General features: G+C 42.1%; 1 protein-coding gene across 1 annotated transcript; it reads right to left on the minus strand.

Moving 5' to 3' along the window:
• Positions 1–23,028: 23,028 nt before the first annotated feature.
• On the minus strand, positions 23,029–33,407 carry LOC121552825 (opsin-5-like). Its single transcript, XM_041865885.1, has 6 exons — positions 33,274–33,407; positions 26,533–26,652; positions 24,908–25,078; positions 24,404–24,738; positions 23,994–24,238; positions 23,029–23,776 (listed from the first exon to the last, which is right to left on the minus strand). Exons 1-6 carry the CDS (start codon positions 33,404–33,406, stop codon positions 23,710–23,712), a joined length of 1,071 nt encoding a protein of 356 aa, XP_041721819.1. The 5' UTR covers position 33,407; the 3' UTR covers positions 23,029–23,709.
• Between the last annotated feature and the right edge of the window lie 38,682 nt (positions 33,408–72,089).

Below are 72,089 nucleotides of genomic sequence, written 5' to 3' on the forward strand. Positions count from 1 at the left end.
TTATATCCCTGGACGCGGAGAAAGCGTTTGATCGGGTGGAATGGAAATACCTTTTTTACACTCTAAATAAATTTGGCTTTGGCTCCAAATTCATGACCTGGATAAAACTTCTGTACTCATCCCCCAAGCCTCTGTCAGGACTAATAACACTCAATCAGATCGCTTCCCTCTGCAAAGATCGACACGTCAGGGTTGCCCTTTAAGTCCCTTACTGTTTGCCCTCGCCATAGAGCCACTTGCAATAGCACTTCGCTCCAACCCCTCATCAAAGGCATAGTCAGATACGGGCACGAACACAAACTGTCTTTATATGCAGATGATTTATTAATATACACATCCAATCTTTCTGTCTCTGTCCCTGCTGCCCTTGCCACTTTCGCATCCTTCGGTCACATATCAGGGTATAAACTAAATCTCAGTAAAAGTGAATTGATGCCACTTAACATGGCTGCAAAAAAAATCCCCTTTACATAACTTGCCATTTAAAATAGCACACAGCAGTTTTATTTATCTCGGGGTACATGTCACAATTAGGTTTGAAAACCTTTTCAAGCCAACTTTGCTCCTCTCTTAACCCGTACTAAGGACGCATTTGGAACGGTGGTCTTTGCTACACCTCTCCTTAGTTGCTAGAATTAACTCTATTAAAATGAATACTCTCCCTAAATTCTTATACCTCTATCAGTGCCTTCCAATATTTCTACCCAATACATTTTTCAAAAAGATCGACGGCCTAATTCTACCCTTTATATGGGACAAAAAGCCTCCTAGGATGCGAAAACAGCTCTTGCAGAGGCCCAAACCAGACGGCGGTCTAGCTCTACCAGATTTCAGATTCTATTATTGGGCCGCTAACCTTAGGATCATTCAGTACTGGTTGCAGAGCAGAGTAATATTCCCACCCCCAACTTGGCTGGAGATGGAGGCTGCCTCGTCTACACCGGCATCACTGTCTTCCCTCGCTCACTCCTCTATTACAGGCCCTTACTCCTCCTTCACCAACAATACATGTGTCAAAACAACATTGAAGATCTGGAATCAATTTAGGCGCCACTTTGGGTTTCAAACAACCTCTTCCTTGGCTCCGGTAGCCTCAAACCCAGCTTTTCCCCATCTATGATTGATGGTGCTTTCTCAACATGGTCTAATCTCGGTATTAAAAGATTCAGAGATCTGTATACTAACAATACATTTAGTACGTTTCAACAACTATCAGCTAAATTTGGTCTCCCCAGACATCATTTTTTAGATTCTTACAAGTCCGGAGTTACATCCGCAGCATAGATCCAGGATTCCCCAACCTTTCTAGTGGAACACAGTTCGACACATTTCTCACCCCTCTTCCTAATCAGAAAGGCACAATGTCAATAATCTATAGTCAAATTTGCTCACTACAAGCCATCTCATTAAACAATATCAAATCCTCTTGGGAGGAGGAACTGGGTGAGGAAATATCTGATGAACTATGGGAAGAGGCACTCAAAAGGGTACATAGCTCTTCTATTTGCGCTCGACACGGCCTCATCCAATGCAAACTCATTCATAGGGCTCACTGGACCAAAGCAAGACTATCAAAAATTTACAAGGATGTGAACCCTAATTGTGTTCGATGTAACCAGTCCCCTGCTAATCATGTGCACATGTTTTGGTGCTGCCCATCTCTTGTTGGTTTCTGGAAAGACATCTTTAACACACTCTCAGAATTAAGCGGCACACAGATCGAGCCAGACCCTCTCATTGCATTATTTGGAGTTTCCTTACCCACAATACAATTGACCAAAATGAATAAGGATGTAATTGCCTTTGTCACGTTGTTAGCGAGACGATTAATTTTACTTAGATGGAAATCCTCTGCAGCCCCTTCTCATGCTCTTTGGATTAAATCTATTTTGAATTGCATAAAGTTGGAGAAAATAAAACAGACACTCAATGGGTCTGTAGACAAATTTTATGCAAAGTGGGCTCCCCTTCTTTTCTTATGTCAAAAGAATACATTTCCCTGCAGTTCCAGAGTGATGTATATTTATATATTGGTGATGTAAGAAGCCTGGTATGTGCATATACGACATCTCGGATGTTAAGGACGGTAATAACTGTGCTAGCTGACCTATAGCAACTGGATCAAAACAGATATTCTTCCTTTATTTTTTTTTTTTTTTTTTTTTTTTTTTTTTTGTGTTTTATCTTATTTATGTACTTAATGTCTATTTTTTCTTTCATGTCTGTCTCTCCATGTTTTGCTGTATTGATGTCTTCAAATTGTTGTTCCATATTCATACCAAATAACTTTCAAGTGTAATTACTTACTAAATGCTGGTACTGAAAATTCAATAAACAAAGTATATAAAAAGAAATTCTCGATTATTGTAGATTTATCGGTGGTGACAGTGTTTCCTAGCCTCAGTGCAGTGGGCAGTTGGGAGGAGGTGCTCTTATTTTCCATGGACTTTACAGTGTCCCAAAACTTTTTGGTTTCAGTGCTACAGGATGCACATTTCTGTTTGAAAAAGCTAGCCTTTGCTTTCCTAACTGATTGTGTATATTGGTTCCTGACTTCCCTGAAAAGTTGCATATCGCGGGGGCTGTTCGATGCTAATGCAGTACGCCACAGGATGTTTTTGTGCTGGTCAAGGGCAGTCAAGTCTGAGGAGAACCAGGGGCTATATCTGTTCTTAGTTCTGAATTTTTTGAATGGGGCATGCTTATTTCAGATTAAGAGGAAAGCACTTTTAAAGAACAACCAGGCATCCTCTACTGACGGAATGAGGTCAATATCCATCCAGGACACCTGGGCCAGGTCAATTAGAAAGGCCTGCTTGCTAAAGTGTTTTAGGGAGCGTTTGACAGTGATGAGGGGTGGTCGTTTGACTGCGGACCCATTACGGACGCAGGCAATAAGGCAGTGATCACTGAGATCCTGGTTGAAGACAGCGGAGGTGTATTTAGAGGGTAAATTTGTCAGGATGATATCTATGAGGGTGCCCATGTATACAGATGTAGGTTTGTTGATAATTTGTGTGAGATTGAGGGCATCTAGTTTAGATTGTAGGTTGGCCGGGGTGTTAAGCATATCCCAGTTTAGGTCAACAAGCAGTACGAACTCTGAGGATAGATGGGGGGCAATCAGTTCACATATGGTGTCCAGGGCACAGCTCGGGGCTGAGGGGGGTCTGTAGCAAGCGGCAACAGTGAGACTTATTTCTGGAAAGGTGGATTTTTAGAAGTAGAAGCTCAAACTGTTTGGGCACAGATCTGGATAGTATGATAGAGCTCTGCAGGCTATCTCTACAGTAGATTGCAACCCCACCCCCTTTGGCGGAAAATGTTGTAGTTGGGGATGGACATTTCTGCATTTTTGGTGGCCTTCCTAAGCCAGGATTCAGACACTGCTAGGTCATCAGGGTTGGCGGAGTGTGCTAACGCAGTGAATAACTCAAACTTAGGGAGGAGGCTTCGGATGTTAACGTGCAAGAAACCAATGCTTTTACGGTTACAGAAGTCAACAAATGATAACGTCTGGGGAGTAGGAGTAATACTGGGGGCTACAGGGCCTGGGTTAACCTCTACATCACAGAGGGACAGAGGAGGAGTAGAATAAGGATACGGCTAGAGGCTTTAAGTACTGGTCTTCTAGTGCGTTGGGTACAGAGAAAAAAAGGGGCAGGTTTCCGGGCGTTGTAGAATAGATTCAGGGCATTATGTACAGAAAATGATATGGAAGGATATGAGTACAGTGGAGGTAAACCTAAGCGTTGGGTAACGATGAAAGAGATAGCATCACTGGAGGCACCGATTGAGTCGGTCTCCGCGTGTATGGGGGGTGGGACAAAGGAGCTATCTATGGCAGGTTGAGCTGGGCTGGGAGATCTACAGTGAAATAGTACAATAAGAAATAACCAAAACAGCAATAAGCAAGGCATATTGACATGGGAGAGAGGCATAAAGCAATCACAGGTGTTATTCGAGAGAGCTAAGACAACAGCTGGTAATGGCAACAAAGTTTGGGCTGAGGCTAAACATAAACAGGATGCGGTACCGTATAAAGGAACAGTCCAGCAGGCATCAGCTGTATAGCTGAGTTATCATAAGGTCCGGTGAACAGCAATAGGAGAGTTCGGAGGTAGTTCGGGGGCTGCTATAGCACTGGCGAGCAAGAGGCCACGGCTAGCGTGTGCTAGCGGGCCGGGGCTAACAGATGGATCTTCGTGGTCGACGTCGTAACGGGAAACCTGTTGTAATCACATCAGACGATTTCGTCGGCAGACCAGTCGTGTTGGATCGGCGGGGCTCCGTGTCAACACTAGAAGGTCCCGTCCGGTTGACAGAGAGGTAGATAGCCGTGAGAAGGGCCTGGCTCACGGCTAGCTTGAGGCTGATTAGCCAACAACAACGTCCATTTGATTGCAGCTATCTAGCTACGATGATCCAGTGTTAAAGGTCCAGTGAATCAGTGATTCCGGCAGAAAAACCGATATGTTCTGGGTCGATAACGCGCTGTGCAGACAGTGCACTGGCCGATAATAGTCCAGGCTAGAGCTGGCTGGTAGGTAGTGCAGGCCACGGACAATGGTGAAAAACCGCTAGCGGTGGCTAATGGCAAGTAGCTAGTTAGCTGGCTAGTCCTGTCCGGTAGACAGAGAGGTAGATAGCCGGGATATGGGCCTGGCTCAAAGGCTAGCTCAAGGCTAACTGGTGCTTGCTTCAGGGGCAGTAGTGATTAGCCAAACAGCAACATCCAATTCGGTTGCGGCTAGCTAGTTGCGATCCAGTGTTAGTGTCCAGTGATTCAGTTATTCCGGCAGAAAATCCGATGTTCTGGGTGAAAACCGCTAACGGTGGCTAATAGCAAGTAGCTAGTTATCTGGCTAGCTGGTATCAACTGGAGATTCTAGATAAAAGGTAAGTCAATAATAGAATCCGTTCCACATTGAGTGAGGCGGGTTGCAGGAAAGTATATTTTGTAGAAGGATGAAAAGTGTGATAGGGAAATATGTACAAAAAATACAAAAAAAAACTGGCTATTTACACAGACACACAACAAAGAACACGACCGCACTGCTATGCCATCTTGGATAGTGTATGTGAACTTGCATTGCCTAAGGCAGGGAATATTTATAACTTCAATCAATTCACAATGCATAGCACTCCTACAGTTCAGTTTGCCTCCCATTCACTGTGTGTGTAGCTACAATGAGGGCTTGGATGAATTCATATTCAATGGCACTATAGTTTAAATAATATTTCAAATGGAGATGTGAAGGTGGGATTCAATCAAACCTGCCAGATTCATTATACAATATCTTTGTTTACAAAATCATTCCCCACACTCTTACTATGAAACAGGTGGACATGCAGAGGAAATGAATGGTTTATTATAAATCCATTTGTCAATCCTTTCCATGCTGAAGCATGTTATTCGACTCTACATTTAATTAACATGGGGATCACGGCTAGAAAAATTCAATTAATCAACTGACAGGACCCAATATTTGAGCTACTCCACACAAACACCAGCGCCCAGGTTGTCCCTTATGCATTCCAATGAACCAACTAGGCCACCAGATCCCTGCTTCACCAATAAGACTGACAGCAAATAATCTCCCTGGCACATCTAGCCATACAGATGTAAAAGTATTGCTTCCGTCACTCTCCTTGCCCCAACCCGGGCTCGAACCAGGCACCCTCTGAACACATTGACAACAGTCACCCTCGAAGCATCATTACCTATTGCTCCACAAAAGCCACAACCCTTGCAGAGCAAGGGAAACAACTACTTCAAGGTCTCAGAGTGAGTGACGTCACCGATTGAAACACTACTAGCACACATCGCTAACTATCTAGCCATTTCCTACCGGTTACACTCATCCCCTTTGACCTTCTCCTTCTCCGCAGCAACCCCAGCAGCTGGTCAGAGCCCAACGCACCACTAACTAGCTAGCCATTTCACACCGGTTACACAGAGAATAATGACAATTTCTTGTCTGATTCAAAATGTATTATGCTACATCTGTACTAACTATAAAACCCCATCAGATTATAAAAACAGTCCATTTGGAACAGGGAAGGAGAGGGGAGGCAGAAAGAGGCAGGGAGTGCTGTGGCCTGGAGTTTCCCACTCCCACTCTCACTTCCACTCTACCGTCTCTCAAGGAATGAAAAATTCATGGAAGACCTGGGCTGCGTTCAGTACATAAAATAGAACGTTCAATTGAACGGAAGCAGTGCTGAACTGAACGACCAGTTGAAAAATGGGGAGGGGTTGGGTTTTGGGTCCAAAATGCACTGTCACTCATTGCTTCAAACCGCACACCGACTTAACGGAGCAAACGTATCTCAAAGTCTGTTCAAGAACATACAAGAACGTTTTGGGAAACCTTGTTCAGTACAAACCCTTCCGCAACATAGCAAACATTCAAGCGAACTGAATGAACCCCAGGATTTGATCTGCTTCCTATCATACTGCTGTGCCCCCCTGAGTTCACAGTTTATTTCAAGAGCAGGGCCCTGGCAATGGCAACCTCTATCCTCCCTCCATCAGAATAAATGCAAAAGTGTCAAACAGAGAGGGATGCTATGTTAGCTAGCTGGCTATGGCTATCCAACACTGGAACACTTCAAAGTCAAGGTAAGCTTTTGGTTTTATTAATTTATTGCTACTGGGGCCCGCCGGTGGAACTGCTAAACTGCTTGTTGTACACTGTACTGCATGATTGTAGAGGGTTTACTATACGCGTTAGTTCTAGTAGCTATGTTGACTATGACGTTAGCTAATATGGTGACAACGATGTAGGCTGTGTATAGCGGTTAGCGGTTATGGTATGAAGGTTTGGCTTGGTCACAGACAGCTGTTGTGTTGTGCAATGAAGTCCACTTGAGAAGGGAAAAGGTGAGAGGAAAGCACGTAGATGTGAGAAGGAATTCTACAACGAGCGAAGTGATCATGTTGTTTGTATGTGGCTACTATGAAAGTGAACTGTGTTTGCTGGTGATGAGGGTGTATTCATTCCGCCGATTCTGTTGAAAAACGTTTCTTAAACGAAAGCAAATGAAAGGAAACTGGGATAAACATACCTGCATTTGTCCAATAGAAACTCTCGTTTGCAACTGTTGGACTAATGATTACGCCTTAGATCAGCTAGATGCAGGCAAGAGTGTGCAAGTCGGTATTGAATGTGTCACTCACTGTCTGCCACCTTGTTTACTCCAATTTTTATTTCGACCTGTGCACCTACGTTGTAATCTTTCATTCAAAGGCTAGGTTGTACCAACCTCATGATGGATATAGGGAAAATTACAGTATCATGTAGTAGCCTAAACCTATCGATGTTACATTGAGCTGGGTGAATGGAATATGAATGACAGTCATCCAATATGCTGTAATAGAAATAAGGCCATCTGATGTAAGGCCATCTGATGAAATAAGGCCATCTGATGTCTAGATGCAGGCGTCTGCTGCCGAGGGTGAGCCAGCTATTCCTAGTAGCAGTGCACTGGAGATTTTGAGGTAAATGTCACTTGGCTGTTTCTACAAAACACTATATATTTCTTTATTTAACACCACATGTTTTTTCCACACCACCATGCAGAATTGAATGACAAAATCTAAAAGTTTGGAATAATTGGAATGGCAATGCATCTCATCCAGTCAGAGTGAAAAGCAGTGGTTGTTTAGTTACTTCAAAGCCTGGAAGGATGGCTCCCTCAATAGGGCCTGAAAGATTATTCCTTACAAAGGGAGTTTTTCATTGTCAGTTTTTGCTATCTTGGGTTTTGTTTTGGCTTTTAAGTTGATGTATGACTAATTACTTTGTATTAAGTGCTATAAGAATCAAATGTATTTGAAGATTGATGATAATGGGTCAGAATGCTAAGACACAGTAGAATTTATAATTTAAAGGTTTTTATTAAATGTGTGTACTTTTGTACAATATGAGGATTGGTCTCACAGTATTATCACATAAACGTTCACAAACTCAATCTGGGATAAAAATCTTACATTTGTAAATTTCTTGATAAAATCACCAGTGAGCCACAGAGAATAGGCTTTTCAAAACAATAGGATCTCAAGAAACAACATCACAGCCATGTTAAGAGTTTGGCTACTGCCTTGTATTCATATTTGTAGAATGTCTACACAAAATCACATATTCTGTGTGTAACCCTCTCACCAGGCTCGAATTTGACTCTCAAGATATTACCTTACTTAGAATATCTGAACAGCATGGGATATTAGGTGAGAAGGACATCTCCAATAAGAATCCCTATTGTAAACTCGCTAGGATGATGACAACTAGGGTATTAACTTCAGATAAAATGATTATAGATTTGATTATTATTATAAGGATATGCTTCCCCATGCATTAAATGAAACTGAAATGGTAAATGACTCCACCAATGCAACAGACATAAGGTTCAAGATCTATATTATCACATTTTCATTGTACCACATCAAAATAAATAAAAATAATAAACCCCAATGATTTTTCCACAACCCATGTCCAAATTACTTGCAAGCTTGCTTAAACCCTTGGCGCGCGTTGGAGCTAAAAAAATTACGACATACACAAAGTACCAAAGTATCCCACATTTGTATTTCACCAAGAAGGAGAGTGATGGAGTGCTGCATCAGATGACCTGGCCTCCACAATCCCCCAACCTCAACCCAATTGAGATGGTTTGGGATGAATCAGACCGCAGAGTGGAGGAAAAGCAGCCAACAAGTGCTCAGCATATGTGGGAACTCCTTTAAGACTGTTGAAAAAGCATTCCAGGTGAAGCTGGTTGAGAGAATGCCAAGAGTGTGCAAAGCTGTCATCAAGGCAAAGGGTGGCTACTTTGAAGAGTCCCAAATATAAAATATACACTACCGTTCAAAAGTTTGCGGTCACTTAGAAATGTCCTTGTTTTCAAAAGAAAAGCAAATTTTTTGTCCGTTAAAATAACATCAAATTGATCAGAAATACATTGTAGACATTGTTAATGTTGTAAATGGCTATTGTAGCTGGAAACGGCTGATTTTTAATGGAATATCTACATGGAATATCTACATAGGCCTCCTAGGCAGAGTTGCAAAGAAAAAGCCATATCTCAGACTGCCAATAAAAAGAAAAGATTAAGATGGGCAGTCTGAGATATGGCTTTTTCTGTGCAACTCTGCCTAGAAGGTCAGCATCCCGGAGTCGCCTCTTCACTGTTGACATTGAGCTGGTGTTTTGCGGGTACTATTTAATGAAGCTGCCAGTTGAGGACCTGTGAGGCGCCTGTTTCTCAAACTAGACACTCTAATGTATTTGTTCTCTTGCTCAGTTGTGCACCGGGGCCTCCCACTCCTCTTTCTATTCTGGTTAGAGCCAGTTTGCGCTGTTCTGTGAAGGGAGTAGTACACAGCGTTGTACGAGATCTTCAGTTTCTTGGCAATTTTTCGCATGGAATAGCCTTCATTTCTCAGAACAACAATAGACTGTCAAGTTTCAGAAGAAAGTTATTTGTTTCTGGCTATTTTGAGCCTGTAATCGAACCCACAATTACTGATGCTTCAGATACTCAACTAGTCTCAAGAAGGCCAGTTTTATTGCTTCTTTAATCAGCACAACAGTTTTCAGCTGTGCTAACATAATTGCAAAAGGGTTTTCTAATGATCAGTTAGCCTTTTAAATGATCAACTTGGATTAGCAAACACAACGTGCCATTGGAACACAGGACTGATGGTTGCTGATAATGGGCCTCTGTACGCCTATGTAGATATTCCATTACAAATCAGCCATTTCCAGCTACAATAGCCATTTACAACATTAACAATGTCTACACTGTATTTCTGATCAATTCAATGTTATTTTAATGGACAGAGAAATTGCTTTTCTTTCGAAAACAAGGACATTTCTAAGTGACCCCAAACTTTTTAACGGTAGTGTATATTGATTTGTTTAACACTTTTTTGGTTAACACATGATTCCATATGTGTTATTTCATAGTTTTGATGTCTTCATTATTTTTCTACAATGTAGAAAATAGTAAAAATAAAGAAAAAACCTTGAATGAGTAGATGTTCTAAAACGTTTGACCGGTAGTGTATGTCAATGGGTTGTTGTCTGTTCTAACCTCGAACTTGACCCCATACAGGTAATCATGTAGTTTATCAACCACGGCCCACTTCAACGCAAGAAACTAACTTGTGAGCTGGGTAGTTGTGTTCAGAAGCGGTCAGGCTTCGACTCACAAATGCCACAGGACGCAGACCCTCACATTGATCTTGGTACAGTACTTCACCTAACCCTTCGCGGCTAGCATCTACATGTAGAACGTATGGCAACTGAGGATCAGCAAAAGCCAACACAGGAGCTTTTGTGAGGCTTTCCTTCAATGTCTCGAATGCCAATTCACACTTCTCATTCCACCTTGATTCAAATGGTTCTGAGGGGTTGAGGTAGGCTTTCTCCTCTTCCTTGGACTTTCTTCCTTTCTTGGCTGCGGGAAGATAATAATATATAATAATAATATGCCATTTAGCAGACGCTTTTATCCAAAGCGACTTACAGTCATGCATGCATTCATTTTTTGTGTATGGGTGGTCCCGGGGATCGAACCCACTACCTTGGCGTTACAAGTGCCGTGCTCTACCAGCTGAGCAGATATCCACATAAGAGCTGATTCAGGGGGTAACTCACTTTAGAGTAGTCTTTCACAAATCTTCTGTAATATCCACAGAATCCTTGGAAAGAGCGCAGAGTAGTCACAGTTTCAGGCCTTGGCCACGTGGTGACAGCTTCAATCTTTGAGGGGTCTGTGGCCACTCCATTCTGGGATATGATATGTCCAACATAGTTGACAGATGTGCGGCAAAACTGACACTTGTCAAGGGACAGTTTTAGGCCTTCACTTTTCAAGCGGTCTAACACCTTGAGTAACCTCTACTCGTGTTCTTCCAGCGTCCTTCCAAACACGATTAAGTCGTCGAGGTAAACAAGAACTTCGAGTACATTCATGTTTCCAACTGTCTAATCCATGACACGTTGAAATGTTGCAGGTGCTCTGGACACACCCTGCGGCATCCTCTCAAATTGGTCAAATCAAACTGGACAGAAAATGCAGTCTTCTCTTTATCTGTGTCGCCCATTGGGGTTTGATACTATCCGCTTCTGAGATCTAACACACTGAACCATTTGCTCCCACTCAAACATGTCAGAGCATCCTCCACACGTGGGACTGTGTACTGATCGGGAACAGTGCGCTTGTTGAGGGTCTTGTAATCAACACACATGCATATGGTGCCATTCTTTTTCCTCACCACCACAATAGGAGATGCATAGGGGCTTCTCGACTCAGATATGACCCCAGAACTTTAAGTTATTAAGATGCTTCCTCACATCTTCATCATCAGCTGGAGCCAAGCGGTGAGATCTCTCCCTAAACGTCTTCAGTAACTCTGATTGTGTGGTGAGTACACTTTGAACAACCCACATCAAACTCATGTGTTGAGAACACTTCTTTCCGTTCCATCATCTTTTCACATAACCTCTTCTTCCATCCCTCAGGCACTAGAGAATCTCCAAAATTGAATGAAGAAGACGTCAGTTTCTCAGATGAATCCTGCTTACTTTTCAATGGAACACCAGGAACAACATCTACAGGAAACAGATGAGCAGTAGGCATACCTCATTTCAGGGTGTTCTCCTTTGTCGCGACATCCCTGACAGTAAGGGTGATTCTTCTAGACGATACAACTGCAACCGTCTGGATTTCAGGCCTCACTAGTAGTTCTTCAGGGAACCGGGGTTCTTCAGGCCTCTCTACCAGAAGGGTTTGAGTAGAAGGTATCCCAGGAAACTTTGGAACTCCAGTAACTCTCGCCTGGCCACCAGGTGGCAGGGTGACAGGTTTTGTCTGTGCGAACCAGACCATTCCTCTCTTCTCGTCCTCATCAGTTGCGCTTTCTCTCATCCTCTCATATGCCTCCTTGATTGCAGGATGAACTTGTAGTGTGCTGAGGAAACCTTCACCTTCCTTTACTCTGCAAGCAGTCATAAGTCTCTTCACTACAGACGCATTTGTGCCAACCAGAATAGACACATCACCTTTCATGGCCGGATCTGGACATACCAACACAAGTGCTTCAATGGTCTCTGCGACGCCCACAACCGATCCTGAGAACTCAAGCTTGAGTGACAAATAGCCATCATATGGATACTACTCAGAGCTAAGGCCCCATATCTCTAAGTTTACTATAGGAATCAATGGCAAATGCGTCAGGTACTTGTCATAAAAGGATCTGTAAAGTAGAGTCATCTGAAAACCACTATCTAGTAAAGCTTTAGCATAGATAACTTCAATCTGTAAAGAAACGACAGAACTTGGGCCAACTAAACCTGTAGGTAGCATGTCTTTCATGTCTTCATACTTGTGGCACTTTGTGGAATGTATCTTCACCGGGACGTCAGGCCGCTACTTTACTGGGTCCCTCTGTAGTTTCCCCATAGACCGCTTTTGTTTGATCAGGCGTGTTGACTTTCCTCAAGTCCTCTTCACCTTCACAGTTTCTCTTGAAATGGACATCTTCTCCACATCTATAACAGAACACTCCAGGGTTTCTGTCGGCCTGTGTCTGTCTTGTGATGGATTTACTCTCTTCTTTTCGCTTTTAAATGCAACATCTGACTTTGTGTGTCGGATTGAGCTGCTGTGACGTTAGCAGACATGAGACCTGTCATTTCAATTTGCAAACCTTTTAACTCTTTTCTCAGCACTTCTATCTCGGTATTAGCTTCTTCGCAAACTGTAGCAACAGGAGCAACAGCTGATGGCTTCACAACACTCTTCGTTGTGTTCCTGTCTTGAATCATGTCCTCCTCCTCCCTTACTTCCTGCAGCAGCTCAGTAAAGGTTGGTGGATCACGCAGCTTATAGGTCATGCGAATACGAAGCGCAACCATGTCATGTGAGGATGCACGTCTCACTACTTGGCCAATGCGTATGCGATTAATCTCTGACAGCTCAATGCCTCCTTTTCGATACACAGTGTGCAGCAATTTGTCAAGTCTCAACAGATAAGCTGAAAGCTTCTCTCCTTCACTCTGGAATGTGTTTCTGAACCTTACCATGAGATCAGGTGCATTTTCGGTGGTACCGAATGCGGTTTCTAGAGCCTTCATGTATTCGATCGCTGTAGCATGGGGGTTTCCTGTCTTGAAGAACCTCACAATGTCAGCAGCATGCCCTTTAAGACTTTCTATTATTCTCTGCTTTTTCACATTGTCAGTGCACTGCCATTCCTCTAGAAAATGGGTGGTTTGCTCAGCCCATACGTCATACTCTTCCTCTCCACTAGGAGTGGGCTTCACACCTGAGAACATACGTAGCTTACGGTAACTCTGAGTCTCAAATGGCACATTGTTGCATTTCTCTACCAGTGAACTTATGGCAGTAACCAGTTCAGCGTTGAGGTCAGCACCAGAGGGACTTACCAGGCCTTTAACATCAGCCACAGTCTTCCCTTCATATCTCAGAAAGGATAATAGCTTCGCCTGAAAATCTTCACCCTCTCTCTCTCTCAACAGGAGATGTGACTTGTGAAACTACATGTACAGGCCAGGGACCCAACTCTCCAGGTATCCCAACAACACTTGGCACAGCTATTTCGTTAAGGTTGTTTGATATCTCTACCAAAACATACTGCTTTTTACCAGCTGAATAAGAACAACGACCACGCAGTCTAATTTTACCAAAAGCCTTAACATAAGTCAACGTTTCCAGCAGAACCTCATCAGACACATAATCTGTAACACTGCTAAGGACAACTGCACGATTAGTAGCAAGCTGTTTCTCTCTACACCAGGTAACAATCTCTTCAACATCCATGTTGTAGATTTATGCCTATACAGCAATGTCAGAAAGAAATCCAAAATGTCTGGTGAGTCAGTGTAGAGTCTTAGTATAGATGTCAGCAGTGAAGTTAAAAAAATTACACCAGAGTCATTTCTGAAAATATCCATCAACAATAACAAAAATCCCGGACGAGCCCGCAAAAATGTAACCCGCTCACCAGGCTCGAATTTGACTCTCAAGATATTACCTTATTTGGAATATCTGAACAGCATGAGATATTAGGTGAGAAGGACATCTCCAATAAGAATCTCTATTGTAAACTCGCTAGGATGATGACAACTTGGGTATTAACTTCAGATAAAATTATTATAGACTTGGTTATTATTATAAGGATATGCTTTCCCATGAATGAAATGAAACTGAAACAGTAAATGACTCCACCAATGCAAGAGACATAAGGTTCAAGATCTACATTATCACATTTTCAATGTACCACATCAAAAGAAATAAAAATAATAAACCCCAATGATTTTTCCACATCCCATGTCCAAATTACTTGCAAGCTTGCTTAAACCCTGGGCGCGCGTTGGAGCTAAAAAAAATGGCAACGTACATAAAGTCCCGAAGTACCTCACATTTGTAGTTACTCACTCACTACTCGTAGATATTGCTTCAGCAAAGTATAGCAGTTCCGTGCAGGTGTCCTCACAAGATCCACAGCAAACACAGCTATCAATGCAGCCAGTACTCCGTAGCAGCAACAGACATCCCGTGGAAACCCAAACTCGTCGATCGTCACAAGCAATTCTCTCCAGGTCTCGCACGATGCTAGGCTAACCTCGAAGATGTCAAATGCCTCCACAATGCGAAGGCAGCTTCAGTCTCCACTAGGTCTTTCTTAACAAAATAACAACACTCTCTTATAGAAAATAAAATCAGGATTTCCCTTCAAAACTCTGTAGGTATGTTTTTGTTCTCTCTTTATCGTTTCCTTTAGTCGTTTTTCTTCAACTACACCGATAACGTCTCTCCTCTCTTTCCTTTCAACGTTTCCCTCTCCTTTTTTCCCAGGCCTTCCTGTTAACCAGTCAACTCTCCCATTGGCCACAACTTAACAAGCTACCTCATTGTTCAAAACTTAACAAGATACGTGGGAAACTTAAACCTAAAAGTAAACCAACCTATTCACTTGTACATTAAAGAAACATTGATTCAAAAGAAATGCATTACAATGTATTACATGTGTATATACACCCATAGTGACCCGGTCTCCATCCACTGCAGGCGGTAGGTCACAATTACCTAAGAAGAGTTTTAATTTGGGGAGACCCCATTTTTAATGTCACAATCTTCTCAGATCATCAGAGATCATTTAAGCACGGCATTTAAAGGGTATGATGCGGAAAAAGCTATGTTTCCTAGCTAATTATGAAATTAAAATATTTAATCTCCTCCTGAACAAGAAAGAACCCTATGCATTGTGTTGACTATCTGATTATGGACGAAGTAGACCAAAGCATGTAATTAAAAGTGAGGAAAATCTGCAATCTTGTACTGCATATCCATTTCTACAGCAAGAGCATGATACTTTACCAAATTAAATCAAATACTATTAAGTGCTATTGTCAGCCACTAATTACGGCAAAAGCATAGACATTTTACGTTAAAATGCTGCAATTATTTTTTTTATATATATCTATATGCTTTACATTAATATTATATAGACGTCATACATTTTAGGATCAATTTGTTGTCGGGTAATGTGTATTGTAATTCATGATGATTGAATCAGATTTTCCAGTAGAAGTGTCATGGGACTCTGAGTTACAGTGTGTATAAACGTAGGAGCTAGACTATTTGTGCACCATTCTACTCTCTCCTTATGAGGGTGTAGGTTGCCTCATGAGGCTGCCTTATCAAAAATAAATAAAATATATATACCAACTAAATATATGTGCATAACTGCACCTTTATTTGCACTTATATCTTTATTCAACACAACAGATGTGCAATAGCTATGGAATGCTGTACTTTTCTTTACAAAATAAAGGAACAAAAACTCATTCCTCATAAAGAATGTGGAATTAAGTATAAGGTGCGACATATGGTACTTGAAAGCAAACTACAGGTAGTAGTACATTAATAATATTACACATGCTCATAGGAAACACAAAGGGTATGACAACAAGCAATGTGACATATTCCTCCTGGACCACTATCCTTGCTTCTTTAGACAATGTTCTTCATGATAAAACATTAAAATAAAACTGTTTCAGTTATTTCGTTTGGAAAAAACAATGAATTAGAACCTTCTTCTTTCCTGAGACACAATCAAACCCTGTTGAAGTACATTAGGGCATCCCTCATTAAACCTCTTTACAACAGAGGCAGATAAAGTGGCGAGACTAATACTGCGAAGTGGAGATGGACAGAGATCCTACTAAGGAAAGAAATACACCTATACCTGAGATCAAATAATGTCATCTTAGCTATCTCCTTCCTCATTCATAATTTTTGTGCTTAAACAAGATTTGATAACAGGTAAGCATTACAGTTGACTCTATGGGGAAAATGCAAATACATGTATTACCTCTTTGACATCAATATGAACCTCTTGGTTGATATACAGTACCAGTCAAAGGTTTGGACACACCTACTCATTCAAGGGTTTTTCTTTATTTTTTAAAACTATTTTCTACATTGTAGAATAATAGTGAAGACATCAAAACTATGAAATAACACATATGGAATCATGTAGTAACCCAAAAAGTGTTAAACATATCAAAATATATGTTTTATTTTAGATTCTTCAAAGTAGCCACCATTTGCCTAGATGCCAGCTTTGCACACTCTTGGCATTCTCTCAACCAGCTTCACCTGGAATGCCTTTCCAACAGTCTTGAAGGAGTTCCCACATATGCTGAGCACTTGTTGGCTGCTTTTCCTTCACTCTGCGGTACAACTCATACTAAACCATCTCAATTGGGTTGAGGTCAAGTGATTGTAGAGGCCAGGTCATCTGATGCAGCACTCCATCACTCTCCTTCCTGGTCAAATAGCCCTTACACAGCCTGGAGGTGTGTTGGGTCATTGTCCTGTTGAAAAACAAATGATAGTCCCACTAAGCGCAAACCAGATGGGATGGCGTATCGCTGCAGAATGCTGTGGTAGACATGTTGGTTAAGTGTGCCTTGAAATCTAAAGAAATCACTGACAGTGTCACCAGCAAGGCACCCCCACACCATCACACATCCTCCTCCATGCTTCATGGTGGGAACCACACATGCAGAGATCATCCGTTCACCTACACTGCGTCTCACAAAGGGTATGACAACAAGCAATGTGACATATTCCTCCTGGACCACTATCCTTGCTTCTTTAGACAATGTTCTTCATGATAAAACATTAAAATAAAACTGTTTCAGTTATTTCGTTTGGAAAAAACAATGAATTAGAACCTTCTTCTTTCCTGAGACACAATCAAACCCTGTTGAAGTACATTAGGGCATCCTCATTAAACCTCTTTACAACAGAGGCAGATAAAGTGGCGAGACTAATACTGCGAAGTGGAGATGGACAGAGATCCTACTAAGGAAAGAAATACACCTATACCTGAGATCAAATAATGTCATCTTAGCTATCTCCTTCCTCATTCATAATTTTTGTGCTTAAACAAGATTTGATAACAGGTAAGCATTACAGTTGACTCTATGGGGAAAATGCAAATACATGTATTACCTCTTTGACATCAATATGAACCTCTTGGTTGATATACAGTACCAGTCAAAGGTTTGGACACACCTACTCATTCAAGGGTTTTTCTTTATTTTTTAAAACTATTTTCTACATTGTAGAATAATAGTGAAGACATCAAAACTATGAAATAACACATATGGAATCATGTAGTAACCCAAAAGTGTTAAACATATCAAAATATATGTTTTATTTTAGATTCTTCAAAGTAGCCACCATTTGCCTAGATGCCAGCTTTGCACACTCTTGGCATTCTCTCAACCAGCTTCACCTGGAATGCCTTTCCAACAGTCTTGAAGGAGTTCCCACATATGCTGAGCACTTGTTGGCTGCTTTTCCTTCACTCTGCGGTACAACTCATACTAAACCATCTCAATTGGGTTGAGGTCAAGTGATTGTAGAGGCCAGGTCATCTGATGCAGCACTCCATCACTCTCCTTCCTGGTCAAATAGCCCTTACACAGCCTGGAGGTGTGTTGGGTCATTGTCCTGTTGAAAAACAAATGATAGTCCCACTAAGCGCAAACCAGATGGGATGGCGTATCGCTGCAGAATGCTGTGGTAGACATGTTGGTTAAGTGTGCCTTGAAATCTAAAGAAATCACTGACAGTGTCACCAGCAAGGCACCCCCACACCATCACACATCCTCCTCCATGCTTCATGGTGGGAACCACACATGCAGAGATCATCCGTTCACCTACACTGCGTCTCACAAAGGCACATGGCGGTTGGAACCAAAAATCTCCAATTTGGACTCATCAGACCAAAGGACAGATTTCCACCGGTCTAATGTCCATTGCTCGTGTTTCTTGGCCCAAGCAGGTCTCTTCTTATTATTGGTGTCCTTTAGTAGTGGTTTCTTTGCAGCAATTCGACCATGAAGGCCTGATTCACACAGTCTCCTCTGAACAGTTGATGCTGAGATGTGTCTGTTACTTGAACTCTGTGAAGCATTTATTTGGGCTGCAATTTATGAGGCTGGTAACTCTAATGAACTTATCCTCTGCAGCAGAGGTAACTCTGGGTCTTCCTTTCCTGTGGCGGTCCTCATGAGAGCCAGTTTCATCATAGCGCTTGATGGTTTTTGCGACTGCACTTGAAGAAACTTTCAAAGTTCTTGAAATGTTCCGTATTGACTGACCTTCATGTCTTAAAGTAATGATAGACTGTGATTTCTCTTCGCTTATTTGAGCTGTTCTTGCCATAATATGGACTTGTTCTTTTACCAAATACGGCTATCTTCTGTATACCATACCTACCATGTCACAACACAACTGATTGGCTCAAACGCATTAAGAAGGAAATAAATTCCACAAATTAACTTTAACAAGGCACACCTGTTAATTGAAATGCATTCCAGGTGGCTACCTCATGAAGCTGGTTGAGAGAATGCCAAGAGTGTGCAAAGCTGTCATCAAGGCAAAGGGTGGCTACTTTGAAGAATCTGAAATATAAAATATATTTTGATTTGTTTAACACTTTTTGGGTTACTACATGATTTCATATGTGTTAGTTTATAGTTTTGATGTCTTCATTATTATTTTATAATGTAGATAATAGTAAAAATAAAGAAAAACCCTGAGTAGAATGAGTAGATGTGTCCAAACTTTTGACTGGTACTGTATATGTTTTTACAGCTGAATATCTCAAACATTTAAAAAAAAATACTTAACATTGTAGAACATGTGACATCGCTCAGCTTTCCTAATACTATCATTAAAAACTTAAGACAATAAAACAATAAAGAAATAAAATCAGATTGTCAGAAAAACAATGAAAGAATACAAACTGAAAAGAATACAAACAACAAAAACACAGCTCTACTAAGACACAGAGAGGAGATATTGATCATGCCAATGTTAGGCCCTTGGGCTGAGTTCAGGTGTGTTGATCCTACTGCCTTTCCATTGTTCTAAAGAGGTCAGTGAGACCAGGGCCTCTCAACACATCAACCACTTTCACCCACTGTGTCTGTGGATGTGTCAGGCCTCGATAGGACATCCCAACACAGCCATGCTTTTGTTTTTACAATGTGGGGAATGCTGACACTCTCAGTTAAAAATAGACAGTATGACATTTGAAAGTATGAAAGTAAGCATATAAAGATTAAAACACCTGGATTTCTGAGAAATCTTTTGATTTATTAGAACATGTAAACACCTTAATCGGGGTTCCAGCGATGTATTTTATCTGTGCATGTGCTATCACCAGCAGCGCGAGCCTCCCTCTTTTGCGTGAGTGAATTGAGTTCGGAAAAACTGAAAGTATGCATTTTAGAAATAGTTTTCACATAAAAACTTTATATGTCCGAACTCAATTATATGTCCGAACTCAAAGTCCCATCAGGTAGCCTGATTTCAGATGTGTCAATGTAAACAGGATTATTATGGAATCGTTCTTATAACACATTTGCGGTGGGTGGTTGTCGTATTCTTTCTGATCATGTGGATTCATTTAGAGGTTTCATTATTACATGGTGTTTTTCACTCAAAATAAGCTAGTATAGGCCTACCTAAATTTCTGGTTAAAATCATGTGGTCAAGCCTACTGTACCTTGAGTAGATTAAGAGAACACTCTCAGAAGTTGCCTTGTGGCCTGTCTCAATGTGAGTTAAAGATGGAATCCACAGTAGGGGAAACAGCGCCACTGTCCGCTCCACGGCCACTGTTATTAGGGGCTCACAGCGAAGCTGTGAAAGCTATCGTTATTCTTCGATTTTAAAAAATTGGATGGTCAAACAACTCAAGCATAGATTGGTAACTTTCTTTCTAATTTGGCACACAGAAACTAAAGGCCATGAGTAACTTGGTCAAAAAGAATGGCACTGATGGGCCTAAAGATGGCGCTGTTATAAGCAGTCTCACTTAAACCCTCATATCCGCCATCTTGTTTGACCTAGAGAAACTTTGGATGTAGGTGTCTTTTCTCATGCTGAACAAATTTGCCTCAAGGGCCAATTAGGTCCATCAGGATAGATTTTCCGCCATCTTGGACATTTTGGAAAACCTTTGAAAAACGTATTCTCATGAACCAAATAACACGAACTTCGGTATGTAGGCCCATGGTACATCTTAGTTTGAGGAAGGTTAAGGGATTGGTTAAGAGATGGCTGAGTTATTCATTCGATTTTACGTGTCCATTTAAATCCTTTGTAAATCCTCTTCACAATGGCCTAACAACTTGCAACTTTTAGGGTCGTCAAAGACATTACCATGATGAACCATGTTAAGTTTGGCATTGATATCTTAAACAATAACAAAACTATGAATAATTCACTTTTTTGACTATGTAAAGCTAATGCTTAAAATAATCATAAAAAATATTTTTCTCACGGACTAAAAGTCAGATTTACTGAAAATCATTCAAAGATGGCCACAATCTACCAGTAGATGCATTTATACTTCAAAATACTTCAAAAATCTTCTGCTGATGAACCATAGGACCAAATAACAGACCATTTCGAATGTAGGCCCATGGTACAAAAATCTGATTTTATGTGTCCATTTAAACCACTGTAAATCCACTCCACAGTGGCCTATCAACTTGACATTTTAATTGCCCCTAAGACACCCCTAAGATGAACCACACTGAATGTGGTATTGATATCCCCCAAAACAAGGAAACTATTAACAACTCATTCTTTGCATATGTAATGCTAATGCTCAAAATGATCTGCAATCGTCTTCTCCTTGTGAACCACATGTCACATTCACTCCAGATGTTGTATTTAGACGCATTACATCAGTCTTTAATGTTAATGGTTTTGAGAAAGAAAATGTTGCTGCATTCAATTATGGCCGCACAGTACATATAGATGCATGTTAGTACATACACTAATACTTCAAATATTTTACAAATCTTCTTCTCATGAATCATAAGTCAGATTGACTCCAGATTTGGTATATAGACTCAATGAATTAGCCTGTAATGAATTTGAGAATGATTAGCCACGCTACACCACTAGGGGCTATAAGAACTGAACTGATGAACATGGGGCCATGCAATTTGGTATGTAAAAAATATGTATATGTCCTTAGAAGCTGTGTGAATAGAGTACCACATTATAAGTCATAATACCCATAAAAGCTAGCGGTCAAACAGGGAAATGGTTCCAATCATTTTTCCACCATTCATTTTCCCCATAGTGGATTTTAGAAACACTTAAAATAAGGGCTATGTTTCATGTAGGCTTACCCTGGCATGACATTTTGATAACCATGTAAATCTCTGTAGGACAATGTGACTTTTATCAATATATTCACATTCATTTACCCCCCCAAATGAAATGTTAATTAGCTGATAATGTGGCTATCATAAAGAACTACAAATGCCATGCTAATCTGGACGAGACTGCATCGAGGCTAAGGTAAGAATCTCTGGATTAACTATCTAATTTTAGCTAAATGTAGTATTGAATAAATTGGCTAAATTTCTTTAAATGGACAATTCTGTGAACTGTCTTGTGCAAGTTTTAAATTGACACAATACCTGTTAGCAAAGATGTCAGCTAGAGATGACGTGCAGGAGCTTGCAGGGATTTGTAGTTTTGCATGATGTCTACTTTGATGCTAATTAGCATTTTCGAATCTGAGAGTAAATAGAGCCGAATATATTGATTAAAGTCACCTTGCCAAGAGAGATTTACATAGTTATCAAAACGTCACGCCAGGGTAAGCCTACACTAAACGCAGCCCTTATTTTAAGTGTTTCTAAAATCCCCTATGGGAAAATGAATGGTGGAAAAACGATTGAAACCATTTCCCTGTTTGACCGCTAGGTTTTATGGGTATTATGACACCTCCACTGTGGGGCTCTATTTAAAATCACTGCAACTTTATCTGACTGCACCAGGCCAGTTGGTGGGACTATAGATGTCATTGGCACCAGTGGCACAATAGGATACTAGAACAATGACTATTAATCAAGTGGACTTTGTCTCATGCAAATGAATGCAGACAAACAATGAGAAATAGTTCCTGCATGCTAGAGTGCTTGCTTTCCCACTGGGCACAGACGTCAATTCAACGTCTATTCCATATTGGTTCAATGTAATTTAATTGGGTTGTTATCCAACTGATCTTGTATCCTTTCTGTCATCCTGTGAACCCCGTTCATTGCTGCTCTTAGCTATATTTGTTTGTTTTTTTGTTGACAAAGTGGGGGTTAGGAGCGTCGGCTAACGTGGTAAAAATAAATTGCAGTACATATTTTGCTATTCTATCGCACGTGCAATGATGTCAGAGGGAAAAAAACTGTATTTGTGGTTTGCAGTAACTTCTTTGTTGTTTTAGTATCGCAAACGGACGTGGCAATATCACCATTAAGGATTCCAGCTAAGGTGCTGTATGTAAACCTTTGGTAACTGTTGTTAGTGGAGGATTTCCGACTGCTTGTGCGTGAATATACTACTCTTTGAATGGGTTAGACCTTTACTACCAACAATGCTCTCGTCTAAGATGTAAAGACTGACATCAGCGCATACAGAATGGTTAACAATGACAGGAACATAGTGCTGTAAGACATAGCCCCTACTTTAACAGACATTGTTGTGCTGTTTGCCTTGATTATTTGGTCCAGCTACTACATGCACTGGCTGTTACGTTGCAATGGACCTTGCAGTTTGTATATGAGCTAAAATTTTATTTCATTTTCAACGACGTCTGTGAACATGTATCCAGGGACAGTAAGAATCATATGATGACTTCGATTGTTGATGAAAAGTGCTGCTATAGTCACACCTGCCTGAAGCAGGGGATAACACTAAACCCCGACACCAACACCACAGTCTCTCCAGCTTTCTTTAGAGTATATCAACAGCACTTTAGATCTTACAGGTGCACACAAAGGTTTAAATGTCTTTAAACAGGTGACAGGTGCAAGAGTACACAATATCTGTAAAAAGTGTAAAAAACCCATCTTGACGCCAACCTTGAACTATAAACACAGAGAGGGACATGAGGTAGGAGAGTACAGAGAGCTGTTTGGAGCAGGAACATAGATACAGCAAGGCTGGGTTACGTAGGTCTGGGTGGTGAGCGGTGGTCAATGTCTTAGCAGTTGATAGCAGGGTTGTGATTGGACTGGTGAGGGGAAAGGCCAAGAGTCATATCACAGGAGTGTATCACTTTTTTTTTTCTCACATTTCACTGTGAGACTCGTTTACGGATGGTCTGTCTTTAAGCGAGCCAGAAATGGTGTAAAACCTATGGGAGATACGACAAGAGAAAAGTTAAACTATGCAGTTTTAACTCTTCAACTACAAACCTGTTAAACAAGATTAATGTTAAACTATACAGTTTCACCTCAAACTAGTGACCTGTGAAACAAAATAAATGTTAAATTATACAGTTTTAACTGTTGATCTAGCAATCTGTTCAGAGGAATAGAAAGTAGAAGAGAAAGCAGTGCAATTAATTATACCTTGACTTTTGAAAATGTCTGCGCTTCTTCAGGACTTGGAAACAGGATGATTTTGCACAGGAGTGTTTCAGGTCAATAACTTGGTAGATGATGGGGTTGTACATGGCAGAGGACTTAGCCAGCAGAGTGGGGATCACAGAGACAGAGATAGGCACTGAGTCGGGCTCGCCAAACGCAGACACCACTGAGACCACTGCATACGGAATCCACGCTATTAAGAAACCAGCACAGATCAACATCGCCACCTGGAGGACACAAGTAGAAGCACATCACAGGTCTGTCTCACAATAGTAAAAGCATCTCTGAGGTGAGGTTCCATGCACAAACACACCACACACACACACACACACACACACACACACACACACACACACACACACACACACACACACACACGCACACACACACACCTTGGTCAGTTTCATCTCCAGGCTATGGTTGTTCTTGTTCCTGGTGTCAAAGTGGGATATCTCTTTCGCTGAGGAGTTGACCTTGAAGATGATCATGACATAGGAGAAGACGATGATGCCGGTAGGGAAGATAAGGCAGAAGAAGAGGATGGCCATGACGAAGCTCTGACCTGCCACGGAGGTCTGGGCCTGCCACCAGTCCAGGGTACAGGAGGTGCCAAACGGCTCTGGAGCGTAGCCGCCCCAGCCCACCAGGGGCATGGTGGCCCAAAAGCCTGAGTAGAGCCACACCAACACCAGACACAGGAAGGCATGGTGCCTCATCAGCCACGTACCTGTGGGCAGAATTATGGGATTGATCATTTATTGGTTCATTATTACAATAAAGTTTTAATTCAAACTGTTCAGATATCACAGATCACTCAAAAGTGCTAATTATTAATTCTTATAAAGGTCTTGTGTTACTGTAAACCAAACACAAACTGAGAGCATAGCCTACTGTACCGTATCTGAGATGACAGATCTTGAGGTATCGGTCTAGGCTAACTACGGTCATAGTGATGAGGCTGCCAACACCGAAGAAGAAGCCAGCCCAGCCATAGAAACGACAGCCCTCCCAGCCAAACAGCCAGCGGTGGGAGAAACTAGATGCCACAAAGAACGGTTTCCCTGTGACTTCAAGAGCAAACATGGAGACGTTACCACCTCAGATGAACACTGTGTGCTGTAAAGACATGAGAATGTATAGTATGCATGTACAGTAATGTCCTAGGCATGAGAATGTATGAGAATTACAATGAAAACCATCGTCTTCATCCACTTCACAGAAAACAAGTGCTGTTTCTTCAGAACCCTCAATGATAACAGATGCAGTACAGTAACAATCATGAGGCAAAGCATGTGAAAGAAGAGCAAATCATATATTGTGTTTCCCAGTGCCCTATATCATTCCCATAATTGTGTGAAGAGGCATCCTCACTGCACTAGTCTGATGCCACAGAGGTCCAGCAAGTAAAGCTGTACTCTCCACCAACTCTCAAAGTTAACAATAGACTCTTTGTCTCAGTTTATGACTCCTACAGTATCAGGGTAAAATGGCTACCAAACATTCTGGACTTTCAACCATTCTGGACCTTCTGGACCATTCTAGCTAATTCTGGACCATTCTGGACCTCTGATATTCCCAAGATGCAGGCAAAGCTGGCAGACACATAGATCATGCCTGTTTTCTGCTGTGGACAATGGTTCTAATCCTAGAGAGCAATACAGATGTCTCATACAGAGGGACGTAGTTGGCCCAGACTCTGAGAAATAAACAGATAAACAAGTGAGAATCATGTGGTTGTATGAGGCACAGAGAGAGCTGGCCAGAACTTGTTCTGAGACAGAGAGACACACTGTTGTGAATTCTGCTTCTGGCTGGGTCACAGCTGGGTAAAATATTCCCCATACATTTTATTTTTGAAACTACATTTCTTAACTAAGATGACTGTTTGCAATGGAACTAAATCTCTTGTACATCAAAGGCCTAGTCTGATGCTGTTCCTCTAATATCCAAACAGTGGCGATAAAGGACCAACTTCAGGTTTGGCCACAATTCAGCATTTTTGAGTATTGAGTTATCAAACATACCTATAAATGTAAATGATTGAGAGAAATAATGGCCTGTTACATTAATATTATTTAACAAGGAATTGATGGAACCTACATTGTTCTGAAAGAGAGACAGGAATGTAATTAGACACTCCACACACAACAATGAAATTTCAATATAATATAATTCAACAATGGTGATTCAGACTTGGGATCAGATGATGAGACTTCAAACAATGATGTCAGTTGTATGATGTCTATGATTTTTTTTTTTTTACTCTGTGGTTCTCTCTCTCTCTTTCTCTTTATTTGTTGTCATTATATTCCACCACTTCATCTTCTTCCAACCATGACAACCGTTCCCATGTGTCAGGATGTACAGCCAAGAATGTTAATGCAGCGCTAACATTGTTCATATACATGCTGTTCTGAATTTAAATAAACAAAATACATGGGACTAATCCACCTTACAATGTTCTGTGCAGAGACACACTGTAAATGGACATACTGTATGAAAAGACTGATGAATGGTTTACCTGATATGCCAAAGTCAAAGATGGCTAAGTTAACTGTCATAAGCTCAGGTGGCCTTAGCTTTGTCTTGCGTTTGATGGTCATGTATATAACATAGCCATTTCCTGTGGCAGACATGATCCCTGCAGAGAAAACAGAGGACAAGAGGAAGACATGATAAGTAGTAAAAATGCAACATGACAGGGTGTACCTACAGGTTAGTTCATTTACGTACTTAGGCTTATGGCATAATTGGTTTAATAATAATGTTGCAATACTATCACTATTAATAATTGACATTTTGCCCTGTGTGTGTTTATCTCTAGAGCCTTGATACATGATAATGATGCATGCCCTACTGTCAAGTTAAAAAAATACAAATGGGTTGTGGGTAAATGCAAAGACAGTATACATGCATGTTTGGGTTGATCAAACACATTTTGACTACTGTCTACAATATTCATAAGACTTGACATACACTTTCACAACAAAACAAGGTTTTTGAAATCCGCCCCCAGTCTGAAATGGTCAATATGCTTTTAAGTCATTGATTTCCATGCACAAAAGAAAGGAATACCTAATTTGTCATCTCTATGACCTCTGTTTTGGCTCATGTCATCACTTCCACTGTGTGTGTGACACAAGTTGTGGTAATTACATGTCACAACACATTGAATGGATTCCAATTGATGCTCTTTGTTGTTGCTGATCAACAGTTCATTGTCCTTCACAAACATGTATTTATCTGTCAATAACAACGTCAGTGTGCTGCTAACAGCTTCACTTCCTCCATGGTCCCTGTCCCCTTACTGGACTGGAACCAGTGGTTGACAGACATTATCCTCTGCTCCATTCTATGATGTGTGATAGGAGTGTATACGGTATGATGTGCAAGATCTCTAGTGCTCATTTTCTTGTGAAATTGTCCCATTAACTCTGGACTGTATCAGCTGAATGATCTTGTTTCACACACAAAGCAATTTATTGAGATAAATTCAAGGAAAAGAAAAATGAAATATCTCTTTCATTCCAATTCTATCATATGATAAACAGATTAGAAAAAAATTATAGAATGGGTTCCAGTTTGTTTGCTACTTATAATTCATATGTGTATATGTATACATCTACAGGATATGTAGTATATTCTTCATGGAGCATGAGGAAACATTAAATAACGTACTTATGATAAAGAACCTATGCTGAAAGGAATGATCATATTCGAGAATAATATCCGCAAGCATACAATATACAGTTAGAATGAGTCACTGTACATTCCATGGATGGCTGGTGGCACCTTAATTGGGTAGGATGGGCTCAAAGTAATTTCTGGAATGGAATCAATGGAACACTTTCAAACACATCGAACAAATCTTTTCCATGTCCTTGAAACCATTCCATTCACTCCATTCCAGCCATTATTATGAGCCGTCCTCCCCTCACCAGCCTCCTGTGATTCCCACTTACAGGAGATTATCCTCTAGGGTGGCCCTCCAATAGTTAGCACTGATTGGACAAGACAGATAAAACCAGAATAACCACAACCTGTAACCATCGTTTTATCTTTTTAATGATTAGCTCCAGGTCTCGCTTAAGGGTTTAATAAACATTTTCTTAGAATGGCTGCATACATTTGTTTGTGCCATGCAATATCAATGTGAACATGAGCTGTTTGACTTTTGTGAGTAACTTATACCTGAGCAGAAAAGAAAACATGCAACAAACATGCAAGAGAAACATACAAGAAACTAAGGACCAATACAACGTGAAAACCTTTAGCAAACAAAGGAGTGTTGCGAATGTGCTTTGAAAGGCTGGTCATGGCTCACATGGCTCACATCAACACCATCATCCCGGAAACACTAGACCCACTCCAATTTGCATACCGCCCCAACAGATCCACAGATGAATCAATATCAATCGCACTCCACACTGTTCTTTCCCACCTGGACAAAAGGAACACCTATGTGAGAATGCTGTTAATTGACTACAGCTCAGCGTTCAACACCATAGTGCCCACAAAGCTCATCACTAACCTAAGGACCCTGGGACTAAACACCTCCCTCTGCAACTGGATCCTGGACTTCCTGACGAACCGCCCCCAGGTGGTAAGGGTAGGCAACAACACATCTGCCATGCTGATCCTCAACACGGGGGGCCCTCAGGGGTGCGTGCTTAGTCCCCTCCTGTACTCCCTGTTCACACACGACTGCGTGGCCAAGCACGACTCCAACACCATCATTAAGTTTGCTGACGACATAACAGTGGTAGGCCTGATCACTGACAACGATAAGACAGCCTATAGGGAGGAGATCAGAGACAACAACCTCTCCCTCAACGTGAGCAAGACAAAGGAGCTGATCGTGGACTACAGGAAAAGGAGCACAACCCATTCACATCTATGGGGCTGTAGTGGAGCGGGTCGAGAGTTTCAAGTTCCTTAGTGTCCACATCACCAACAAACTAGCATGGTCCAAACACACCAAGAAAGTCGTGAAGAGGGCACGACAATGCCTTTTCCCCCTCAGGAGACGGAAAAGATTTGGCATGGGTCCCCAGATCCTAAAAAAGGTATGCCGCTGCACCATCGAGAGCATCCTGACCGGTTGCATCACCACCTGGTATGGCAACTGCTTGGCATCCGACCGTAAGGCGCTACAGAGGGTAGTGCGAACGGCCCAGTACATCACTGGGGACAAGCTTCCTGCCATTCAGGACCTACAGTTGAAGTCGGAAGTTTACATACACTTAGGTTGGAGTCATTAAAACTCGTTTTTCAACCACGCCACAAATTTCTTAACAAACTATAGTTTTGGCAAGTCGGTTAGGACATCTACTTTGTGCATGACACAAGTAATTTTTCCAACAATTGTTTACAGACAGATTATTTCACTTATAATTCACTGTATCACAATTCCAGTGGGTCAGAAGTTTACATACACTAAGTTGACTGTGCCTTTAAACAGCTTGGAAAATTCCAGAAAATGATGTCATGGCTTTAGAAGCTTCTGATAGGCTAATTGACATTATTTGAGTCAATTGGAGGTGTACCTGTGGATGTATTTCAAGGCCTACCTTCAAACTCAGTGCCTCTTTGCTTGACATCATGGGAAAGTCAAAATAAATCATCCAATACCTCAGAAAAAAATGGTAGACCTCCACAAGTCTGGTTCATCCTTGGGAGCAATTTCCAAATGCCTGAAGGTACCACGTTCATCTGTACAAACAATAGTACGCAAGTATAAACACCATGGGACCACGCAGCCGTCATACCGCCCATCCTAGAGATGAACGTACTTTGGTGCGAAAAGTGCAAATAAATCCCAGAACAACAGCAAAGGACCTTGTGAAGATGCTGGAGGAAACGGGTACAAAAGTATCTATATCCACAGTAAAACGAGTCCTATATCGACATAACCTGAAAGGCCGCTTAGCAAGGAAGAAGCCACTGCTCCAAAACCGCCATAAAAAAGCCAGACTACGGTTTGCAACTGCACATAGGGACAAAGATCGTACTTTTTTTTTAAAATGTCCTCTGGTCTGATGAAACAAAAACAGAACTGTATGGCCATAATGACCATCGTTATGTTTGGAGGAAAAAGGGGGGTGCTCGCAAGATGAAGAACACCATTCCAACCGTGAAGCACGGGGGTGGCAGCATCATGCTGTGGGGGTGCTTTGCTGCAGGAGGGACTGGTGCACTTCACAAAATAGATGGCATCATGAGGAAGGAAAATGATGTGGATATATTGAAGCAACATCTCAAGACATCAGTCAGGAAGTTAAAGCTTGGTCGCAAATGGGTCTTCCAAATGGACAATGACCCCAAGCATACTTCCAAAGTTGTGGCAAAATGGCTTAAGGACAACAAAGTCAAGGTATTGGAGTGGCCATCACAAAGCCCTGACCTCAAGCCTATAGAAAATGTGTGGGCAGAACTGAAAAAGCGTGTGCGAGCAAGGAGGCCTACAAACCTGACTCAGTTACACCAGCTCTGTCAGGAGGAATGGGCCAAAATTCACCCAACTTCTTGTGGGAAGCTTGTGGAAGACTACCCGAAACGTTTGACCCAAGTTAAACAATTTAAAGGCAATGCTACCAAATACTAATTGAGTGTATGTAAACTTCTGACCCACAGGGAATGTGATGAAAGAAATAAAAGCTGAAATAAATCATTCTCTCTACTATTATTCTGACATTTCACATTCTTTAAATAAAGTGGTGATCCTAACTGACCTAAGACAGGGCATTTTTACTAGGATTAAATGTCAGGAATTGTGAAAAAACGAGTTTAAATGTATTTGGCTAAGGTGTATGTAAACGTCCGACTTCAACTGTATATACTAGGCGGTGTCAGAGGAATGCCCAAAAAATTGTCAAAGACTCCAGTCACCCAAGTCATAGACTGTTTTCTCTACTACCGCATGGCAAGCGGTACCGGAGTGCCAAGTCTAGGTCCAAAAGTCTCCTTAACAGCTACCCCCAAGCCATAAGACCGCTGAACAATTAATAAAATGGTCACCCAGACTATTTGCATTGATGCCAAGAGTGTGCAAAGCTGTCATCAAGGCAAAGGGTGGCTACTTTGAAGAATCTCAAATATAAAGTATATTTTGATTTGTTTAACACTTTTTTGGTTACCACATGATTCCATATGTGTTATTTCATAGTTTTGATGTCTTCACTAATATTCTACAATGTAGAAAATAGTAAAAATAAAGAAAAACCCTTGAATGAGTAGGTGTTCTAAAACTTTTGACCGGTAGTGTATATTTTTTACAAACTATTATTTATTTTACTATGTCAATATGTATTTGTTGTCAATGTTTTGGCGTCAAACTGGTTGCAGTTGTGAAAAAAGTAAATAGTTGGAAGAGTTGCAGAGTTCATTGAAAATAATGCCATTGTTGATTAGATGCTTTTTTCATTCATTAGGCTATTTTCTCTTGAACCATATGGTCTATCTACTAGAAACTCATGGACAATATGAACACACATATAAAACATTAATACTATATATGAATAAATTTTTTTTTTTTACACTTATTCAAGTATAAATTACCAAAGTTACCAAAGATTGCCATAGATTTACTGTTAATTACCCAAAGTACTGAAAATTCGAGTCACTTTCATAAATTACCGGCATACTGTAGACACAAAGTTAGTATCTCAATGGGGGAATTCAAGCAGAGTTTGAAGTCACGCAAACAACAGATTCAAGCTAAATCAAACACGTGAAAGCATGTTTATACATGCTGAAAACACACCAAACACACAATGAATGGATCGAGTTAATCCTAAATTCATATGGTAACCTTTAGAGTGTGTCCTCTCATTAATCAATGAATAGACAGACAACACAGTATCCATATATCTCACTGAATAGCCACATCAAAATGCATGAGACCCCCGCATGAGACATCTTCACTGTCCATCGGTTCGTTGGGTCAGGACAGCAGTTAAACTAAACAGGGTATTACATGGTTTGCAAATGGCTCAGCACAGTATAAAATACAAAGAATGAGTTGCTATCAAGTAGAGAAATAGATAATCTGACAGACAGGAAAATAAAATCCTGAGTTGCCCCAATGTTGTATATGAAGGTGAGCACAGGGACAGAGATTGCATAACTGTATCTATCTATAAATGAATCTATTCTTGTATTTATCCACTCACTTGATTTGAGTCACTGTAAAAGCACAGCTCAGTCATGGATACACATTGGCATGTACAGCAGAAAACCCCAACATCAGGAGAAAAGAGATGGAACTTCCTTGAATTCACATTTTTCCATCCCTAAAGCTATTCTGGGGGTTAAGATCGTGTCTACATTAAAATGCAGATGCAGAGCTGCATTTTCAAAGTAGGATGTACAGTGGGGTCCATAATTATTGCACCCTTCATAAAGATGAGCAAAAAAAGACTATAAAATAAATAATACAAATACTGAGCTATATTGTATGCTCCAAAAATTGAATATATATTTATACTAATACAATTGCTCAGAGAAAGAGATTTTGTTTAACAAGTAATAAAACAAAATCTAAAAAAGATAATTGGATCCCCTGTTTTCAATGTTCCAGCACCCTCCCCTTGAGAGGATAACCACACTGAGCATTTTTCTAAAATGTTTTAAGAGATTGGAGAATATATTGGGCGGGATCTTAGACCATTCCTCCAGATCCTTGATATCCTTCATCTGCACTTATAGACTGGCCTCTTCCATTCAAACCACAGCTTTTCAATGGGGTTCAAGTCCAGAGGCTGACATGACCATTGCAAAGTGTTGATTTTGTGGTCAATTAATAACTTCTTTGTGGATTTTGATGTGTGCTTGGGGTTATTGTCGTGATGGAAGATTCACTTGTTGCCAAGTTTCAGCCTCCTGGCAGAGGCAATCAGCTTTTGGCTAAAATGTCCTGGTACTTGGTCAAGTTCATGATGATGCCACTGACCTTAACAAGGGCCCCAGGACCAGTGGAAGCAAAATAGCCCCATAACATCAAAGATCCACCACCATATTTTACAGTATGGGATTACCTTCTATTCAAATCCCTTTTTAAATACATTTTGAATCGTCTTACACAATGGACAACCTTGATGAATCAGAATTGATTGCAAACGTAATCGAATCAGAATTGCACTCCTTGTTGTGAAGAATGGTTAGGCTATGTCTCAAGAGAGGTGGATGAGAAGAGGATATGAGGGTGTATTGATGAGTCTACTTCCCTTTGCAGTGTATTTCCCTGTACTTTATTGACACTTACCTATGATGCAGATGTAGAAGGCAGCCACTATGTCAGCCTCCTTAGACAGCTTGGAGGCGAAGGGATCACCCGCCAGGAGGTAATGGGGGACATAATCGGGGCAAGCTGAGGTCTCATTCCCCGTAAGAGCCATGCTTAGGTGTCAACCGCTTTCTGGGCAACCAAAACAAAATTAACATGTTCAGTACAAGATGTCCACACTGAAACAGTCAGAAATACATTTGTCACCTATCAAGTTTTGGTGACACCCTTTCTTTTCAGATGGGCAGTCCCTCCAGGATTTCGTAGAGATTTTAGGTGATATTTGCTAGCAAATATGCTTGATTTTGCTGCAGCAATTCTGACATTTTGCATGGCAATTTGTCGCAAAAATGCGCTGACAAGAGAAAGACTTGGTTGACATGTGGCTTGATTGAACCATATTATGCTGTAAATGTGCGGTGACTGGTTGAAATTGCAAGCCCTATTTTTATACTGCGGTGATGGGTCAGATTTATGCGATAATATTGCAATGATTTGTCTGTTTTATGCGGAAATAGCACAGTGATTGGTCAAATTTGCAAGCCTTCGCATAATATGCAGCAGTGGAAGCTGGTGGAAGGAGTTATAGGAGGACCGGCTCATTGTAATAGCTGGAATGGAATCAATGGAAGGTATCAAACACATCAAACATATGAAACCATATGTTTGACTCCATTCCATTAATTCCATTCCAGCCATTACATTGAGCCCGTCCTCCTATAGCTCCACCCATCAGCCTCCTCTGATATGCAGGAAATTGTTGATTTTGCAAAAGAAAAATTGTGAACTCAGAATTGCAGAATCCTGGAGGGACTGGACAGGTAGGTTTGTTTCTGTCACCTGTTTTCTAGAAAGTGCAATCAAGCGACACAACAGCATCAAGGGTTAGATTAGGTTCACCAACGTTTTCTTGGAAATTCAATCTAACTAACTCCACCCCAAAATCAGGGATGCAGGCTTTTGCTCCAGAAAAAGCAGTAACATACCTGATTACTAGCTCACATTATATTACTGCAAGTGAAAATCTCACTTTCAAAAGTTTATATTCTGTTAGCTCATACCCAAATAATGTTGTTGACTCATCCTATACTCGTATTTGTGGCCAAAGCATAAATTCGAGAAAAAACATTCAGAAAACCGCACCTCAAACTTGTATTTCCTCCTGAGGAGGATGAGCAGGCCAATCAGCAGTCTACTCGCATTAATATTTTTGTATGACCAATATACGGCCACACCGTTGTTGGGGTACACCCACACCATTCCAACACAGAAATCTGCTTTTTAACATACTTCATTACCATTTTTTGGTAGGAACAGGATTTCACTCATATTCTAATTAATTATAGGCCATATTTCATAGAAATCTGGAAATACTGGACAGTTACTCTGACACTCAATCATGTCTTCAATTATTAGCCTATTCCTCCACGATGTTCAGTGCTGTATACAGTATTACCTGTAATAGAAAGCCAGAGCGATAAGAGAGGGGATTCTAATTACACTCTCGGCCATGAAGAATAAACCAGATTAGTCACCATGGGGTTCAGTTTCGTGTCCTGCTGACTGTCATTGGTTATCTCTCCCTCCACACACTACACCATCTCACTTCTCATCAGCAGAGCAAAGCACAGCAATGATTGGAAATCACTACATAACTACTAGATTTGTAATGGCAAGAAGCACATAACTTTAGACAGAGACTAAATGAACCTCTAAATATAAATAGTAATTTAGCAATTGCTTTCCATTGAAGAGGAGTTGAGCAGTTATTGTTGTTGCGAAGTGGAGTAAGGAACTGTCAGGAGCAGTCCATAAAAATATTTCAGCAAACCATTGTACACAACCATAATGGTTGCAACAAAACACAATTCTGTTTTGCTATGGCCATTCTATTTGAAACTTCTTTGACATGGACATACAATTGGACAGCAATGACAGATTTTGGAGCATGAAAAGTATTCTTTCTCCAGGCTAATGTTCAAAAGAGAATAATAGTTGGCAAAAAATTACCCCTGACACAAGATTGATGGCTTGAACCCGACCTGTCATCAACATGGTTTGACTTCACATTTGTTATATCAAATCGATCATTATCATCATCATCATCATCAACAACAACAACTCTTTCTCCTTCATCAACATAATCATTCATCTGTGCCACCTACATAAACATCCAAGCTCACCAGCATCTTAACAGACCCCATAAACTAGCTACAGATCCAGAAAATTGCTGCAGAACCACTGACAACATCCAACATAAATAGTTTGCCTAGCTAATTGAAAGTCTACACACGCATTGCACAGCCTTCACATTTTTCTGTCTTCAAATTAAATCTCAAAAGGGAATTGATTGGATTTTTCGCCTACCGATCTATACAACCTACTCCACATTTTCAAAGTAAAAAAAAATGTCTAGAACATTTTCCCACCCCAAAGAATTACATCTAATATTGCGTCTTCACACCCCAGAGACAATGCTTGATGGAAGCACCTTTAGCAGCCATTACAGCTGTGAATACTTTTGAATATGATTCTAACAACTTTTCCCAACTCTTAGGGAAACATTTATCCATTGTTTTTGTTAAAATAAATATGTAAATATGATTGGGAGTCATTAGCTAGGTTCCCATTCAATTGGCAACAGATTTTCATGTGAATATTCTAAAATCTGCATAAAACAATATGCACATTTTCCCACCAGAGATGTGTTTCCATCAAATTGACTTATTGCGGATAAAAGGCTGTGCGTGATGACGTAGTGCACATAAAAATAGCTTTTGCGGTAGATTCCCATGTACCGAATAAAAAATACAAGTTAAATGGGTTTCCATCGCATTTTCAACTCTACTGATGCTTTTGCAACAATATTTTTTGCATTATATAGCAAATGTGCCCACTCTGGGCTTGGCACGTGCGCTCTAGCCTACAGCTCGCAGATATATATGCAGGTATAGCCTACATGATGATATTATTATGGACAAAAGAGCAAGATAATTTTTATTTGTCAAATGGCAGCCAAGCATCGATCATCAAGTCACCAGAATAAGACCCTCGATATTTATTGGAAAGGAGCATCAAACTTATCACCATGCACTTTCACCACCCTGTGAAGTTCATCATAATTTATTTAATCTGTAGCCTAAGTCGTATAGCCTAAGTCGTATAGCCTAAGTTAAGTATTGTGGTGGCAGCATCATGTTATGGGTATACTTGTCATCGGCAGGGACTAGGGAGTTTGTCAGGATTAAAATAAATATGAAAGGAGCAAAGCCCAGATAAAAACCCTGCCTTAGTCTTCTAAATACCTAACCCTGCGATAGAGTTTTCTTTTTCAGAGGGACAATTACACACATGTTAATGCCATAGACACACCAGAATGGCTTTCCAATAGATGTTGAGTGTTCCTGAATGGTCCAGTCTCAATCCTGACTTAAATCTGCTTGACAATCAGAGACAAGTTTGAATATTGCTGTCCATCAATTACTCCCAACCAAATTTACTGAGCTTGAGCAATTTTGACAATGTTTTTAGCAATGTTGCCTTAAGAGTTGTGCAATGTTGGTAGAATCTTATTAAAATGTTTCACAGCTGTAATGGCTGCCAAAGGTGCTTCCACCAAGTATTAACTCTGGGGTGTGAAGACATACGCAATCAATATTTTTTTTCTCATTAATTTGGAAAATTTTCTATAATTTTTCATTCAATTTGGAAATGTGAAGTAGTACATTGGTAGGAAAAAGTGAAGACTGTGCAAGTTCCAGGTCTCCGGCAGCCTCTAGAACTGCCATTCTGCGGCCAACAAGGCAGAGTTCATCTCAGCCTATGCTACCCTCCAGTCCCTCGACTTCTTGGCGCTGATGGAAACATGGATTACCACTGAAAACACTACTCCTACTGCTCTCTCCTCGTCTGATCATGTGTTCTCGCATACTCCGAAAGCATCTGGTCAGCGGGGTGGTGGCACGGGAATCCTCATCTCTCCCAGGTGGACATTCTCTCTTTTTCCCCTGGCCCATCTGTCTATCTCCTCATTTGAATTCCATGCTGTCACAGTCACTAGCCCATTCAAGCTTAACATCCTTGTCATTTGTCGCCCTCCAGGTTCCCTTGGAAAGTTCATCAATGAGCTTGACGCCTTGATGGGTTCCTTTCCTGAGGATGGCTCACCCCTCACAGTTCTGGGTGACTTTAACCTCCCTACGTCTACCTTTGACGCATTTCTCTCTGCCTCCTTCTTTCCACTCCTCTCCTCTTTTGACCTCACCCTCTCACTGTCCCCCACTACTCACAAGGCAGGCAATACGCTTGACCTCATCTTTACTAGATGCTGTTCTTCGACTAATCTCACTGCAACTCCCCTCCATGTCTCCGACCACTACTTTGTATCCTTTCCTCTCTCGCTCTCCTCCAACACTACTCACTCTGCCCCTACTCAGACCTTTGCTCTCTCTCTCCCGCTACTCTCTCCTCTTCCATCCTATCATCTCTTCCCTCTGCTCAATCCTTCTCCCTCCAATCTCCTGATTCTGCCTCCTCAACCCTCCTCTCCTCCATTTCTGCATCCTTTGACTCTCTATGTCCCCTATCCTCCCGGCTGGCTCGGTCCTCCCCTCTTGCTCCGTGGCTTGACGACTCATTGCGAGCTCACAGAACAGGCTCCGGGCAGCCGAGCGGAAATGGAGGAAAACTAGACTCCCTGCGGACCTGGCATCTTTTCACTCCCTCCTCTATACATTTTCTTCCTCTGTTTCTGCTGCTAAAGCCACTTTCTACCACTCTAAATTCCAAGTATCTGCCTCTAACCCTAGGAAGCTCTTTGCCACCTTCTCCTCCTTGCTGAATCCCCCCCCCCTCTCTGTGGATGACTGTGGACAACCATTTTCAAAAGAAGGTTGACGACATCCGATCCTCGTTTGTTAAGTCAAATGACACTGCTGGTCCTGCTCACACTGCCCTACCCTATGCTTTGACTTATTTCTCCCCTCTCTCTCCAGATGAAATCTTGCGACTTGTGACGGCCGGCCGCCCAACAACCTGCCCGCTTGACCCTATCCCCCCCTCTCTTCTCCAGACCATTTCCGGAGACCTTCTCCCTTACCTCACCTCGCTCATCAACTCATCCTTGACCGCTGGCTATGTCCCTTCCGTCTTCAAGAGAGCGAGAGTTGCACCCCTTCTCAAAAAACCTACACTCGATCACTCCGATGTAAACAACTACAGACCAGTATCCCTTCTTTCTTTTCTCTCCAAAACTCTTGAGCGTGCCGTCTTTAGACAACTCTCTTGCTATCTCTCTCAGAATGACCTTCTTGATCCAAACCAGTCAGGTTTCAAGACTGGTCATTCAACTGAGACTGCTCTTCTCTGTGTCACGGAGGCTCTCCGCACTGCTAAAGCTAACTCAAACGAGGGCATTGCGTTCATCCACCTCTGGCCTGCTGGCCCCCCTACCTCTGCAGAAGCACAGTTCCCGCTCAGCCCAGTCAAAACTGTTCGCTGCTCTGGCACCCCAATGGTGGAACAAGCTCCCTCACGACGCCAGGACGGCGGAGTCACTCACCACCTTCTGGAGACACTTGAAACCTCACCTCTTTAAGGAATACCTGGGATAGGATAAAGTAATCCTTCTACCCCCCCCTTACCCCACCCCCCCAAAAAATATATAAAAAATAAACATATTGTAAAGTGGTTATCCCACTGGCTATAAGCTGAATGCACCAATTTGTAAGTCGCTCTGGATAAGAGCGTCTGCTAAATGACGTAAATGTAAATGTAGACTTTCTCTAGGCACTGTACATGTGGACTGGGGAGTTTGTTTGTTTGTTGTTGCCAGTATCAGTGCAGTGAATCCTATGGCAGACACCCCCAACCTCTGAAGGTGTGTCTCAGCTATGAGAAACAGCAGCCAGCCAGGCAATTCTGAGTGGGCACTTCTGCCTTAAAAATCTACTTCATCTCACAAAGCAAACCTCCATTTACAGCTGACCTTTCTCAACAAGTCAGACAAAAGGTTAACTTTTGCTTCAACTCTAAAGGCCAGGTGCAAGCCAATCATTCCACCATTGTTGAAGCTACAACATTACACACCCCAAAATAGTTTTTGTTCGTTTCAAAACACTTCATCAAAGTCTACCAGATGAAACAGAATGACAATAAAAGTTTTGAGATTTTCTCTATGCGAGGAGAATGTTATTTTTTCCATGCTCCAGGTTTCCAGCAGTGCAGTTTTAATGCAATTCAGCCTAGGTACCAGACTCTCTGCAGAGTACTAAAACATTCTAACAGAAGTTTGCACAGTCACAATATCTCTCACTCTATTATTCTCGTAGTATCTGGCAAGTCATGGTGTAGGCCTATATACGGTGAGTCGGTGACACATGAGGACATCTGTGAACAGTCACGTTTGTAATATTCTGTTTCTTTAAACAAATGTTTTATTTTAAAACAAATCATTTCAGAACAAAGCATTTCAGAAGCCCCTTAAATTTTTTTATTTAACTTTCAATTATGTTTGGAGATGAATGGCCATACGTGGTAGAGATGAAGGGTAGATATATATGAATTTCAGACCGTGTAAAAGGATATCATACAGCACATATATGTGGTCCTCTGTAGTACAATTGGTAGAGCACGGCGCTTGTAACGCCAGGGTAGTGGGTTCAATCCCCGGGACCACCCATACGTAAAAATGTATGCCCGCATGACTGTAAGTCGCTTTGGATAAAAGCGTCTGCTAAATGGCATATTATATTATATATTATGTGTAATACTTATTGGAAAGTGTAGGTTTATTTGAATCATTGATGAGCAGTCCAAGCGAGGGCAGAATGGTCTGACTCTGTACAGCAGTGCTAAATAAAAAAAGGAAAATAGTAACACAATAAAATAACAATAACGAGGCTTTATACAGTACAAGGAGTACTGGTACCGAGTCAATGTGCGGGGGTATGAGGTAGTTGAGGTAACTGAGGTAATATGTACATGTACTGTAGGTAGGGGTAAAAGTGACTAGGCAATCAGGATAGATAATAAACAGAGTAGCAGCAGCGTGTGTGAAGGTGTGTCTCTCTGTGTGTGGCGTCTATGCATTTGTTTAAATGTGTGTTTTGTGTGTGTGAGCGTATGTACTGTGTGTGTGTGTGTGTGTGTGTGTGTGTGTGTGTGTGTGTGTGTGTGTGTGTGTGTGTGTTGGTGTGTCAGTGTAGTATGTGTGAGTGTGTGGGTAGAGTCTAGTGAGTGTGCATAGAGCCAGTGCAAGAGAGTAAGCGCAAAGAAAAATCAGAAATAAAGTGGGGCAGTGTAAATACAGTGGCTTGCGAAAGTATTCACCCTCCTTGGCATTTTTCCTATTTTGTTATTGAGGGTTTGTATCATTTGATTTACACAACATGCCTACCACTTTGAAGATGCAAAATATTTTTGGGGGTGAAACAAACAATAAATAAGAGAAAGAAACAGAAAACTTGAGCGTGCATAACTATTCACCCCCACAAAGTCAATACTTTGTAGAGCCACCTTTTGCAGCAATTACAGTTACAAGTCTCTTGGGGTATGTCTCTATAAGCTTGGCACATCTAGCCACTGGGATTTTTGCCCATTCTTCAAGGCAAAACTGCTCCAGCTCCTTCAAGTTGGATGGGTTCCGCTGGTGTACAGCAATCTTTAAGTCATACCACAGATTCTCAATTGGATTGAGGTCTGGGCTATGACTAGGCCATTCCAAGATATTGATGTTTCCCCTTAAACCACTCAAGTGTTGCTTTAGCAGTATGCTTAGGGTCATTGTCCTGATGGAAGGTGAACCTCCGTCCCAGGCTCAAATCTCTGGAAGACTGAAACAGGTTTCCCTCAAGTCTTTTCCTGTATTTAGCGCCATCCATCATTCCTTCAATTCTAACCGGTTTCCCAGTCCCTGCCATTGAAAAACATCCCCACAGCATGATGCTGCCACCACCATGCTTCACTGTGGGGGTGGTGTTCTCGGGGTGATGAGAGGTGTTGGGTTTGCGCCACACATAGCATTTTCCTCTATGGCCAGAAAGCTCAATTTTAGTCTCATCTGACCAGAGTAAATTCTTCCATATGTTTGGGGAGTCTCCCACATGCCTTTTGGTGAACACCAAATGTGTTTGCTTATTTTATTCTTTAGGCAATGGCTTTTTTCTGGCCACTCTTCCGTAAAGCCCAGCTTAAAGTGGTCCTATGGACAGATACTCCAATCTCCGCTTTGGAGCTTTGCAGCTCCTTCAGGGTTATCTTTGGTCTCTTTGTTGCCTCTCTGATTAATGCCCTCTTTGCCTGGTCCGTGAGTTTTGGTGGGCGGCCCTCTCTTGGCAGGTTTGTTGTGGTGCCATATTCTTTCAATTTTTTAATATTGGATTTAACGGTGCTCCGTGGGATGTTCAAAGTTTCACATATTTTTTTATAACCCAACCCTGATCTGTACTTCTCCACAACTTTGTCCCTGACCTGTTTGGAGAGCTCCTTGGTCTTCATGATGCCGCTTGCTTGGTGGTGCCCCTTGCTTAGTGGTGTTGCAGACTCTGGGGCCTTTCAGAACAGGTGTATATATACTGAGATCATGTGACAGATCATGGTGGACTTTATTTAACTAATTATGTGACTTCTGAAGGTAATTGGTTGCACCAGATATTATTTAGGGGCTTCATAGCAAAGGGGGTGAATACATATGCACACACCTCTTTTCCGTTATTTATTTTGTATAATCTTTTTTTTTTTTATTATTCATTTCACTTCACCAATTTGGACTAGTTTGTGTAGGTCCATTACATGAAATCCAAATAAAAATCTATTTAAATTACAGGTTGTAATGCAACAAAATAGGAAAAACGCCAAGGGGGATGAATACTTTTGCAAGGCACTGTAGTCCGAGTAGCCATCTGATTAACTGTTCAGCAGTCTTATGGCTTGGGGGTAGAAGCTGTTCAGGAGCCTTTTGGTCCCAGACTTGGCACTCCGATACTGCTTGGCGTGCGGTAGCAGAGAAAACACTCTATGCTTGGGTGGCTGGAGTCTTTGAACATTTTGCGGGCCTGACACCACCTGATATAGAGGTCCTGGATGGCAGGGAGCTCAGCCCCAGTGATACTGGACCGTACGCACTACCCTCTGCAGCGCATTGCGGTCGGACGCTGATCAGTTGCCATACCAAGCGGTGATGCAGCCAGTCAAGATGCTCTCAATGGTGCAGCTGTATAACCTTTTGAGGATCTGAGGGCCCATGCCAAATCTTTTTAGCCTCCCGAGAGGGAAGAGGCGTTGTCGTGCCCTCTTCACAACTGTTTTGGTGTGTTTGGACCATGATAGGTCCTTTGTGATGTGGACACCGAGGAACTTGAAGCTGCTCGGTCCTACATTTCCTGATCAATGGAGTGTGTTTGAATTAACAACTTTGGTGCGTTGTTTGTTTTGGTGACAAACATCTATAGCACATCCAGAGTTTGTCATGCAGACCTGAGAAATCCTTCAACCTCTGTGGGAAAATAATGTATCTTTAAGGAGTCATTCAACAAAGAGAAGGGAACCAAGTCCAAGGACATATTTTCCAATGTGACCTAAGCGAAGACAACTGATTTTTAGAACAAATACAAATGCTATGTTGTATTCAAACCCCAGTTCTTCCCAGTGGTTATATTTGAAAAAATATTTCATGAACCTCCCTTTCACTGCTAAACTAGGCTACTGCAGGTGAGAGCTTTTATCAAGGGGTTAGAGACTACAGTCTGAGGGCAGTTGGCACATAAGTTATGGATTTATCAGAGGGATTATCAGTGCATAGTTTGATTGAGGACACCCAATCAATTTGATATTGTGGTCTAACGACCATCAGGTCTGATGGTCTTCTGTGAGGTGGATTATCATTGATTATCTACAATTTGGTCTTTTGACAAGAAGAACAAGAGGAAAAACATAACTGATAAGGCTGCATTTTGCTGAGGAGGGGAGGGATGACTTCGTATATTAATATGACGATTCTGAATGTTAATTGTGGTTGATGCAGCAATCTGAAAGGCCAAGCTTTTCACAAGTACAATGACTACACTTCCACCTTCCCTTTAATGCTTTACATGTGTACATAAAGGGCAGAATTAAATACAAGGGAGAAATGTGTGTGTGATATGCAAATAGGAGAGTCGTTTGAGTCAGGTTCACTGAACCCTTCGCTGAAGCAATTGCATTGCATTGGAAATCGAATGTATCTTAGCCTAAACTGTTCAACTTGTCAATACTTGTCTACTATGACACATCACAGTGGGTCATTTCTCTGTTCTCAGCAGGAGAATACGATTTGGAATGCAAACCCTTTACATTAAACTATTTGATATACAACTTAAAATATGTAAAGATATATTCACATCTCACTACTCCTACATTGTTAAAAACAATGCAATTTCCATGGTCCAGATATTTCCTGAAGATAAACAAAAATGTAGACACAAGTGAGCATATCTAATCAGATTTGTGTCTGTGGCCGCAGCTGATATATAAATAAAAGTGCTGTTTTAATTTTCTCCAAATATGATCCTGCAGCTCTGTATCAACTTTTCCTCCAGAGTCATATGTGCACTGCATACATCATGTACTTTAGGCCTTGGTCTTCCACCTGCAATGTATTATGAATGCATGCATTATGTATAAGCCTCAAGCACACCAACAGCGTCAAACTGTATGTGTTTCGGTGGAAGTCCATTAATTTCAATGGGAGGCAATCTGCACCGCTGCGACTCATCTGCTGGACTAAGTTGCAGTGCACGCAGTGTGTCTCATGCGTTGGATTTCTCCAACTTCTGCGTTGCTTTGCCATGCGGTATCAGAAAGCGGAAGTAGATAAACCACCGATGAAGGTGCTAATGTGTAGCGTGATTATTTTGTTGTGATGCGGTGCATGGATTGCCCCTTTTCAGGTGTTCCGACTTTTCTATAATAAAGGTCATTTGTCAGCGAGACGCATTAATTAATTCAGGCTAGAGGAGTGTAGACCTACTGACAATCGCTGTTTTGTAACAGATGTGTCTTTCCATTCATGTTTGGTAGCTTACTTTTTGAAGTGATTTGTTTGACAATCAGTCATCAATGTAAGGGGATTATTTATTTTTTCAACCCACCTTTTAACTTGATTTCACGCTAAATTCACATTAGTTGACAACTCAACCAAATGTAAATCAAAACTAGACATTGAACTGATGTCTGTGCCCAGTGGGATATTCCTATGCATGATGATGTCAATCCCAATGGATATACTATAGTAGCTTATAGCCTATAAAATGCCTTGTTTGCTATCATATGGTTTATTAGGCTAGCCTAGAGATAATTGCAGAAGTGATAATGATGTAGCCTTAATAAAGACTAAATCTATGCACATTCCCTGCTTACTGACAGCGAATTGCGCAAGGTTATCCCTCGATCAGACAGACAAAGCTTTTGCATCAATGCTGCTTAATAAATTCTGCAGTCAAACTTTTTCCATTATGTAATTCAAAATTGTTACTGGATATGTGTGCAACAAAAGTTGAACATTCACCTTTTGCTACTATTTCTATCAAGTCTATGCATACAATTTGATGCATATGCACAACACAGAACACAGAACGCACCGCAACTGCCTCTGCAACGCAATTTCCATTGGAAGTTAATGTACTTCTGATGTACCAAAACGCAAGCCCTGTCGGTCTGATCTAGGCGTAGCCTAGGCGTACTGTACAAACATTGTTACGAGAAATGTAATATCTACCCTTGCCTACATTTCACATTCATGTCAATATTGTTTTGAAAATACATCGAAGTTTTCCACAAAGACACGCAACCATAATCGTATAATATTGAATAAATATAACAATGTGAGTCTTCTCGAAATTACTTGCCTTACAAGTGTTCAGTCATCCCTGTAGTTTTGTTCACTTTGCACCAAAACAATACTGTCCGACTGCCTCCTTCCACAAAATTCAAAATAAAGAAACGACAATCAACTGTCGAAATTACTTTGTAACTGTTCTTGTGATAATATAGCCGGTGGACAGAAAGTGCACTAGTCCGTGGCGGGGATCCTCAGTAGAGCGCTTTGGTGATGCGCGGCGCCTCCAAACTACCGCGGCGAGTAAATCGACCACAGCAGAATCATTGCGTTTAGTAATTTACAATAGTGTCATGTGCTGACTTCATTACGGAATTCAACACATCCCATCTAGATTGGACAAACAGGAAACCGCGCAGGCTCCTCTTTGGAGGCCCTTGAAATCTATAAATATAACGGGAAAGATAAGGCGTCATTAGGCTTATTCTCTATATAATCCAAATAAATTAATCAGGTTGCAATCGAAGAGTTTGATTCTCATTCATTAGACTCTGAGTGAGTAGAATAGCCTATCCAAGCAGCTCCAAGCTATGCCACATACTTGAATGCACACTGGAGCCTGTTCATTTAGGCGTGGATTGAGCACCACCCATCTCACTCAGCCAATGTAATGTAAAACAAAGAGCAGGCTATATGAAGCTGCCAGATGTGGAGGGGTGAGTGCCATAGGTGCTCACATATGATATTGGATATTGCAAGGAGGCCGTAGAAACAAACAGGAGGGACATGACATTGCTCTCAATGCTGCATGGAGCTCACTTGACCCATTTCTTACACTTTCTTAACCATAATATAAACCAAGTTCTACTTTAGATGTTGCAGTAAGCTCAAGGGAGCAGAGACAGAAAGCATAACCATCATTGCATCACTTCTAGTCGCTTCTCCAAACTGCTCTCTGCTCTCAGTCATTTCCATGTAAAAGGAACATGTAAAGTTCGTAGGAGCATGTCAAATTGGGTGTCAAATGAAATCTAAGAGTCCATATTTTTGTGAAATTAAGGCATATATGCATTTTTCAATAATTGTCCATCCTAAAATGTGGAATAACCAAAGGTTTTGATTTCTTGTCAAACAGATGGATAAGGGGTCTTAAAAACATCTACCAGAAAAAGTCTTAAACGTTATAAGAAATACATCAAAACGCAATCATTTTCAAGTAAAGACTCCTGCCAACTAATATCAACACTTATATTTAGTTTAGGATACTTTTTTCTAATTTCTCTCCCTCATGAGTAGGGAGGATAATGAAAGTTCACAGAAGTAACAAGTAAAGGTAGAACTATCGATTATGTATAGTATTTTAACTGATATCAATTTTGTTTATGAATTATTAAGTGATTAAAACTTGAAATTCTGTTACCAAATTGGTAACAGAATAAATAAATTAACATCTGTAATTTAATGAATTTTCTACAATGGGAAATAATAGTAGTCAAAAACCACTACTGGGTCACCTGCTACTGTCCTTCCACTGGCAGAATGTTAGGTTCAGCTGATAACTGTTTTCTTTCTCTTTCTGTCTTCTGGTGGTCAAAGAAGAGTGTTAAAAGTCTGGACAACCTCTTTATCTCTCTCTCGCTCTCTTTCTGTCCAATTAATATCACCTCTCCCTGCTCTTACTGACATCTACACATGAGTCCCCTCTCTTTCCATTTACTGTAACCAGAATCCTCACCCACTGAGCACCGACCGACACCAGACGTCCATGGACGTTGAAAAGTAATTTGGTCAGTCTGCCCTGGCCTTCAATTGGCCCAAGCAAAGACGTCCATGATTGGTTAAGATTTGGTCTGGTCAGGACCAGACCAAATCTGAACCAATCATAGATTTCTATGTTTCACAAATTTGGACAGCACATTACAGTACAGTACAGTAAAGAAAAGTAGAGTAGAGTAGAGTAGAGTTCAGTATATTACAGTACATTACAGTACAGAAGAGCACAGTACAATACTATACAGTAAAGAAAAGTAGAGTAAAGTACATTACAGTACAGTCCTGTATTGTACAGTAGAGTAGAATAGAGTGGAGTAGAGTTCAGTACAGTACACAGTGAAGCACACTAGAGTTGAGTACACTATAATGTACTGTACTGTACTGAACTACTGCATACTCTACTTTACTGTACTGTACTCTACTGTACTGTACTGACCTATACTGTACTATGCTGTACTGTACTGTACTCTACTGAGCTCTACTGTATCAGACAGGAAAGTTCCGGGATTATAGAACTGTTGCGGGATCCTGAACAGTACAGGAAAATAATTGACAGGACAAGACGTGACAGGAATTAATTTTCACTTCCGTGTCAACCTCTACTAGAGGCCTCTATCGTTTTCTATGGTATCAACACATGCTCCAACCATGTGTTTTGGGAAACGCATGTTACATCTTTGGCCCTTATAGGAAAGATGCATCCTTAAAACACTGGTAATCCTAAATTCCATTGCTATCGGGAAATCAGGCCCTGCTCTGCTCTTGTTGATCAAAACCTTTTTTTGTGCTGCCTAACCAATGGCTGTGCTGTGTAGGCCTACCGTGGCAGTTCAGGAGGAGAGTCAACCCATTGGGCACAGACCTCAGTTCAACTCTAGTTTTGATTTATATTTGGTTGAGTTGTCAACTAATGTGAATTCAACATGAAATCAACAAAAAATGTCACCATGTCATTGGATTTAGGTTAAAAGTACGAAATTCCCTTACATTCCCAGTTAGTAAAATTACTTGGGCTCTGCTGTGGGCCACATACTTTGTGTTTTTCTGGCCCAGTATACGCCTATGTCCCTGGCCCTGGCCCAAAGCTGGCGCACATACTGCAGACCGATGAAATTAGAAAGCCCAGCTCTATGTGGCCCAGCTCTGATATAGCGGGCCATTTAGTGCAAAACGATTGTAAAAAAAAAATTATAAATACGATTGTAAATCCCAGGTCTGGCCACATACTGCACAAAGTTACAGCTGAGTTCCCGTGTAGGTCCCCTATCCAAAAGGCGGGCCAGACGCAGGCTGCCACTCAGACCTTATATGGGGCTACCCAGTTACTTCTCAAATAACATTAAAATAATTTGCTATTAATTGCTGCATTTAAACAAAAGAGAAGAGCAGTTGCAACCCTAACCATAGGAAGGGAAGCTAGGGAAGGAAGAAAGAGACTTAGGAAAGGAAGTAAGTAAGAATCGAAGATGTTTCTGAACACATCTACATTAATGTGGATGCTACCATGGATAATGGAAAATCATGAATTAATTGTGAATGATAAAAAGGGAGAACGTTACAGAGGGACAAAGATCATAGTGTGTAGTGTCACAAGCTTGTTGTAGTCATTGCGTGCTAGGAATATGGGACCAAATACTAAACTTTTGACTACTTTAATACACTTTGAGTGAATTTGTCCAAATACCTATGACTTCTTCAAATGGTGGTACTAGATACTGTATATAAAGTGCATTCATTTCTAAATGGTAAAACAGATATGTATGAAATACCCTCAAATAAAAGTTGACATTCTGTACTGTCGCCTCATATGAAACGTGCTGGAGTATAGAGAGAAATATATATTTTTTAGCATCACTGTCCAAACACATACGAAGGGAGTGTATGTGGTAGGGAGATTAACCACAGTCAATAGTATAAATGTTAGTTTTAGTGAGAGGCCAGTGTTTTACTGACAGGCTATGTTGTGAGACTGCAGCTGGATACTATTAGGTTGGGCCACATACCACCTGCCACACATTTTTGAAATTACGTGGAAACAACGTTGATTTAACCAGTTTTTGCCCAATGGGAATGTCACGATCGTCTGAGGAAACGGACCAATACGCAGCGCGTGGAGTGAACATGATGACTTTATTAAATAAAAGCAACCACGAAAACAACAAACAAATGACGATAGTGAAGTCCTCTGCAACACTGACAGAACTTGGAACAAAAACCCACAACTCCCACAAGAAAACATACAGAATAAATATGGCTCCCAATCAGAGATAACGAGCCGACAGCTGACACTCGTTACCTCCGATTGGGAGTCAATGACCAAACCTAGAAATACAACCAACAGAAAGGCAAACCTAGACATACAAAACCAAAACCCAACAAATCAAAATACACCCTGGCTCAAATACAAAAGTCCCAGAGCCAGAGTGTCACAGTACCCCCCCCTAAAGGTGCGCACTCCGGGCGCACCAGCATACAGTCTAGGGGAGGGTCTGGGTGGGCGTCTGTCCACGGTGGCGGTTCTGGCCCTGGTCGTGGTCCCCACCCCACCTTAGTCACTATCCGCTTCCGTAGCCCCCTCCACATGACCACCCCCCAACTAAACCCCACTGGATTAAGGGGCGGCACCGGACTAAGGGGCAGCACCGGACTAAGGGGCAGCACCGGACTAGCTGGCTCTGGCGGATCCTGGCTGGACGGCTCTGGCGGATCCTGGCTGGCGGAAGGCTCTGGCTGATCCTGTCTGGCAGAAGGCTCTGGCTGATCCTGTCTGGCGGAAGGCTCTGGCTGATCCTGTCTGGCGGAAGGCTCTGGCTGATCCTGTCTGGCGGAAGGCTCTGGCTGATCCTGTCTGGCGGAAGGCTCTGGCTGATCCTGTCTGGCGGAAGGCTCTGGCTGATCCTGTCTGGCGGAAGGCTCTGGCTGATCCTGTCTGGCGGAAGGCTCTGGCTGATCCTGTCTGGCGGAAGGCTCTGGCTGATCCTGTCTGGCGGAGAGCTCTAGCGGCTCCGGTCTGGCGGACGGCTCTGAAGGCTCATGGCAGACGGGCAGCTTTGCAGGCTCAGTACAGACGGGCAGTTCCCTGCGGCGCTTGGCAGACGGACAGTTCAGACGGCGTTGGGCAGACGGGCAGTTCAGACGGCGTTGGGCAGACGGACAGTTCAGGCCCCGTTGGGCAGACGGCAGACTCTGGCCGTCTGAGGCGCATCGTAGGCCTGGTGCGTGGTGCCGGAACAGGAGGTACCGGGCTGAGGACACGCATCTCAGGGCTAGTGCGGAGAGAAGCAACAGGGCTTGCTGGACCCTGGGAACGCACATAACGCCTAGTGCGTAGAGCCGGAACAGGGCATGCTGGACCCTGGGGACTCACATAACGCCTAGTGCGGAGAGCCGGAACAGGGCATGCTGGACCCTGGGGACTCACATAACGCCTAGTGCGGGGAGCCGAAACAGGGCATGCTGGACCCTGGGGACTCACATAACGCCTAGTGCGGAGAGCCGGAACAGGGCATGCTGGACCCTGGGGACTCACATAACGCCTAGTGCGGGGAGCCGGAACAGGGCATGCTGGACCCTGGGGACTCACATAACGCCTAGTGCGGAGAGCAGCAACAGGACGCACAGGACTCGGGGAACACACAGGAGGCTTGGTGCCTGGTGTATGCACTGGTGGTAAAGGGCTGGCGACGCGCACCGTTTCCCTGGTGCGAGTGGCCGGAACAGGCCGGGCCGGGCTGGCGACGCGCACCGTATCCCTGGTGCGAGTGGCCGGAACAGGCCGGGCCGGGCTGGCGACGCGCACCGTATCCCTGGTGCGAGTGGCCGGAACAGGCCGCGCTGGGCTGGCGAAGCGCACCGTATCCCTGGTGCGAGTGGCCGGAACAGGCCGAGCCGGGCTGGAGACGCGCACCGTACACTTGGTGCGAGGGGTCGTAACAGGCCGGACCCTACTGGAGGCACACACCACTGGCTCTACCCCGGGAACTGGAACGGGCCGGACCGGACTGGTAATACACCCCAGTCCCACTCGCCGTGCCTCTACATCTCCCTTTCCCTACTTTGCCCAGTGACCCCCGTAACCTGGTTGCCTCTTGAATACGCCCCTTCTCTGCCTCCGTCAGCCCTGTGGCAGCCTCCTGCTGCCCAGCCGCCTAGCCATGTGCCCCCCAAAAAACTTTTTGGGGGTTGCCTCTCGACCTTCCGACGATGGCCCTGCTGACGCCGTTGCTCCTCTCGCCGTCGCCTCTCCACCGTTTCGCTCCATGGACGGCGATCCATCCCATCCAGGATCTCCTCCCAAGTCCAGGACCCCTTTCCGTCCAAAATCTCCTCCCATGTCCAGGAAGCCTTTGGAGCTGGGTCCTGTTGCCGCTTGACACGCTGCTTGGTCCTTTGATGGTGGGTTTTTCTGTCACGATCGTCTGAGGAAACGGACCAATACGCAGCGCGTGGAGTGAACATGATGACTTTATTAAATAAAAGCAACCACGAAAACAACAAACAAATGACGATAGTGAAGTCCTCTGCAACACTGACAGAACTTGGAACAAAAACCCACAACTCCCACAAGAAAACATACAGAATAAATATGGCTCCCAATCAGAGATAACGAGCCGACAGCTGACACTCGTTACCTCCGATTGGGAGTCAATGACCAAACCTAGAAATACAACCAACAGAAAGGCAAACCTAGACATACAAAACCAAAACCCAACAAATCAAAATACACCCTGGCTCAAATACAAAAGTCCCAGAGCCAGAGTGTCACAGGGAAAGGCTTATTCCAAAAATAAAACAGTCCAAAAAATGCAGTATCGTGTGCGCGGACTAGCCTATGTTCTGGGCCTAGTTTCCCAGAGCCTTCGTATCCTTAAGATCATCGTTAGAACCTTCTTATGATGTATCTTTAGTAGGCGAGGTGTTTCCCAGAGCCTTCATTAGTAACGTGGCTCTTAAAACCTTTGCAGATCTACGTGTGATCCAGACCACTCGTAGAGCAGCCAAAATGCATCTTTAACTTTTTTCCCTTTCGCGTCACTTTATTCACAGAAGATCTCCACTAAACATAGAATCAATATGTTTAGGCTGTCTGATTGTGATGGCTGATAACTTCAGAACAAAGATGACTACAAAGCAAAGTTGCCAAAGTTTTTGCAATTGTTACAAACAAGTGATGGACTAAATGATGCTTCAAATGAAAACTGAGATGATTAAAAGATACACAGGCTACATGGGCATATATGGGCTATTTAAATCATATTGACATCAATTTCATGTTCAATCAATTGAGGTCTATTTTGCGACTAGGCTACTGTCTGTAATTTTTTTGCCTCAATGTGTTTCATGATGTGTGACAACGTGCGCAATGATGTGCCCAATCTGTGATTTAGTGTATTATAATTGGGTAAGCATAATAAGCCGCCTCAATAGCCTACCAACTGGGTACACACTGGTTGAATCAACGTTGTTTCCACATAATTTCAATGAAATTACGTTGAACCAACTTGGAATAGATGTTGAATTGATGTCTGTGCCCAGTGGGTATTTGCAGCTAATGGGTATTGATATCTCTCTAAGAGTTGATCCGTTGTCAGTATTGTGGAATAATTATAATGTTAAGGTAAGATTTTAATGGAGAAAGCTGATAGGAGAGCAGCGCTGCTTTTCTTTCGATCCTATCAGTATCGACACATGGTCTAACGATGCACTTAGCGAACGTTGCTACTACTATAATTTATTTTAATAAAAACAATATGTTTCTTGCCCATGATGAAGCTATTTATCAGAGATATTGACCTCACAATATCCAGATTCGAGTGGTGCTGAAAATGGTGCGGAAATGGACACCTCATTGTGCTGAAAGTAGGCAATTTCAAGTAGGCCTAATTCATTTAAACCGTCTTCCTTTTAATTCAACTTTACTAACAACAAGAGGGCTTTGTGTTAGAGCCTATTTCTTCCCAAATTAGAAATAAGAGGTAGGACTACCTCTTTGGCGGACGAAATTAGGCTAGGATGCTATCCCTAGATTTGTTGGCCAATTTCTCCACCCACCATGCACTCTTTAAATGGCCTACCTCCGTCTCTGTGAAGTTAAAACCAGGACTCGAATTGAGGGGGTATGAGAGGGTATGTGTATGCCATAGGCCTTCCTTTTGTTAAAGAAAATGGCAAAAAGCACAGGCCTACTACCTTTTGTTCACTTAAGAGTTTGAAGAAAATAAAACGGATCCGATTATATAAAGTGCATAATAGCGCTTTGGTCAGCGATACTTTATGCTAGAAACAAACTGTAAAATACCTGGGAAAGACGTGACACCGAATGCATATCAAGATATATTTGTTTCGTCTCTATGAAATTCATTGGCTGAGCTACAACCTTCTATAGTCGAGGAGACCAACAATTTACTTTGCTTGGGAAGTAATCTATTTCTGTCGCTATCAATTGAGTGAGCTATTCACTTTCTGTAAAATAGAAGATGCTCAAACTCTTCTAGACAGGTAAAATGTTTATAAAAGGCTACTTTTTCCCAGACCTGCAAATACGATGACAGATTCATACAATGCATTTATTATAAAGAAGATATTTCCACCCCTACTCCATGGTGGTCTGCGAACCCACAACCTTCTGGCCCACAGCCCTGTGCGCTAACAAAATTCCTGCATTGCCATATTATACTGACAGGATGAAGAACAGTTTCTAAAATTGAATATCTAAGGCTCTGTCTGGTCTGTCCTACAAGTGAACGTTAATGGCAGTTCTGTTCTCTGCTAGGGTCACTTGTTTTTTTTTCAAGCGTTCAGTGAGGTTTTAGTTAAAATATATTTTGCTGAAGGGAGGGCCTTCTGTAGCTCAGCTGGTAGGGCACGGCGCTTGTAACGCCAAGGTAGTGGGTTCGATCCCCGGGACCACCCATACACAAAAAAATGTATGCACGCATGACTGTAAGTCGCTTTGGGTAAAAGCGTCTGCTAAATGGCATGTTATTTATTTATTTATAGGTAAAGAAGTGATGGAAATCAGACCCTGGAGGATAGAAGGAGGACACCGGACTGGCGCACATTACACAAATCTGATCTAACAAAGTGGATATTCGTCAAATCCGTCATGATTGATTTATTGTAACAGTCCCACGAATGTGGTTACTAAAGTATGATTTGGAAATATTTAGCTGCATAACCATTTCAGGTTTAGAAGAAGTGATAGCTAAATGCTAACTCCCGTTCTTATAAGCTGGTAGCATAGCTAGGTCCTGTGTGGCTCAGTTGGTAGAGCATGGCACTTGTGGGTTTGATTCCCATGGGGGACCAGTACAAAAAAAGAAAGAAATTGCTCTGGATTAGAATGTCTGCTAAAATGTAAATGCATACAGAAATTGGTGGTGATAGTCAAAGTAGTTTTTAACTGTAATGCAGTTGATTGGTGACGATGACATGAGCATGTATTGGGGTTAACATCCATACAAGCACTATACTCTGATTTTTACCTCCACATAGTGTGAAATATACATAAACAATAGCCTAAATGTGGGCCCATTTTGCTGGGGGGCAATGAAGAGATTCGGGATCTTTCCCCCACGGCATCTTTCCCCCATGTGTTTCCATGGCATTTCCATTGTTTTGGTCGAGTTCCACTGACCTCTTTACTGCATCTATCCATTTTTATTTCAGAGAGGTCCGATTTTCTCCAGGTAACCCTTATTATAAATAATGTACATTCCCTTATGGATACCTCATTTGTACAGTTCTTTATTGAAAATGTAGTTATTTTTTTTTACATTTGTGATCGGTTACAGGATCAGAGGTCATTTGACGCTGGTTCCTATTTCACAGTAGGGCCTTGAACTGCCTTCTTGAACAACTTTGATGTGCCTTGAATACAAACGTGTATGGGATCTGTAAATATGAATACAAGTGTTAAAATATAAACTACCAGTCAAAAGTTTGGACACACCTACTCATTCAAGGGTTTTTCTTTATTTTTACTTTTTTTTTTACATTGTAAATAATACTGAAGACATCAAAACTATGAAATAACACATATGGAATCATATAGTAACCAAAAAAGTGTTAAACAAATCAAAATATATTTTATATTTGAGATTCTTCAAATAGCCACCCTTTGCCTTGATGACAGCTTTGCACACTCTTGGCATTCTCTCAACCAGCTTCATGAGGTAGTCACCTGGAATGCATTTCAACTAACAGGTGCCTTCTTAAAAGTACATTTGTGGAATTTCTTTCCTTCTTAATGCGTTTGAGCCAATCAGTTGTGTTGTGACAAGGTAGGGGGGGTGCACAGAAGAGAGCCCTATTTGGTAAAAGACTAAGTCCATATTATGGCAAGAACAGCTCAAATAAGCAAAGAGAAACGACAGTCCATCATTACTTTAAGACATGAACTTGAAAGTTTCTTCAAGTGCAGTAGCAAAAACCATCAAGAGCTATGATGAAACTGGCGCCCATGAGGACCGCCACAGGAAAGGAAGACCCAGAGTTACCTCTGCTGCAGAGGATAAGTTCATTAGAGTTACCAGCCTCAGAAATTGCAGCCCAAATAAATGCTTCACAGAGTTCAAGTCACAGACACATCTCAACATCAACTGTTCAGAGGGGACTGTGTTAATCAGGCCTTCATGGTCGAAATGTTGCAAAGAAACCACTACTAAAGGACACCAATAAGAAGAAGAGACCTGCTTGGGCCAAGAAACACGAGCGATGGACATTAGACCGGTCGAAATTTGTCCTTTGGTCTAGGGTCCATATTTGAGATTTTTGGTTCCAACCGCTGTGGCTTTGTGAGACGCGGTGTGGGTGAATGGATGACCTCCGCATGTGTAGTCCCACCGTAAAGCATGGAGGAGGATATGTTATGGTGTGGGGGTGCTTTACTGGTGACACTGTCTGTGATTTATTTAGAATTCAAGGCACACTTAACCAGCATGGCTACCACAGCATTCTGCAGCGAAACGCCATCCCATCTGGTTTGGGCTTAGTGGGACTATCATTTGGTTTTCAACAGGACAATGACCCAACACACCTCCAGGCTGTGTAAGGGCTATTTTACCAAGAAGAAGAGTGATGGAGTGCTGCATCAAATGACCTGGCCTCCACAATCCCCCGCCCTCAACCCAATTGAGATGGTTTAGGATGTCGGACAGCAGAGTGAAGGAAAAGCAGCCAACAAGTGCTCAACTATATTCCTTTATGTGCAATCAGTGAAAGCATTACCATGTTGATTTAAATCTCAGTTGGAACACTCCGTATCAGCGTACCAAAATACTTCAATACATTCTCACAGCTGTAATATGCTGACTGCAGAAGCGGCAGGACTTCCGGTTTCTAATTTGACCAAATAAAATATCGACTTTTCACTACATTCAGACCACATAATTTGCATCTACTGGTATAGTGTGGCCATCTTTAAATGTATCAACGTTATTTTCTTAAATAGACTATTGTGATGAGTCCAAAGACCAAATTTGGAGTGAGTCTGAGTTCTTTTCCGTGAGTCTCCTGAGTGGCGCAGTGGTCTAAGGCACTGCATCGCAGTGCTAACTGTGCCACTAGAGATCCTGGTTCGAATCCAGGCTCTGTCGCAGCCGGCCGCGACCGGGAGACTCATGGGCGGCGCACAATTGGCCCTGTGCCGTCCAGGGTAGGGGAGGGAATGGCCGGCAGGGATGTAGCTCAGTTGATAGAGCATGGCGTTTGCAACGCCAGGGTTGTGGGTTCGATAAAAAAAAAATATATATGTATTCACAAACTGTAAGTCGCTCTGGATAAGAGCGTCTGGTAAATGTAATAATATTTGTTATTATTATTTTAAGCATTAGTGTTACATAGTCAAAAAAGTGAATTGTTAATAGTTTCCTTATGTTTTAAGATATCAATGCCACATTTTAAATGGTTCATTATGGTAATGTCTTTGATGACCCTAAAAAGTTCCAAGTTGATAGACCACTGTGAAGTGGATTTACAAAGGATTTAATTGGACACATAAAATCTGACTTTCTGATTTATCAATAACTCAGCCATCTCTTAACCAATCCCTTAGCTTTCCTCAACCTAATTTAAGAGATATTCCATGGGCCTACATACCATGTTATTTTGACTTTCATGAGAATACATTTTTCAAAGGTTTTCCAAAATTTCCAAGAAGTAGGAAAATCTATCCTGACAGACCTTATGGGTCCTTGAGGCAAATTTGTTCAGCATGAGGAAAGTCTCTAAGTCAAATAGGGCGGCGGATATGAGGGTTTAAGTGAGACTGCTTATAACAGTTCCACCTATAGGCCAATCGATGCCATTATTTTTTACCAAGTTACTCATGGCCTCTAGTTTCTGTGTGCCAAATTTGAAAAAAAGGTACCAATCTATGCTTGAGTTGTTTGACCCTGTCAAGGGAAAAAAATCTAAGAATAACAATAGGTCTCACAGCTTTGCTGTGAACCCTTAATTATCAGCCTAGTTGAGCCAAGGAGAAAGCACTGAGCTATACAGGGAGAAATAATCTTGTCATGATTGGCTGAGATAATGGAGTGGTTGTACATGCTGAGAGATGAGTCCTGATTGGTCAGTCATGTCACAGGCTTCTGTATAATATATAACAGAATGGGCTCGTCCCTGATCAATACAGTGCCTTTGGAAAGTATTCATACCCCTTGACCTTTTTTAGAAATGTTTGCTAATTTATTAAAATTAAAACATTGAAATAATACATTTACATAATTATTCAGACCCTTTACTCAGTACTTTGTTGAAGCACCTTTGGCAACGATTACAGCCTCAAATCTTCTTGGGTATGACGCTACAAGCTTGGCACACCTGTATTTGGGGAGTTTCTCCCATTCTTCTCTGCAGATCCTCTCAAGCTCTGTCAGGTTGGATGGGGAGCGTTGCTGCACAGCTATTTTCAGGTCTCTCCAGAGATATTCGATCGGGTTCAAGTCCGGGCTGTGGCTGGGCCACTCAAGGACATTCAGAGACTTGTCCCGAAGCCACTCCTGTATTGCCTTGGCTGTGTGCTAAGGGACGTTCTCCTGTTGGAAGGTGAAACTTCACATCAGTCTGAGGTCCTGAGCGGTCTGGAGCAGGTTTTCATTAAGGATCTCTGTACTTTGCTCCGTTCATCTATGCCTCGATCCTGACTAGTCTCCCAGTCCCTGCCGCTGAAAAACATCCCCACAGCATGATGCTGCCACCACCATGCTTCACCGTAGGGATGGTGCCAGGTTTCCTCCAGACGTGACGCTTGGCATTCAGGCGTTCAGAGTTTAATCTTGGTTTCATCAGACCAGAGAATCTTGTTTCTCATGGTCTGAGAATCTTTAGGTGCATTTTGGCAAACTCCAAGCGGGCTGTCATGTGCCTTTTACTGAGGAGTGGCTTCCATCTGGCCACTCTACCATAAAGGCCTGATTGGTGGAGTGCTTCAGAGATGATTGTCCTTCTGGAAGTTTCTCCCATCTCCACAGAGGAACTCTGGAGCTCTGTCAGAGTGACTATCGGGTTCTTGGTCACATCCCTGACCAAGGCCCTTCTCCCCGATTGGTCAGTTTGGCCGGGCGGCCAGCTCTAGGAAGAGTATTGGTGGGTCCAAACTTCTTCCATTTAAGAATGATGGAGGCCACTGTGTTCTTGGGGACCTTCAATGCTGCAGAATTTTTTTGGTACCCTTCCCCAGATCTGTGCCTCGACACAATCCTGTCTCGGAGCTCTACGGACAATTCCTTTGACCTCATGGCTTGGTTTTTGCTCTGACATGCACTGTCAACTGTGGGACCTTATATAGACAGGTGTGTGCCTTTCCAAATCATGTCCAATCAATTGAATTTACTACAGGTGGACTCCAATCAGGTTGTAGAAACATCTCAAGGATGATCAATGGAAACAGGATGCACCTGAGCTCAATAACGAGTCTCATAGCAAAGGGTCTGAATACTTATGTAAATAAGGTATTTCTGTTTTTTATTTTGAATAAATTTGCAAACATTTGAAAAAACCTGTTTTCACTTTGTCATTATGGGGTATTGTTGTAGATTTCTGAGGATTTTAATGTATTTAATCCATTTTAGAATAAGGCTGTAACGTACCAAAATGTGGAAAAAGTGAAGGGGTCTGAATACTTTCTGAAGGCACTGTAGATCATTTTGCTACCGTAGATTTTTTTGAAAGATATAGCGATATGTTGCTACAGCTTTCAAAAACATTGCTGCCCTAAATGTAGCTGGGTTTCAGTAGAGAGACTACTTTCTGGAAGACAATGCCATGCTGACTCACATTGTGTTTACATCTGTGAATGGGGTGGGGCTAAGGTTTAAGAGGGTGTGAACAATGCTGAATGGGCGTAAACAAAAAAAAAGTTTTATAGGAAGTGTCAAAATCCAAATTGTGGGGGGATTTTCTCGTACTTGTCTTTTAAGTGGGATAACAAGTTTATCAACTTTTAAAGCAGCATAACCATTTTAAAACTCTGGGTCGGTACGTTTCTAAAATGTAAAAATAAGCGAATCACTTACATTTGACGTAAGCCTCAATAGGGAAATCTAGACACGTTTGACTGTGTAAAACCTAAAAATGTCTACTTATTTCTCTGAGAGTGAGGTGGATTTATAGCATTTTGCAACAGAAAAACGTAATTATTTGTCTCTCTGAAATGAAACCATCAAGTGATAGATTTTAAACAAATATATGTCAGTCATTGAACAACCCCATGCCATGATTAGATAGTGAAAAAACACACCAATCTTCTTTAAACAATAGTAGCACATTTTGAATGAAACTCTTCATTATGTTATTCACTCAATACTCCGAAGGTTACCAACAATGCTATAAACATTGTTTTATAACTGACTTTTATAATGAATCCACCAGCGATGAGAGTAAGTCATTATGAAAATTGAATTCCAAGGACAATTAATATTGCACTGTCAATCACTCCCTCCTTGATAATGAATAAATTAATGAAAGTGTGTTCTAGTGTACATACACCACCCTCGCTCTGTGGGTTGCAGCATCTGGCAGCTTCAGAGTACATTCCATTCTGTGGGAGGAAAATGAATCCTGCCTGAATAGGTTGACAATGGTTTTGTTTAAGGTAAGGAATGAGAAAATTAACGTTACCCAAAAATGACTGGGGAGAGTGCAATTTGAGAGTGTGAGAGAGAGTGACATTTTGATTATGACAGCCTGACGGTGAGCAAGTCAGAGATTGGAAAATACAGTCGTGGTCAAAAGTTTTGAGAATGACACAAGTGTTGGACTTCACAAAGTTTGCTGCTTCAGTGTTTTTAGATATCTTTGTCAGATGTTACTATGGTATATTGAAGTATAATTACAAGCATTCCATAAGTGTCAAAGGCTTTTATTGACAATTACATTAAGTTTATGCAAAGAGTCAATATTTGCAGTGTTGACCCTTCTTTTTCAAGACCTCTGCAATCCGCCCTGGCATGCTGTCAATTAACGTCTGGGCCACATCCTGACTGATGGCAGCCCATTCTTGCATAATCAATGCTTGGAGTTTGTCAGAATTTGTGGGTTTTTGTTTGTCCATCCGCTTCTTGAGGATCGACCACAAGTTCTCAATGGGATTAAGGTTTGGGAAGTTTCCTGACCATGGACCCAAAATGTTGATGTTTTGTTCCCCGAGCCACTTAGTTATCACTTTTGCCTTATGGCAAGGTGCTCCATCATGCTGGAAAAGGCATTGTTCATCACCAAACTGTTATTGGATGGTTGGGAGAAGTTGCTCTCGGAGGATGTGTTCGTACCATTCTTTATTCATGGCTGTGTTCTTAGGCAAAATTGTGAGTGAGCCCACTCCCTTGGCTGAGAAGCAACCCCACACATGAATGGTCTCAGGATGCTTTACTGTTGGCATGACACAGGACTGATGGTAGCGCTCACCTTGTCTTCTCCGGACAAGCTTTTTTCCGGATGCCCCAAACAATCGGAAAGGGGATTCATCAGAGAAAATGACTTTACCCTAGTCCTCAGCAGTCCAATCCCTGTACCCTTTTCAGAATATCAGTCTGTCCCTGATGTTTTTCCAGGAGAGAAGTGGCTTCCTCGCTGCCCTTCTTGACACCAGAACATCCTCCAAAAGTATTCGCCTCACTGTGCGTGCAGATGCACTCATACCTGCCTGCTGTCATTCCTGAGCAAGCTCTGCACTGGTGGTGCCCCGATCCCGCAGCTAAATCAACTTTAGGAGACGGTCCTGGCGCTTGCTGGACTTTCTTGGGCACACTGACGCCTTCTTCACAACAATTGAACCTCTCTCCTTGAAGTTCTTGATGATCCGATAAATGGTTGATTTAGGTGCAATCTTACTAGCAGCAATATCCTTGCCTGTGAAGCCCTTTTTGTGCAAAGAAATGATGACGGCACGTGTTTCCTTGCAGGTAACCATGGTTAACAGAGGAAGAACAATGATTTCAAGCACCACCCTCCTTTTAAAGCTTCCAGTCTGTTATTCTAACTCAATCAGCATGACAGAGTGATCTCCAGCCTTGTCCTCGTCAACACTCTCACCTGTGTTAACGAGAGAATCACTGACATGATGTCAGCTGGTCCTTTTGTGGCAGGGCTGAAATGCAGTGGAAATTGTTTTTTGGGATTAAGTTCATTTTCATGGCAAAGAGGGACTTTTCAATTAATTGCAATTCATCTGATCACTCTTCATAACATTCTGGATTATATGCAAATTGCCATCATAAAAACTGAGGCAGCAGACTTTGTGAAAATTAATATTTGTGTCATTCTCAAAACTTTTGACCATGACTGTACAGGCCTTAGATTAGCTACAATGTATTGTCGCTGTCCTAATATTTACATCCTGGAAAGCGACAGTTTAACTATTATACTACCAAATTAATATAAAATATCGACTACCTCAAATTCAATAGGCCAGGAGAAAGCAGAACCGAATTGATCTTTGATTTCTTATGAACTCAAATAGCTCATCCTTTTCACTTGACTGTTAACACATAGGTACAGTATATTCATCTTACAGTGCCTTCAGAAAGTATTCACACCCCTTTACTTTTTCCACATTTTGTTGCGTTACAGCCTGAATTTAAAATTGATTAAATTGAGATTTTGTGTCACTGATCTACACACAATACCCCATAATGTCAAAGTGGACATGGCTTATGAAGAAATTCCACTGTTTCTTAGAAAGGACTAATTGCACCACTGCTAATAGATTGCAGTAGAAAAGTAGAAAACTCCTATTTCCAATGTCAATCTCAGTGGAATGCATTGGGCATGTCACACTGTTTGGATTCTGTTCTGAAGTGTGTCGGTAGCACTTCGGTCCAACTAGCACCTCTAATGGAAGCCATGCTAAGGTCTGAGTGTGTCTTGGTGTGAAGCTCAGATCTGGGTCAGTTGAAAGTCGAAACCTATTTAAATGTTGTTAATCTGTTATGATTGTTTACAGAAATAGTTATTGGCTTTACATTTTATTTTTACCTGACAATACATGTTGAATGTAACAGATGGATGGAACAGAACATGTGTTTGAGGCCTTTTGCTCCTCTAGGAGCTAAAAGGAATAAGGCAAGTCAAACCAGTAAGTCACTGTACTGTATGTGATGTAGGCCTGTAATCATATGGAGTTCTGCCCTCCCTCTCTGTCCTTCCCCATATGCGCTGTTAGCCCTGTCTCACTAGTTCATTCTGATTTAATGGTCAAAATGTTATGATAGGAGGAGGAGCATAGCCTATATATTTGATGTGTATATCTTTGTAATTACAGGGCTCATTTGTAAAAGAGTCTCGGAATGACTCCCTGTCAAAATAAAGGTTAAAGAAAACAATTAATTTAAAAAATCCCAGTTTTCTATTTTAGCTTTCTCTTGATTCAAGGCCAACATCGTATCACATGATGGAGCTGATTTAATTTACTGTAGAGCTGTACTGGGGAAATTATACATTCAATTGCTTTAAATTAGCCCAATAAACTGGAAGTGGATAAGAGTGACTGTTGGAATGAAACACAAATATCCAGTACGATTTCATGATAAATCCTATGTCTAATCAAATCAAATCAAATGTTATTGGTCACATGCGCCGAATACAATAGGTGTACACTACACTATTTAAAAATAGTAACACAAGAGGAATAAAATGCACAAGAATGAAGCTATATACAGGGGAGTACCAGTACCAGATCAATGTGCTGGGGTATGAAGTACACTGAACAAAAATATAAACGCAACATGTAAAGTGTTGGTCCCATGTTTCATGAGCTGAAATAAAATATCCCAGAAAAGTTCCATATGCACAAAAAGCTTATTCCTCTAAAATGTTGTGCACAAGTGTGTTTATATCCCTGTTACTGAGCATTTCTCCTTTGCCAAGATAATCCATCCACCTGACAGGTGTGGCATATCAAGAAGCTGATTAAACAGCATGATCATTACACAGGTGCACCTTGTGCTGGGGACAATAAAAGGCTACTTTAAAATGTGCCGTTTTGTCACACAACACAATGCCACACAATTGGCACGATGACTGCAGGAATGTCCACCAGAGCTGTTGCCAGAGAATTGAATGTTCATTTGGCAGTACGTCCAACCGGCCTCACAACGGCAGACCACGTGTAACCACGCCAGCCCAGGACCTCCACATCCCGCTTCTTCACCTGCGGGATCATCTGAGACCAGCCACCCAGACAGCTGATGAAACTGAGGAGTATTTCTGTCTGTAATAAAGCCCTTTTGTGGGGAAAAACTCAATATGATTGGCTGGGCTATAAAAAAAACAAAGCCTATGGTTGGAAGAAACCCCCCCCCCACCCTCCTTTAAGTGGTCTGATTTGATGACAGCCTCGAGTGATTATGTGTATGAAAATTCCTATGATGCATTCACCTTAGTGGAAGGCTATTTAAAAATATGATTTAAATTGATTTAAATTGATGCGTTGCTTGAAGAGATGTACGCATTTCACAGATAACAGCAAACCGTCTAACTGTGACTGACACTAAGCAGGTTTCCATTGACCCAGGTTTATTCAACAAAAGCAATGTTGTCAAATTTGTTTTGACATGTATATTGGAAACGGCAGCTATAGGGGTGGATTTTTCTTTTGTAAAACTTTCTTTATTGAGACAAATGATGATGAAAACTGTGTTGTTTGAATAAATGATTGCCAAATAATTCTGAAGGTATGCGGGGTGATGTCATCACGTAACTATAAAGCTCCACCCCACATTTAATTCTAAATGCCCTCTGCTTGCTAAATACATTTTTCAACTATAAAAATTATGTTTCTTTGCAGGACAAGGATTTGCCTGAATTTCCAGATCTACAGGAGTGCATGTTTAACCATGGCACGGACAGTGGCAATACGTTGGCACATGATAATTATAAAAATATGGCAAATGTTAGTCAATACTTGCATTCTTCTATCCATGCTGGCTTTTGCGGACTACCTGAGACATGAAACAGATTGGTGGGAGGGCATACAGGCTGTCGCCAATTTATTAATGCACAATTTGCCTAAATGGATAATGGAAACACTTTAACCCCCATTTTTTTTCTTCATCCAGCTATGTTTATAGACACAAGACAGGTCAATGGAAACGCACCGTAGCAGGCAAATGTTGCATCTATTTTCTATGCAAACTTTCTAAATGTCTACAAAAAAATCACTGGACCAGTTAATGGAAACATAGCTAGTGACAGTAGATTCCTGAGGCGGTTCAGCAGCACAACAAACAAAATGATTCAGGCAGAACTGTACTGTGTTGAGATGGGGAATTATCAGAATGACCATGTTTATTCAGACTACTGTAATTCAATAAAAAAAAACTGACAGAGAATTACGTATCTTACCAGTATACAGTATACAGTCGCTAGTGAAAGTCTACACACCCCTTTCACAGTGTTCACATTTTGCTGCCTTAAATTTAAATCTAAAAATTATATATTTTTCCTACCAATCTACTCCACATTTTCAAATTGAAAGAACAATTATAGAACATTTTTCAAATTAATAAAAAGGTAAACATGAAGATGTGTTGATTGTGTATGTCTTCACACCCCAGAGTTAACACTTGGTGAAAGCATCTTTGGCTGCCATTACAGCTGTGAATAATTTTGAATAAGATTCTACCAACCTTGAACAACTCTTACAGCAACATATACAGTTGAAGTAGGAAGTTTACACACACTTAGGTTGGAGTCATTAAAACTCGTTTTTCAACCACTCCACAAATGTCTTGTTAACAAACTATAGTTTTGGCAAGTCGGTTAGGACATCTACTTTGTGCATGACACAAGTAATTTTTCTAACAATTGTTTACAGACAGATTATTTCACTTATAATTCACTGTATCACAATTCCAGTGGGTCAGAAGTTTACATACACTAAGTTGACTGTGCCTTTAAACAGCTTGGAAAATTCCAGAAAATGATGTCATGGCTTTAGAAGCTTCTGATAGGCTAATTGACATCATTTGAGTCAATTGGAGGTGTACCTGTGGATGTATTTCAAGGCCTACCTTCAAACTCTGTGCCTCTTTGCTTGACATCATAGAAAAATCAAATGAAATCAGCCAAGACCTCAGAAAAGAAATTGTAGACCTCCACAAGTCTGGTTCATCCTTGGGAGCAATTTCCAAACGCCTGAAGGTACCACGTTCATCTGTACAAACAATAGTACACAAGTATAAACACCATACCGCTCAGGAAAGAGACGTGTTCTGTTTTATTTATTTATATATTTCAACTTTATTTAACCAGGTAAGCCAGTTGAGAACAAGTTCTCATTTACAACTGCGACCTGGCCAGGATAAAGCAAAGCAGTGCGATTAAAAACAACAACACAGAGTTACATATGGAGTAAACAAAACATAAAGTCAAAAATACAACAGAAAATATACACTGCTCAAAAAAATAAAGGGAACACTTAAACAACACAATGTAACTCCAAGTCAATCACACTTCTGTGAAATCAAACTGTCCACTTAGGAAGCAACACTGATTGACAATACATTTCACATGCTGTTGTGCAAATGGAATAGACAACATGTGGAAATTATAGGCAATTAGCAAGACAACCCCAATAAAGGAATGGTTCTGCAGGTGGTGACCACAGACCACTTCTCAGTTCCTATGCTTCCTGGCTGATGTTTTGGTCACTTTTGAATGCTGGCGGTGCTTTCACTCTAGTGGTAGCATGAGACGGAGTCTACAACCCACACAAGTGGCTCAGGTAGTGCAGCTCAACCAGGATGGCACATCAATGCGAGCTGTGGCAAGAAGGTTTGCTGTGTCTGTCAGCGTAGTGTCCAGAGCATGGAGGCGCTACCAGGAGACAGGCCAGTACATCAAGAGACGTGGAGGAGGCCGTAGGAGGGCAACAACCCAGCAGCAGGACCGCTACCTCCGCCTTTGTGCAAGGAGGAGCAGGAGGAGCACTGCCAGAGCCCTGCAAAATGACCTCCAGCAGGCCACAAATGTGCATGTGTCTGCTCAAACGGTCAGAAACAGACTCCATGAGGGCCTGACGTCCACAGGTGGGGGTTGTGCTTACAGCCCAACACCGTGCAGGACGTTTGGCATTTGCCAGAGAACACCAAGATTGGCAAATTCGCCACTGGCGCCCTGTGCTCTTCACAGATGAAAGCAGGTTCACACTGAGCACATGTGACAGACGTGACAAGGTCTGGAGACGCCGTGGAGAACGTTCTGCTGCCTGAAACATCCTCCAGCATGACCGGTTTGGCGGTGGGTCAGTCATGGTGTGGGGTGGCATTTCTTTGAGGGGCCGCACAGCCCTCCATGTGCTCGCCAGATGTAGCCTGACTGCCATTAGGTACAGAGATGAGATCCTCAGACCCCTTGTGAGACCATATGCTGGTGCGGTTGGCCCTGGGTTCCTCCTAATGCAAGACAATGCTAGACCTCATGTGGCTGGAGTGTGTCAGCCGTTCCTGCAAGAGGAAGGCATTGATGCTATCGACTGGCCCGCCCGTTCCCCAGACCTGAATCCAATTGAGCACATCTGGGACATCATGTCTCGCTCCATCCACCAACTCCACGTTGCACCACAGACTGTCCAGGAGTTGGCGGATGCTTTAGTCCAGGTCTGGGAGGAGATCCCTCAGGAGACCATCCGCCACCTCATCAGGAGCATGCCCAGGCGTTGTAGGGAGGTCATACAGGCACGTGGAGGCCACACACACTACTGAGCCTCATTTTGACTTGTTTTAAGGACATTACATCAAAGTTGGATCAGCCTGTAGTGTGGTTTTCCACTTTAATTTTGAGGGTGACTCCAAATCCAGACCTCCATGGGTTGATAAATTTGATTTCCATTGATAATTTTTGTGTGATTTTGTTGTCAGCACATTCAACTATGTAAAGAAAAAAGTATTTAATAAGATTATTTCATTCATTCAGATCTAGGATGTGTTGTTTAAGTGTTCCCTTTATTTTTTTGAGCAGTGTATATACAGTGTGTGCGAATGTAGTAAATTATGGAGGTAAGGCAATAAATAGGCCATAGTGCAAAATAGTTACAATTTCGTATTAACACTGGAATGATAGATGTGCAAAAGATGATGTGCAAATAGAGATACTGGGGTGCAAATTAGCAAAATAAATAACAATATGGGGATGAGGTAGTTGGATGGGCTAATTACAGATGGGCTGTGTACAGGTGCAGTGATCGGTAAGCTGCTCTGACAACTGACGCCTAATGTTAGTTAAGGGAGATAAGAGTCTCCAGCTTCAGAGATGTTTGCAGTTCGTTCCAGTCATTGGCAGCAGAGAACTGGAAGGAATGGCGGCCAAAGGAGGTGTTGGCTTTGGGGATGACCAGTGAGATATACCTGCTGGAGCGCAGACTACGGGTGGGTGTTGCTATGATGACCAGTGAGATAAGATAAGACAGGGATTTGCCTAGCAGTGATTTATAGATGACCTGGAGCCAGTGGGTTTGGCGACGAATTTGTAGTGAGGGCCAGCCAACAAGAGCGTACAGGTCACAGTGGTGGGTAGTATATGGGGCTTTGGTGACAAAACGGATGGCACTGTGATAGACTACATCCAATTTGCTGAGTAGAGTGTTGGAGGCTATTTTGTAAATGACATCGCCGAAGTCAAGGATCGGTAGGATAGTCAGTTTTACGAGGGCATGTTTGGCAGCATGAGTGAAGGAGGCTTTGTTGCGAAATAGGAAGCCGATTCTAGATTTAACTTTTGATTGGAGATGCTTCATGTGAGTCTGGAAGGAGAGTTTACAGTCTAACCAGACACCTAGGTATTTATAGTTGTCCACATACTCTAGGTTAGACCCGCCGAGAGTAGTGATTCTAGTCGGGTGGGCGGGTGCAAGCAGCGTTCGGTTGAAGAGCATGCATTTAGTTTTACTAGTGTTTAAGAGCAGTTGGAGGCTACGGAAGGAGTGTTGTATGGTGTTGAAGCTTGTTTGGAGGTTTGTTACACAGTGTCCAATGAAGGGCCAGATGTATACAAAATGGTGTCGTCCACATAGAGGTGGATCCGAGCGTCACCAGCAGCAAGAGCAACATCATTGATATACACAGAGAATAGAGTCGGCCCGAGAATTGAACCCTGTGGCACCCTCATAGAGACTGCCAGAGGTCAAACAACAGGCCCTCCGATTTGACACATTGAATTATATCTGAGAAGTAGTTGGTGAACCAAGCGAGGCAGTCATTTGAGAAACCAAGGCTATTTAGTCTGCCAATAAGAATGCGGTGGTTGACAGAGTCGAAAGCCTTGGCCAGGTCGATGAATACGGCTGCGCAGTACTGTCTTTTATCGATCACGGTTATAATATCGTTTAGGACCTTGAGCGTGGCTGAGCTGCACCCATGACCAGCTCGGAAACCAGATTGCATAGCGTAGAAGATACGGTGGGATTCGAAATGGTCGGTGATCTGTTTGTTAACTTGGCTCTCATAAACTTTCGAAAGGCAGGGTAGGATGGATATAGGTCTGTAACAGTTTGGATCTAGAGTGTCACCCCCTTTGAAGAGGGGGATGACTGCGGCAGCTTTCCAATCTCTGGGGATCTCAGACATTACGAAAGAGAGGTTGAACAGGCTAGTAATAGGGGTTGCGACAATTTCGGCGGCTAATTTTAGAAAGAAAGGGTCCAGATTGTCTAGCCCAGCTGATTTGTAGGGGTCCAGATTTTTCACCTCTTTCAGAACATCAGCTGTCTGAATTTGCGGGGGGGGGGGGCATGGGCATGTTGTAGCGGAGGGTGCAGAGCCGGTGGCCAGGGTAGTGGTAGCCAGATGGAAAGCATGGCCAGCCGTAGAAAAATGCTTGTTGAAATTCTCGATTATTGTAGATTTATCGGTGGTGATAGTGTTTCCTAGCCTCAGTGCAGTGGGCAGTTGGGAGGAGGTGCTCTTATTCTCCATGGACTTTACAGTGTCCCAAAACTTTTTGGAGTTAGTGCTACAGGATGCAAATTTCTGTTAGAAAATGCTAGCCTTTGCTTTCCTAATTGATTGTGTATATTGGTTCCTGACTTTCCTGAAAAGTTGCATATCGCGGACCCATTACAGACGCAGGCAATAAGGCAGTGATCGCTGAGATCCTGGTTGAAGACAGCGGAGGTGTAGTTAGAGGGTAAATTTGTCAGGATGATATCTATGAAGGTGCCCATGTTTACAGATTTTGGGTTGTATCTGGTAGGTTCGTTGATAATTTGTGTGAGATTTAGGGCATCTAGTTTAGATTGTAGGTTGGCCGGGGTGTTAAGCATATCCCAGTTTAGGTCACCAAGCAGTACGAACTCTGAGGATAGATGGGGGGCAATCAGTTCACATATGGTGTCCAGGGCACAGCTTGGGCTGAGGGGGGACTGTAGCAAGCGGCAACAGTGAGACTTATTTCTGGAAAGGTGGATTTTTAGAAGTAGAAGCTCAAACTGTTTGGGCACAGACCTGGATAGTATGATAGAGCTCTGCAGGGTATCTCTACAGTAGATTGCAACCCCACCCCCTTTGGCAGTTCTATCGAGACGGAAAATGGTGTAATTGGGGATGGACATTTCTGAATTTTTGGTGGCCTTCCTAAGCCAGGATTCAGACACTGCTAGAACATCAGGGTTGGCAGAGTGTGCTAACGCAGTGAATAACTCAAACTTAGGGAGGAGGCTTCGGATGTTAACATGCAAAAAAACAAGGCTTTTACGGTTACAGAAGTCAACAAATGATAACGCCTGGGGAGTAGGTGTGATACTGGGGGCTACAGGGCCTGGGTTAACCAGTACATCACCAGAGGAACAGAGGATTGTGGGTTCAATTCCCACGGGGGGCCAGTATGAAAAAATGTATAATAATGTATGCACTCACTAACTGTAAGTTGCTCTGGATAAGAGCTTCTGCTAAATGACAAAAAATTCAATAAAAAAAGAAAAAGAAGGATACGGCTAAAGGCTTTAAGAACTGGTCTTCTAGTGCGTTGGGTACAGAGAAAAAATGGGGCAGATTTCCGGGCGTTGTAGAATAGATTCAGGGCATTATGTACAGACAATGATATGAAAGGATATGAGTACAGTGGAGGTAAACCTAAGCGTTGGGTAACGATGAAAGAGATAGCATCACTGGAGGCACCGATTGAGTCGGTCTCCGCGTGTATGGGGGCGTGGGACAAAGATGCTGTCTAAGGCAGGTTGAGCTGGGCTGGGGGCTCTACAGTGAAATAGTACAATAAGAAATAACCGAAACAGCAATGAGCAAGGCATATTGACATGGGAGAGAGGCATAAAGCAATCACAGGTGTTATTCGAGAGAGCTAAGACAACAGCTGGTAATGGCGGCAAAGTTTGGGCTGAGGCTAAACATAAACAGGATGTGGTACCGTATAAAGGAACAGTCCAGCAGGCATCAGCTGTATAGCTGAATTATCATAAGGTCCGGTGAACAGCAATAGGAGAGTTCGGAGGTAGTTCGGGGGCTGCTACAGCACTGGCGAGCAAGAGGCCCGGCTTGCGTGTGCTAGCGGGCCGGGGCTAGCAGATGGATCTTCATGGTCGACGTCGTAATGGGAAGCCTGTTGAAACCACATCAGACGATTTCGTGGGCAAACCAGTCGTGTTGGATCGACGGGGCTCCGTGTCAACACTAGGGGGTCCCGTCCGGTTGACAGAGAGCTAGATAGCCGGGAGATGGGTCTGGCTCGAGGCTAGCTCAAGGCTAACTGGTGCTTGCTAAGGGGCAATGGTAATTAGCCAAAGACAACAGCCATTTGGTTGCAGCTAGCTTGTTGCGATGATCCGGCGCTAGGGTCCAGTGATTCCGGCAGAAAATCCTATATGCTCTGGGTCGATAGCACGCTGTGCAGACTGGCCGACAAATTGTCCAGGCTAGAGCTAGAGCTGGCTGGTGGGTAGTGCAGGCCAAGGACAATGGTGAAGACGCTAATGGTGGCTAATAGCAAGTAGCCATTCGGTTGCAGCTAGACTAGTTTCAGCTTAAGGTTCTTGATAAAAGTTATAAAGAAATAATAGAATCCTTTCCACGTTGAGTGAGGCGGGTTGCAGAAAAGTTCTGTCTCCTAGAGATGAATGTACTTTGGTGTGAAAAGTGCAAATCAAACCTAGAACAACAACAAAGGACCTGCTGGAGGAAACAGGTACAATAGTATCTACAGTTGAAGTCGGAAGTTTACATACACTTAGGTTGGAGTCATTAAAACTCGTTTTTCAACCACTTCACACATTTCTTGCTAACAAACTATAGTTTTGGTAAGTCAGTTAGGACATCTACTTTGTGCATGACACAAGTAATTTTTCCAACAATTGTTTACAGACAGATTATTTCACTTATAATTCACTGTATCACAATTCCAGTGGGTCAGAAGTTTACATACACTAAGTTGACTGTGCCTTTAAACAGCTTGGAAAATTCCAGAAAATGATGTCATGGCTTAAGAAGCTTCTGATAGGCTAATTGACATTATTTGAGTCAATTGGAGGTGAACCTGTGGATGTATTTCAAGGCCTACTTTCAAACTCAGTGCCTCTTTGCTTGACATCATGGGAAAATCAAAAGAAATCAGCCAAGACCTCAGAAAAGAAATTGTAGACCTCCACAAGTCTGGTTCATCCTTGGGAGCAATTTCCAAATGCCTGAAGGTACCACGTTCATCTGTAAAAACAATAGTACGCAAGTATAAACACCATGGGACCACGCAGCCGTCATACCGCTCA

This window comes from Coregonus clupeaformis, chromosome 36 (assembly GCF_020615455.1).
Source record: "Coregonus clupeaformis isolate EN_2021a chromosome 36, ASM2061545v1, whole genome shotgun sequence".
Taxonomy (NCBI): Eukaryota; Metazoa; Chordata; class Actinopteri; order Salmoniformes; family Salmonidae; genus Coregonus; species Coregonus clupeaformis.

Excerpts from the sequence above, each read along its gene's own strand:
- LOC121552825 (XM_041865885.1), bottom strand. The coding sequence starts at position 33,406 with ATGGCTCTTACGGGGAATGAGACCTCAGCTTGCCCCGATTATGTCCCC. Across the intron at positions 25,079-26,532 it reads CTTTGACTTTGGCATATCAG|TCACAGGGAAACCGTTCTTT; the intron begins GTAAACCATTCA and ends TTGCTCTTGAAG. Across the intron at positions 24,239-24,403 it reads TGGAGATGAAACTGACCAAG|GTGGCGATGTTGATCTGTGC; the intron begins GTGTGTGTGTGT and ends TGTGTCCTCCAG.